The sequence below is a fragment of the Pezoporus occidentalis genome, unplaced genomic scaffold, assembly GCF_034315485.1.
Source record: "Pezoporus occidentalis ecotype Australia unplaced genomic scaffold, CSIRO_AGI_Poc_V1 ctg9, whole genome shotgun sequence".
NCBI classification, from domain to species: domain Eukaryota; kingdom Metazoa; phylum Chordata; class Aves; order Psittaciformes; family Psittacidae; genus Pezoporus; species Pezoporus occidentalis.
This window is the reverse complement of record NW_026916262.1, coordinates 7,588,415-7,660,503: the sequence shown is the minus strand read 5'-3', so window position 1 is coordinate 7,660,503 and position 72,089 is coordinate 7,588,415. Positions and strand designations below refer to the sequence as shown.

Below are 72,089 nucleotides of genomic sequence, written 5' to 3'. Positions count from 1 at the left end.
GGTAGGACACACAGAACTTGGAGTCATTACAATGGCAATAGGATATGGCATTGATAGCTCTTTGCTGGTAGGTGATAAATCTTTAAAAGCACCTGATGGAATGCAGAAGGTAGGGTGAGAAAGGAGGTATTATGCAGCAACTGTGAGAGCAGTACTTGAAGAGGGGATGCTGCATAAAGATAGTGTTGGGCCAGAGGAAAGAGAGGAAGAAAAACACGTTGTCTGGGTAGCACTACCTTCATCCAAACACTTTACCTGTTCTTCCTTCAAGCACTAGGAAAATACTTTAACTGTAATTTTTCAATACTACAGAAAGTGGTATTTCCCATGCTGATCATATCACTTACCCCATGCTGATCATATCACACCAGATTAAGCCACAGACTATGAACAGAGAAAGTGTTTCACAGTCCCTCTTTTTCCCTGTTACATACATACACCCTCCCCTAGTCTTCACTCTGATCACACTGAGAGCAAAAATTGGTCACACCTGCTCACCAGAGGCACCAGGTTTCTGAGACGTGGAGGTAAAGCACTCTCGTAAGTCATGCATTTGCAACCCAGGAGCATGGTGCATGACAGAAGAAATAACCTCTATCTGCTGACAAGATCTACAGCAAAGCTGTGCACTGTACCCTATTTGGAGCATAAGCCATTCTTCCAAATCAAAACTAGATAACCTAATGGGAATTAGACCTTCTGTGAGTGGCCACCTCGAGGCAGCTTTCAGATGCACAACAAAGAGCTTTTCTTTCAAGGAACAACAAATAAGTGATTGGTATTTGTGACTGCAAAGCAGAAGCTGTAAATACCACACTGTTTTCTTGCATTACATGCTAGAACTCACTGTGTGATTGTACTTTTCTTAGTCATAGGTGGAAATAAAGACACGCTGATTCTAACAAGTGACATTTGTTGCTAGGTTTGGAGGTTTTCACAGGATTATATGCAAAAATAAAACATGAAATAGAAGCCTTAGCTACTCGACAGAGTCTTTTTCTGAAGGGGCTGAGATTTCTATTTTGTTATTGTGTAAGCTCAGCAGATTCAGCCTAAGCACAGCTCATCAGCTTTCTATTTCTCCTGGGTAACCATATGTCACAGTCCACTGAGGATCTCAAAGTCATTTATCAACCTCTTCTTAAATAAGTTCCGTATCAGGATTTCCACTGGTGATGAAAAATATGTATTTGAAGCTTCATGTTGAGTGCTTGAGCCAGGGCAGAACTTACCAATATTTTACTCTGTGTGTAAGTATCAGGTTCTGATGGAATGCACCCATGAGTGCAAGGGAGCTGGTAGATGTTGCTCTACTGCTCTCCATTACCTTTAAAAAATCATGGAAAACAGGAGAGGTCATGGAGAACAGGAGAAGTGCTCAAAAACTGGAGGAAGGCCAACGTTACTCTCATCTACAAAAAGGGCAAGAAAGAGGACCTGGGACACCACCAGCCAGTCAGCCTCACTTCCATCCCTGCAAAGGTGATGGTACAGGTCATTCTGTATGTCATCACCAAGCATGTAGAAGAGAAGAAGGTCATCAGGAGTAGTCATAAGATAATAGCTGAAGTCTCAAATAAAACATCATCTTTATTTTCTAAAAGACCTTTAATTGAACCTAGGCCAGTTACCGCTGCTGAAGCTGTAACACTCTGGTGTACAAACTATAGAAAAATTTTATGTTCATTAACTTTTCTTTAATTTGGAAGATGCCTAGGACATCTTTACACACAAACAGAATAAATACATGAATGTAAATACATACAAGAAATTACCCAATTGAATTTCTTTTAAGGGAATAATGCAGGCAACGTTACTACATAGATTTAATTTTACTGTGTGGATGGATAAAGTGTAAAACCATAGACATTTTCTGTTGTTATAATACATATTTTTCTTTGATACTGCTAAGTCCGAATGTTGCTGACTTCAGTGCTATAGCAATTTTTCATATCACCATGCCAATAAACATTGAGCACACTTGGTCCTTAAATGCACTCCTCAAAGACATGAAACATATAATACAATCAGTTGCACATGATCAAGCAGGTGTTCAGTATGGACTTCAATGGAAGCCTTTTCTGGATGCAAAAAGTCTTTGATCTACATATCAAAGCACAATGGTAATGAGTGCACTCGCTGCACTATATCTTGGTACTTCAGGTGCATTTCTCTCCCCCAGATGTTGAAGCGATTAAACAGAACTTCAGCAATACCATTCATCAGCAAATTACTGTCACAGAGTCTCAGCATTTAACTCTTTTTTTTATACTAGTTCTAGAGCATCACCACCACTGCTTCTGTACACTGTACAATCTATTCATGGTCCATCCTGACACACTAGTAGTTGGACATACTGCTCAGACATAGGGTCAGAAAACCAGACAATCTTTTGTTGCTCTATAGATTGCATGAGCAAGAACCACTGACAGGTCTGTGGATGCTTAATGATGGTGACCAGGCTGGTCAGTGGGGCTGCTTTAGACTGTCTTTTCTTTCTACAGATCTCAGTTCCATTGCCTAACCATGTCTATATGGCTTATGCACTGTGCTTATCAGAGAGGTTGCAGAAGGCTCTAGAGTGCAAACAAAATATGGACAAAACATATCACTGCCCATGTTTTTGAAAATCAAATCTATATGCTTGCTTCACCTTTCATTCCAGTGGAAAGTTAATTTTACACACTACAAACAAGTTTACATACACAAAAGTTTTGCCAAGTCTAAGCAGTCCTAAGTTCCTCTGAGGCCTGGAAAAAAAAACAACAACATTGGCTTTTCAAGGACATTTGCTGAGGGGGATATATATATATATAAACATTATTGATAAGATTATCCTATGGCAGCACTAAGAACCAGTTTGACTTGCAATACCAATCAAAATGGTGTAGCTTCTTGTCTTGAAGCTAAGACTTACTCTGTCTTTCATCCATCCTTCCCTTACCCTGACCCATCCAACTTGATGCTAGCTAATTTACCATTCTACAGTTCCATTCACATCCAAAATAAAAGGATTTATTCAGTATTAACATTCTTAATTTCTTCAGTATTATTCTCCACTTCTTCAACATTAATAAACACTAGTCAATTTTTAAGCTCAGAATGATTAGCCTGATGCAACTTTTTTTTTCTATTTTCCTGCTTAGCAGCATAAGTATTTGGAAGTTGAGCATTCATCAGAAAGTGCTAGTATGTCTCTATTGCTGTTTCTTTGTATCTGCAGTTTTACTCTTGAATACCTTAGTCTTGCTACCTGAAACTGGAATGACACAACTCCTATCATTGAGAAGTCCTGGGGTGTTAACAGTTCTAAAGGCAGCAGTACTGAAATGTGAGCCTTGGGATCTTTAACATGAAAAGTGCATATGAAACACTTCCTACATACTGTTCTATGAACCTAACTTGCTCTTTTCAGTTATGTGCTGATGAAGGCTATTTCCATATGAGGAAGGATATGCTGTAACAGGAGATTTGTAGTTACAGCACTGTTCTCTAGATTTCAAAATATTTGAAAAGAAGAGGGTTTTTGCCTCCTGCATTTGTAATGTATACTCAAGGAAACTCATTGAGATATAAAAATCAGAAAAAAAAACCAATTTACAAGAGTTAGCTATTTCCAAAGGGGAGAAAATGAACTGCGTAGGGTTTCTAGTGTAAATCCTTAGCCCTGAAATAGAGTAAGAATGAATTATTTTTTTTTACTGTTTCCTGCCACTTGCAGATGCAGAACACTGCACACTACATGAATTCTGTATGGAGATCCTCTGCTGGAAGTCAGCAAGAGACAGTAACTTGACTAGACAAATAGCTGAATCTCCAGCCAAAGAATAATGTGTGCATCACTTCTAGAATTATATGCATCCTGAATGTCCCAGAATGGCTTCTTAATACAATTCTTATGCATTCCTACTTCCAGTACTGAAAATAAAAGAGTATATGAAATATAGTGCTACTAAGCACGAACTTTTAAAGTTGACTTCTTAAAGCCTAAATCTGTTGAATGCAATATTGCAAGCTTGATTTTAGAAGAGCATTTGGGGTAATTAATTTTCAGGTAATTGATGAAGTTGGGCAAGACTAATAATGACAGCAAAACTACCCCACAAAGAAACAAACACAAAGCACTTCTTCCTATGCTATAAAAGATTTCTTCCAAAATTTTAAAGAGAGGAATCAAAGTTTCTTAGGGAATTTTTGAGTAAATAGGAGCTTAACAGAGAAACTTAACAATAATGTCAAAGAAGATGAAGTACTTTAAAACAAATTTTCCAGGAAAAGAAGAAAGAAAAGATGTAGCATCTTGCAAGACAGTGTCCAGGAAACTTATTTCTAGGAGGAAATCATCAAAAGGTTAGAAGTAGATAACATCTTTCTAAGAGACTGTTCACATAAATATGGAAAGGTATCCAAGTATTAGGTTCCGCAAAGAAAACAAATTCTTCCATAAAGTTTCATCATTCTGACTGACTACAGAATTAGGGCATTAGTACCATGTTACAAACACATTTCCCAGATAAAATCTTGAGTCAGTTCAGAATCTCTTAATGTCTTCATTCAAAAACCTTATTCAGTTTTGTTTTAAGGATGTATCTCTGACAATCAGCTCAAGGAGGCTCCAAAATTTCTACTTATTTATTTTTATTGCTGTATGGAATACGTTGTAGAGGGTGCTCTGCAGCTCATGTGGGGTGATGTAATCCATACTGTAAGGTAAAGAAAGTTTAAAAAGTTACTATATATTTTTTATCATTTAAGGGTATGCTAGCATTAAAAATAGGGTGCATTTTAGTCAATGGATAGTTAAACCATGAATATGAAGAGACAATATTTCAGTAAGGTGGATTTCTGTCAGTCTCTCATTCCATTGCTTTTTTATCAGACTTCTAGTGAACTAACTGGTACACTCATAAATGATATATAGGATTAAATACACTATATATTATAAAAGAGATGTTTTATTGTTTGAGGTGACTGCTGCAAACAAACCTCAGCTTTCTAAAACTGATTTTGAAATTGATTTACTGATCTCATTTTAAAAGTTACATGAAAAATATCTGCTTATCATCTGGATAGTGTATCTCTAATATTAGCATATTCGAGTCTGGCACATCCAATATTCAGGTCCAATAAAATGAAGAAACTGAAGAAACAACACAGAGGAAAACACTGCAGGAAATGAGTTTAACTCTTTAACTCCCCAGTTCGCACTCAAAATCTTGCAGTGAAACCACCAACTCATTAAATTATTTGAAGCAGAGGGCTGCAAAAGCTTCATACAGTGTGCTCATAAAATGGCTCTGAACAAACTAACAGCACAAGCACTCCTAATTAGGGTTGAAATGCCAGGTTCAGAAAGTAAGAACATCTCCTCCTCCAGCTGGCAAATTGGCAGAAGAACAGAAAAGCAATATGAACAACATCACATAGTGTCATACCTGATTTTGCACTGAATGCAATTATGATGTTATATTAAAAGAATATATCTATGCTCAAAGTCCTTGAGCAATCATATATCAAATAAAACCGGTTGATGAATTTTTAAGTCTGCCTCTTTGTACCACCTTTAAGTACTGTAAGAATCCATCCTTTTATATTACAAGAATACATAAATTGTATCAATTTATTGCACAGAATTGAGAGATATATCGAATGTAGAATATAACAGAACAGACTATCCCTTCACTCAGTATAGCATGGGAAAATTACTTCAATTTTAAAATTCACTAAAAATCATTATTATTTCCTTTAGATCAATGCAGCTGTCAGAATTAGTCGGAGGAACAAATTTCTCTGAATGACACATTAAGTCCAAGAAGAGATTCTTAAACCACCGACATTGTAACTGGCAAAATAATCTGCACAGGTCCTGATTTGTCTGGTAGTTATGAAGAAATTGAGAATTTTTACTAGACCAAATTTTCAAGAGTTCATAGAAGCTTGATTATGATAAAAAGTCTGATACAACTGAATAATGATTAAACAAGCTGAAGGAACTAATGATTCTGCTTTTAAGGGTGTATATTAGAAGTTGCAAGGCAACTTGGTCAGCTTTTTGTTTGTTTGGGGGTTTATCTAAGAAGCATGCAGGTGTTACCAGAAGTCTATTGACAGACTATTCTTTCTCTTCTAGTTTCATAAGGAATTACTACTCTTTTGTTCACTGGAAAGGTCAGAGAGGAGATTAGAAGGGATAACAGTGCAAAGCTGAACACTTAGTCATTGAGATGAAAGCTGATGATAGCATTTTCACCAAAGCTAAACAGAAAAAATATGCATATAATATTTTTTGCTAAGAGGAAAAATTATAGGTTCTGGTAATATTGCAACAGAATTCTTTTCCAATGTGCTCATCTCAACTAGACATGCGTTGTCAATTAAAGGCACTCTGTTTCACTGGGTGCTGAAGTGCTCAGTTTCTGTTCTGTCAGCATGCACAAGCAAGCGGTTTCTCCTGGAGGTAGAACTACATCTAAGCACTGAGAGAAGTGATTTTGTGAGACTCCATCACAGAAAAGCCAGTCTAGTACTGGCCAAAATTGTTGCCAAATAGTAGGTCTTAAAATAAATGTAGCATGACATCAGTCTAGGTAGAAGGAGCTGGAAAGTGCCTTCATTCTACGTTCGGAAAATAGCTTCAGTTGAAAACTGTTGGGAAAAGGAGATATTTTAGAAATGTTGATTCATTCTGTTTTGACATTTCATTTAATGTCAACTTTTATTTTTATTTGAAATGGCATTTTTCATTCCCAAATTGACTTTTTCTAAAGGGACGTTTAACAAACATTTCAACTGACATCTCCAAAGATGCATTTGTTTGAGGTGCTTTCATTAAACAGACTTTAAATTCACTTATTTCAGCCAAAGCAAAAAGTCTATTACATGAGCAGCTTTAATTTAAAGACTTAGAAAGCCAAAGCCTATGTAGGTCTTTGAATTGTCACATCAGAATATCACTACAAGACCATGACATTTTGTTATTAAAAAGAAAATAATAATCATAAAAGGACTCCTGTCCTGTCCTTCATTTTTTCCTTCCCTCCAACTCCAGTAGCTTTCCTCCTTTATTTCAGATCCATTTCTCAGTTCTGTTTGTAAGCGGCAAGATCTGTCTCCAAGCGTCAGTCTGGTTGATATGTTCCTCCTCTCATGGTAAGTCTGTTAACTCCTTCCATTTATGTTTGCTCTATTCCAGGCTTTTCTCTACCCTTACTGCCATCAGCCTAGCAGATGTCTGGACTCCGTCTCTCCTGGACCCAGGTCAATTCCACAGCCTTTTTTCTGAGTGACAGTATATCCCAGTTCAGCAAGGTGTTAATGGTGAACAATGAAAATAATTAAGCAATCCAAACACCCGTACACGTAACTGATTAGTCTAGGAGAAGCAGGAAGCAGACAGTATGTTCTGAGCAAGTTCTATTAATGAAAAATGGTCTGACAGAGGCAATTCTAATTGCACCATGGTATGTCTAATCTAATTATGCTAATAATTTATTTGCACTGTAAATCATCTCTGTCAGCTCAGATACTGAAATCTGGTGATATCACACTGCGCTAATGAAATCTAATGAGAACATCTCTCTTCCTTACATATTTGTCCTATCGGTACATGAGTGTTTCATTTCTCTGAGTACTAGGCCAGTTGGGAATTCTTTGATGGAAATGTTCTTTGGGGTAGTTTCCTTGGAAAGAAACAGTTCATCACAGTAAAGTGTTTGCAGGAACATATTGTAAAGACTCCTCAGGTAGGGAATTATCTCTAAGTTATTAATCTTCTGGAAAGTACTACTTAACTTTGAGAACTTGTAAGGCCATGATCAAAGGATTGCCACTTGCATAAGGAATATTCATCCTTAGTCTGATCATTTTTTTTGTAAATATATTCTTAACATCAACTCCTAGAATAAGGCCTTGCCAATCAGGTTATTCTTCATTGTAGTATATAGCCCGACCTCAGTGAGAGTACCAACACAACGCCTCTTCTACATCCCTTAAGACTGGTAGAGAGAAGGTGAATGCAGTACTTGAAAGATAGCTGAAGACAAGTGGTGCCGATGGACAATTAGGGAAGGTTGCACAAGAGCCTGAAAAGTTATAATCCATACCAGTGGCTGACCACAGGATATTGCAAGCTGTTAGGCAAAAATTATTCAGAAAATTTGAGAATATTCTGATCCATACAAAATTATCAAGGAAAAAGGAAGACAGTTTCTTGACAATAAACCAGTCAGATCTCATAGTTGGAGATGAGTAGCTGTCATGTAACAAACGGTCATGCCAACCTCAGCCATTACAAGTGGACTGTTGCCAATTATATAAAAAGCATATCATAAAAAAGACTTCAATTTCATGCTGCATTTTAAAAAGCTAATTTTGAAATCAGTGTCAGCATGAAGTAAGACCATTTGAGAGTCTTTAGTTTCATTTTTTTCACCTATATGGATAACGAATAAGGTTTCTTAACAAGCTGCAGGTCCCAGAAAGATGAAAATGCTTGGGATAACCAGGAAAGAGATCCTTTCGGTCCTGCTTCTCCATCAGTCTTGAAGGAATGAAGAATGTACAGAAAGCATTTCCATTTCTGAAATGAGTAGAAGAGCACTAAGGCTGGATAGGAAGGGCTCCTTAGCTCCTGTATTTGGGCAGTGAGAGAAAATTACAGTGGTAAAGTACCTGCAGCTTAAATGCTTAAAAGATTCAAACTTCTATTATAATCATGAGTTAACTGACTGGCATTTTAAAAATTCCCTGTAATAGAGGGGTTTTTTTTAATCCATTTCTACGAGAAAACCCAGACGATCATTACTTATTGTGTCAAAGACTAGGTTGATTGAGTACAGTGGAACATGCACACATTTTGAATTTCATCTTCTAAATCAAATTACTCGGAGACAGATAGCAAGTTACCCTTGAAGATTATATTCTTAATGAACAGAATAACTGCTACCATATAGATAAAAATTTGAAAGTGAAGCTTTGCTGAATGATAGGCATTCGGTGACAGGATGGAAAACATTGAGAAACACAGTACCCCACGTAGAGTTTGGCAGACATATTCTGTTAAAAAAAAAAAAATTATAGAAAAAAAAAATCAAATCAGCGAGACTAGAAACAAACAGGTAAACAAGAATCTTTTGTATCCTCTGAGGAGGACATACCAGGAAGAAAATTATTCTGTTCTCACTCTGATACAATGTTTTCTTCCTGGTCCTCTAAAAAGTTTGACATAAACTTCTCTATAATTCTGCATAATTGAAAAAGAAAAAGAAAAAAAGAAGACATTTCCTACCTTTATGCATGTACTAACGTGTGCATGTATGCATACATGTATGTACTTACATAATTCCATACCCTTAGTTTTGTTACATCTGCTTTTCACTGGGCTACACAAGCTTCCAAGGTGAGGTTAATGGCTATCTGGAGCTATACATAGGGAGTTAGTAAGCATTTTGCTTAGAAGAAATGACCATCGAAAGGTTTGACTGTGCACCAAAACATATATACAGGTCTTCAAAACCTTTACAGCTGAGATTGTATCTTCTTCCAGAAGAGATTTTAGACTTGGGAAAAATAAGCAATGGCAGGAGCATAAAAAAACGCTTGTTTCTGGAAGAAGGAAGATGAACGAAAAGGAAAAAAAAGGATAAGGGAGTAAAATGGTGTCCTAATAACTTCACTCTACAGATGCCAAGTAACTAATTTATTATAAAAATCTTTGATTGATCAATGTCTTCTTTAGATTTTCAGGTTTGTTTTTTTTTTTTAGACACCTGAGATATCGCTTTGTGGAAGTGCTGAATACTCACGGTTTCAACTGAAATTGATCATAACTACATTTTTGAAATGTAAAATATAAAACTTCTGTCATTTCTAAAGAAGCCCATGAAGTATTATTTTTATTGTTTCAATAACAACAAGAAAACACAAGCATGGATTCTGAAAATTTCAGGGAAGTAATTAAAGTCAGGAAGGTAACAGAGAAGCTCAGAACATTAAATTTCTACTTTAAGTCATTATTCTGCAGGTGTTAATTTATTCAAGGACATTTGTCTCATTTTAATTCTTTGTTGTAAGGACTGGTAAAAAAAATAAGTTTAGGGGAATGAATGACTTCCTGAAAATATGAGTCAGTAATCTGGGGCATATTGAAATCTATATGTTGCAAACCGATTTGATTGATAGTGAAAAATTCACCCTATTTGCTGATGAGCTGGAGCCCAGTGCTTTTGTGGCAAAATCACTGACCTCTACTACTTCACTTCAAGAGAGCTCAGTTAGCTGAACCAGCAACGAGTTATTTTCTCCCTCTGTGGAACAGTCACCAGAAAGCAATATATTGCACTGCTTCCTAAAAAAGAAACCATCCTAAAATTATCACTTGTTCAGGAATATGTAAAATGTAATTTTATTTATAAATAAACAAATAAATAAATTTTAAAAATCCATTTTTTCCACGGGAAAGTTTTTATTTTTTTCTCCTCTGTTTCAGTCAGGAGAAAAAAAGCAAAAATATTTCGTTTAGGTTTCCTTAAATCTAAATATTTCAGTTGTCAAACTGAACTGACAGAGATACTATTTGTCTACTTTAATATACTACACATTTATGAATGGAATAAAGTTCCCAGGTGTTGATCTGGCAGATCTGTTTCCTCCCGATACAGTGGGAGGAAAAAAAAGTCAGAATCCTTGTGGGTAATTGAACACCTAAATACAGGTATTTTTGAAAAACTTATACCGATTTGTCATGGAGTTGTACCATTTAGTATACTGGAATTTTATAATTTGGTTTTGTATTTGGTGCTTTATTTAAGTAATTATTAACTATATCACTTGATAGAAAAACAAATTATGTTATTACATTTTATTTAATGTGACAAATGATTTACCTGTTCCTGTAGTTACAGGATATACTGCTTTCTATGCTAGGCATACTGTCAACACAAAAAATACGATGCAATAAAAATAGAGTATTTGACAAGAACAGGACAGATCTGGAGATCATCTAGTTCCAAACCCCCTGCCATTGGCAGGGATGCCTCACACTAGATCATCTCGCTCAAGGCCTTGAACACTGCCAGGGATGGAGCATTTGCCACTTCTTTAGACAACCCAGTCCAGTGCCTCACCATCCTCACAGTAAAGAACTTCTTCCTTATATCTAAACTGAACTTCCCCTGTTTAAGTTTAAACCCATTACACCTTGTCCTACAGTCCCTACTTTAAGTTTAAACACATTACCCCTGCTGTCGCTACAGTCCCTAATGAAGAGTCCCTCTCTGGTATCCTTGTAGGCCCCCTTCAGATACTGGAAGGCTGCTATGAGGTCTCCACGCAGCCTTCTCTTCTCCAGGCTGAACAGCCCCAGCTTCCTCAGCCTGTCTTCCCATGGGAGGTGCTCCAGTCCCCTGATCATCCTCGTGGCCCTCCTCTGGACTTGTTCCAACAGTTCCATGTCCTTTTTATGTTGAGGACACCAGAACTGCACACAATACTCCAGGTGAGGTCTCACGAGAGCAGAGTAGAGGGGCAGGATCACCTCGTTCTACCTGCTGGTCATGCAGTAGCCAGTATGGCTCAGAGAGAAGGATCATGCCTAGCAAGAAACCTGAAGAGTATGACAGTGTGTTTCACTAACTCTTTCTCTCCCCTACCCTCTTGATATATTTCTATTTTACTACAGCAGCAATATAACAGCAAAAATGTGATTCTATTTCCTCCTTCAGAGGAATATCTTTATTCCATGCAGGAGTAAAGATAAAATATTAAAATAAAAAAAGTGGCATAGGAAAATTTTACTTGAACTTCAATTTGTGGCACAGCAGAGCTCTGCAGATCGCTGCATCCACCTGGATGGCGACTTTTCCATTCCAGAACAATGTTATCATCTTTTAAAATTTAATAAAAGAAGAAAAGAAGGAAAGCATGTATTTCCACAAGTACGGCCACTGAAAAAGCCCAGTTTCCTTTGGATTTAAATCTAGAATAATCTTGTATCTCAGAAGTTATGTATGCTGGCGGAAAGTAAGCTCCAAATTTTGCACTGAAAACTTGGTCCTTTCATGCATACATTGGCCACAAAGATGTGGTTTAATGTTAGGATGTGACATCAGGTTATAGAATCACTTGGACTCACCGGGGATTGTAGCTACAGTTACGCTTCCCTGCTTTGGAATCTAAAGCAGTTCACATTGCTGCTGTATGCCCCTCATCAGATCTGTCCACTCAGGATTTCCTGGAATCCTGTAACCTGACATCCCTCAGCTGAGCTTCTTCCTGAGACTTCCTCCTCCCCAAGCTGTCCGTTTTCACAAAGCTTTGAGAGCTTAGCTACCTTCCAAGCTTCTACCTGTTTGCAAAACGCGGCTGAACTATTTGGGGGGACACCTGCTGGCGGGTGGGAAGGATGGTGAAAAGGGGAAGGTCTGGCTCCACTCATGCACATGAAGAATGCACTTAAAAAAAAAACAAAATCCAAAATAAAACTTTCCAACTAAGTTTCATGCATAATACATTACACAAAATCTGCAATGTGTATGCCAGAGAGGTAGAACATACTTTACCATATATTATCAGATAGCATGCAGAAACAAACAAATGCATTATTCATGGCAAACTGCAAAGATTAACGTGGCTCTAAATTCATATTGCTTTTTCTCATAGGTGTAAAGAGATTAGTTTGTTTAAATGCATGAAGTGCAGCTTCACAAAGTTTACTAAATAATTTTAACTACATCTTCGACATTGGAAGAGTCAAAATTTCCCCTTTCAATGGCTCCACACTAAACCCGTAAAAGTTTGCTGACCTAAACCAACGGAGAATGCTGTTTATATGCACCTGAAAGACATAGCGGGTGATGAAATTCCTACACTTGTTTTCAGGCACAGGCACAGAAAATGCTTTTTAAACTATTGGTCATTATTTTTTTGTTTCACCTATAATACATAGTTATATGTTCTTACAGAGTACTGCAGACAAAAGAAACAAATGGATCAGGGCACAGACACTGAGGCTGTTAGATAAGGCATTATGACAATAAGCACTTTACTGCAAACACATAGATCTTTTAGTGTCCTTTTGACCTTATTAAATTTTCCCCAAGATCACAGTCATTAAATGCTCAAGGTGCAGCCCTAATGAAGCCCTTGGTGCTAGGCACTTTCAAGCCAGGTGTTCTATGCTGCCTCTGCACATCTGTACAGGTCAAAACTTTTGCAGCAGTTGATCAGATCCTGCGTCTTAACTTTTGATTCCTGCAGACTTCTTCAAAGATAAGTCAAAGTCTCTGGGTGGCCAGCATGTTCCTGTGGCTGCAGGTGGCTGTTCAGAAATGTTGCTGTTCCAGTCCCTCATACAGATATTTCCAACCCTTGGACAGAGAGTTTTTTGTTATGCAACCTTCTTTGAAATATACACACTTTTGTTACATCAGTCTGGGATCAGCTGATGTCTCTCTATATTGTGAATATCTAGCATCTTCAGTATATGTTCTACTTCTGTTAACCAAGACAAACACAAACAAGATATTCCTTGAAACTTCCAATGATGTATACACAATCTTAATTCAAAAACAAAGTCTATTTTCTTTCTCTATATCAATCTTTTTTTTCCATTAGACATTTATAGTATGCAAGGACACTGGTCCGCAATGCTGTTAAGCTAACTTGAAGCTTCTAAATACTATTACAGGCACTTATTTTAGATATCTTTTTCGTTTCATAATCCAAGGAAAATGCACAGTCTAATGCCACATAAACTGAATTCTAGCAGCCACTAAGATGTACCACCTTTCAAATTATAGTGAGATGTTTATCGGCCTCAGAGTTCTGCAGATTAACTTGTGCTTTAGTTCTGTTTTCACATACTCTGAAAGTCCAGAGAGTACTGGCATTAACACAGTTTGAATTTGAGCAGAGAAAGGTGAATCTCCCAATGAACTAAAAAAATGAGGGCAGCATGACTCCTTGTGAGCAGCTGCAACATCTGCATTTTGCTTTCAAGTGGCTTTTTCTCTCTTCAGCATACATTCTACAAGCTTGAAGTCTTCAGGTCATTATCATGCCACAAAAATAATTATATTATGGCTGAAACACCTATATGCAACACCAAAAGACACACCAGGACTTTTGCAGTGATAAGGTCTCCCCTGGGCCTCCTTTACTCCAAGCTAAATTTTTTCAGCTCTCCCAGCCACTCCTTATAAGTCTTGTGCTCAAGGCCCTTTGCCAGCTTTGTTGCTACTCTCTGTACCTGCTCCAACACGTCAATGTCCATCTTGCAGTGAAAGCCCCAGAACTGAACACAGAATTTGAGGTGCAGCTTCAGCAGTGATGAGCACAGGGGGATGATCACTGCCTTGACCCTGCTGACCACAGTATTTCTGGTACAAGACAGGATGCTATCAGCTTTCCTGGCCACATAGGCCCACTGCTGGCTAATATTCAGTTGGCTGCCAACCAGCACCCACAGGTCCTTTCCTGCTGGGCAGCTTTCCAGCCAATCTTCCTCAAGGGTGGGGTTGTGAACTGCTTTGACAGAGTCCTGACAATTATCTGAAGGTTTAGATAAGTGGAACAGGATTCCCTTTTGTTTCATTTCACTCTTGTTTTAGGAGTAGATTTGTTGTGGTCCTGCAAAAGAATCCTTGGCATAGACTTAAAATAATCTTATGTGTGCCTAGAGATGGTTTTATCCCAAAATATGAAGTTAAAAAGAAATTGGATCAATATACCTGCAACTTCTCTGCCAGTAACTGAATGGCAAGAACAAGGTTTAAATTTGAAAGATTTGCTAATAAGGTATTGATTAAAAACCCTATCCATGTTGGAAAACATCCATGTTTTCCATGCTGTAAAAACTCAGTTAAACTTTCTGATGCTCAAGAAACTAATCTAACATGAATTATCTGGCTTAACAAACCATATGATATTAAAAAGGTAAAAGGACACCACCAACAAGATAGGTAAGCATTCATCATCTTTGCATAGAAAAACACAGTATCTTGTACCAAAAATATGAGTTTTACAGTTCTGTGTCTTGGGGAGGCAACTGCTAAGGCCAGTTAATTCCTTTTCTTTCCTGCAAAAATGGCTACCGCGCTCTTGAGTAGTAAACCTAAGTTGTCTTGCCCTGCCTGGTTCACCACTTTTCCTTCCGCTGAAATAGTAGCTTCCACTAGGCATTGTCTGCTGCTGAATGCTCTAATTAACCTCTTCAGATTTGCTCATTTTAATTTTTAGCAAAACTACATGTTACATTGAAGACTACCACAGCATCCTCATTCACCTGAAACCCATCAGCACGTCTTCTGTTTCTTAGCTGACAATAAGCCCTTAAGTAGATTTTCATACTTCAATAGCTTAATTAAAGCTAGTTTTTAATTTTTCAAAGTGCTCTTTTTGTATTGCAGAGCTGGATGATATATAGGGTTAGTACAGCTGCTTCTTTCCATCAGGCACACTTTCAGGACTGTACACATCTTCATCTTATTTGTTTCTTCTTTCTGGCAGTAAAAGCTTTTCTCATTTTGGTAACTTCTTTGTCCCCTGGAATACTGGTTTTGCTTTAACTTAAAGCCTTAGCCACCAATCTTTCACACCAAATACGTATACAAACAAACATAAAAATATTCAGAAACTCATCTGAATATCACTTTAAAAAGCACTTTAGTCTGGTGCAATTTACCCACCTGAGGATATAATTATTCAATGGCTGGTAGATCAGCAAGTCCTCTAATCAGTGCATATCTTTTCAGAAGATGTACCAACTGGTGCAGTTTTTTCAACATATGAAATATAAAAGTACATAAATGAGATTATGGGGGAAAGAAAAAAAGAGGGAGAGCAGACATTCAGCTTTTTGAAAAATACTGTGTAAAAAAACCTGCAACCAACCAATAAAACAAACAAAACAAAAAAAAACCCACCACATCATGGAAAAATGGCGAAATAAAGACTGCCAGAGTAGAATTTTGGCATTAAGGAATTGTGTCTGTGGTAGGGTCAGCTCTGAATGTAAGAAATACACAGGAGTGATAACTCTGAAGGGGAAGGAATTATTCTTAAGTAAAACATCTGTGATAAGTAAGTTGCGGGATATTGAAGGCTCTGCTGTTAACAAGGGCCAGAGCCTGACTGCCACAGCTATGGCAAATCATAAACTAAATTCATGCCGCAAGAAAAAAATCTCTAATCTCACAAAAATCACATCAGAGCTTGTAGAATCACAACAAGGCAGGGAGACAAGAAAACAGAGGCTACACGTGTCCTGTTGTGGTGTATCTAATTCCCAAAAGGAAATGAAGGGTGTGGGGGATGAACCTTCATTCCCAGAGTACTATGTAAGCCTCTCCCTGCATGGGTTTATTGCACCGTAGACTGTAAAGTGTCTTTCCCGCATACACTCCTGCAAGGAGGACACAAGCACAGCACTGGTTTCCTTCCCTTACACTTATAGCAGTCAGCTACTTCTCTAGACAAAAAAGGGCAAAAATAGCGCACAGGCAAAGCTGCATCTAAGCACTGCCCTGTCCTCCCCATGACATGCTGCAAATTGCTCTAGGGCAGCTTGCAAGACTGTGGCATCCTTTGCCTGGGAGCTGAAGGCATTTCTTGCTGAATTTCCTGCCAGCAGGAGGAGGTTAAACCCCTGTGCAAGCCAAGCCACAGCTCCAGGCTCATGCATCTGTGGGCAGCCCAGACACCCATTTGCCCACGTCTGGAGGGGTGCCAGGAGCCTTGGCAGCACATGCTGCCCAGCCAGGCCACCTTCTCCTCCTCTGGGGCAGGGTGGCAGCTGTCAGACAAGACACGCTGATTGGGAAATTAACAATTCACCTGCCAAAAGCGATAACTCAGCTGTGCTGTCCAGCAGCTACCGCTTCTCTCCTCTGCCAATACTCTTAAGAGGAGCACAAACCGAAAGGGCCAGTGGCCTTGTTGGTATCTGTCGTGGTTTAAACGCAGTCAGGTAATTCGTTCGCTCACTTCCCCCCCTTTTCTTGCCCTCCCCCTGCTCTCGGAGGGACGGAGTGGAAAATCTAAAAGAATGCAACTCCCACGGGTTGAGATAAGAACAGTTTAGTAACTAAGGTATAACACAAACCACTACTGCTACCACCAATAATAATAATGATAAAGGAAATAACAAGGGAAGAGAATACATCATCTCACCACCAGCCGACCGATAACTCGCCCCCCCAGCCCGACCAAGCTCTGCCCGATACCTCCTCCAATCCCGCAGTCTCTCAGCCCTTCTGGCTAACTCCCAGTTACATCCTGGGATGACGTGCTGTGGTATGGAATGGTCAGTTTGGGTCAGGTGTCCTGTCTCTGCTTCCTCCTGGCTTCCCCTCCTCCCTGGCAGAGCATGAGGCTCACAAAGTCCTTGGCCAAACCAAAACATCACTATCAGCTCTGTTCCCAAGCTGAAAGTCAAAACACTGCACTACACCAGCTACCAAGAAGGGGAAAAATGACTGCTACTGCTGAACCCAGGACAGTATCACACTGACAGAAGTTTCTTATATGAGTAAAGTTTTACACCACCTTTGAAAATTTAATAATTAGGTTGTTGTGTCAGCAGTTACGATAGGATGTGCAGAGTTACTGTGTAGGTGAGTCCCAATCTTAGATGAAGCTTTGCAGCTTCAAAGTACTTTTACCTTTTTTTGAGCACTTCATTTTTTTTGTTTCCTCAGACCTCTTACTGCAGAAAGATGTTTTAAAAAGAAAACAAAACCCTAATGTTAGAACAATAGCTAGCCTTTGCTAGTAGTAACTCTTACTACATATTGTGCTGAATAGATCCTGAGCAATAGGATCTAGCAGGTACTAGAGCTTTCACATGTAAGCAACTTAAGTAACAAGAATGTATTCCTCTGTTTAAACATGAGCCTTTGGTTTAGTCTAGGGAATAGCAGAATAATTTTTTTAAAAGGAGCTCAGAGAATTAGAGAGAATTTTTTCTTGGCTTAAGAGAAAATGTTTAACTCAAACACAGTGAAGGAATGCATGGAGGCAGCAAAATGTGTGATGTACATATAGGTCAACAGTATTAAATAAAATCTAAAAAAGGAAAGGAGGAATGGAAGACATGCAGTGACAGCAGACAGAGTGTCTGGAGACTGCATCACAGCAGTGGTACCACCAGGAGACACAGAACTGGCACAGAATAGATTCATTGCACTTCAGGTTTCAGCCTGTCATCACTAGACAGGGGGAAAGATCTTTTTCACTAAACAAAGTATATTAGAATCACAAGAAATAATATTCTTTGCAAGAACAGGGTATGAGCTTCTTCACTTTAAATAAAATAAAATGAAAAGTCTAGTGTCAAATCTGAGTTGCTAAATTAAGAAGCAAAATCTCCTTTGGGATATTAGTTATTGCCCATATAAGATACAAGCTTAAAATATAGCATCCTGTGTCAGGTTACAAAATCACCTGAAATAGCAAGGCCATCTATGAAAGTGTAATTTTTTTGGAAAATAAATAAAGGAAAATAATAAAATAAAATAAAGTTGAGGTACATAAAGACCGGGGGCAAAATTTTGTGTTCTAGGTGATCACAGTAACTTCTCTTTCTGGAAAGGGGTGTTTTTCAGACTGGGAGTACCCATATGTCCATCAACTTAAAGGAGACTCAATAATCCTCGAAATCAAGCCACCAATGCCAGACCTCACACTCCAGTTCTTAATAATTCAGACCTTAAGTGTTAGACACTGAAGAGAACAAATAAACAAAGCAATAAACTGAAAGTAATCTGTGCTGTGAAATCTTTGTGAAGTACACTACATGTGTGATGCACAAGGTATAATACCACCCAAACCTCACACTTTTATTCATATATTGGAATGGATGTTGTACATACAGATTTCCTAGTTATTTCGTTGTGAGAAATCCCATTTTACCCAGCTCCCTGAATAGAATAGATTTCCACACAAGCTAATTGTTTACTTGTTCTGTTACCTTTGCTTCTTCTGTGCAGATTGGATTGCTTCACTGAAAATGCCTGAAGTAGCCAAACAATTTAAAAATGCTTCAGAGATAACCTTTGTGTTCTGGGTAAAGGCAACCTACTGCTAACTTAAGGCAAGAAGGTTTCTTTATTGATTTTAAAAGCCTTCAACTCTATAGATAGATCTAAAAAGGCTAACAAGGTTTCTGCTACTGCATGTAAATCAGACTTGGTAGAAGGAGCTGTGCCGAAGCTTTCTTCAAAGTAGCATTTCTGTTAGCTGATTAATACTGGAAAAAACAAATCATATCAAGCCTAAACCCAAAGAATCTGAGTATGGTAAACAGAACCAGACAACTCAACAAGCTAAGATGACAATTTTTTGACTCTGTTCAGAGCCAGCCCTGGATTGCAAGAAGCTTTTGTATAAGATCTGCACAGCTCCCAAAACTATCAGAAATATCCCTGCATGAACTGAAAAGGAATAAGGAATGAGATGCAGTTCAGTGATTAACAACCCACATGCAGGTGACCAAAGAAGCTATTTGTAATGTGCATTAGGTATTTAAACTCCCATCATTGCTGATGGAGACCTAGTCAATACAGTCAGTGGAGGTGCCTGCTTACGTAGCTCTCTCATCTTTCATGAGATTAAGAACTCTCTGATCTTCATTGACTGTACTGATTTCACCTCCATTGACTACAGCAGGAGCAGAGATACCTGGCTCACCCATGTCTCTCTACCGCTGTACCTCCATGGAACACCTCAGTGTAGGCCTTCCATTGGTAAGCAGAGCCCAACCTGAAGTGTACACCCTTTAGCTATGAGATTTTGCTCCCAAATTGTGACACTGCAGCTGGACAAAGATGAAGCATTGATAAATAGAGTACTTACCATCTACTCCCCATATCTAATCTTCATGTGTTCCCTAACTAACTTTTATTCTTCAGAGCTATCAGGCTGGTACTCTTCATGAACAACAGCACACTGACATTTTAAATAAGTCGTGATCCTTCCCTACATTGCCTGAAAATGTGAAGTGTTGTTGCATATGACAGAATAGGCACTTCTGTATGCCTCATAGCAAGGAGTCTTTGAAATCATGTAGTCCTTAAAGTGGGATTTCTCCACTTTTAAATGAGAAAACCTAGCAGGAGAACTTAAAAAGCATTTAGTACCCAGCCTCATCACCATCTGGTCAGATCTGATTATTATACAATTGAGCAATCTCCTGCTAGCTGCACCACAGGGGAATTTCTTAAAAGGCCTGCAGTTTACCATTTATAACTGTAGCAGGGAATAAGTGGAATCTATTACTAGCATTTTGTGCCAAAACCAGAGGTGCTTACTTTGGTTTAGAGACACTGATTATTCCACATCTAAACCAACAGATTTCTGCAGATTAAATAATTTACATAAAGAAAAACATCAGATTTGCAAAGTGTAATTAAGGCACTTGAACCAAACAGAGCATTTACACCAGTACTACAAATTGATCACAATGTGTGTGAAAATGGTTTCCTTTAAGAGAACAGATGTTTCATTATTAATGGGAGTTTCACACATAAAAAATTAAAATTTTTGGAAAACTACCTGTTCAGCCCCATATATTCAGAATGAATATTAGAAGCTGTTAGTTAAGCTCCATCCCATCAACATCAAAACTGATTTCTTGTCTGAAGCAGGGGACAAGAACACAAAAATAGAACAATACTTAATCATTAAGGTAAGAATACTGGTTCTAGTTGCTTTGGGAGAAAACAGCCATAGACTGGTATTTTCACACATGGATAAGTAAGAAAAAAATGTCTGTGAATATCATGAATCTGAAAAGAAACAGTCACTGGTTGTAGCACAGACCAAAACCAAGAAGCAAAATATAGCGTTAAAGAGCTGTGATCCCAAATTCACAGTGTAATAATAAACAGATATTATCTGCCCCAGAGAACTATTTATACCTTCACTTTAAATGAAGTATGGTTCATCTGGGTTTTGTTCTCTTGTGATAATTGTTTTAATAGATTCTGAGCTCTATGTTTTCGAGTTTAAGCTTTTGAAACTACATTTTGTTGTCACTTAGAATTACAGAATCTCATGCATATCAGTAGTGGTTGTTCTTTTTCTGGCCAGAGAGAATCACCTTGGACACCAAGTTAACTTCTTGACCCCTCTCACTTCTAAAACCTTCTTAGCTAGAAGTGATTTTTGTTTATGGTTATGCAAATATCTTGCTTTTACGTGTCAAGTTCAGCATTTAATTGTTTCTCAAAGAGCCAAAACTCTGTCAGTCAGATAAAATCCTGATTATTCTCTTCAGTTTCACAGAACTATGTTAAGCCCCAGAACACAAGGTAACTACAAACAGTATAGTGAAAACCAGTATATATTACTTCTTAATGGCTTACAGTTCACTTGCTAAAATGTCAAAAGCATCTAAACACACAAACCTAAGTCAGAAACCTAAAAAAGTTGCTAAACATTGCAGGGGTTTTTGGTTTGGTTTTGTTTGGTTTTGCTATTTTGGGGTGGTTTTTTTTTTTGCCATTCCTACTAGTCATATGTTTCATTGTAATGAAATGACCCAAATCTTCACATGGTCAGGCACATGTCCAGGCCAACAGTCACGTATGAATGGCATTAGTTAACTTCGGGGCATAGACTTCTACCATGGGAGCTGAATTCTGATAGACTAAGAGCTGCAGAACGGCTGGACTCTATAGGCTTTCACAGACTCCATCTGCAAAGGCAGAAGAAATTACATAACTAGGAATGGTCATGACACCATTCATGTTTTTCCAGTTTAATATAATCCATTGACAGCTTGATATTTATTTCTTTTGGTTTTTTATTAACTCTCATACCAGAGGTCTACAAGTCAGTCTTGAAAGAACTAATTCCCATTAACGTCACTCTCTGATTCTGGTATGCTTTCAGGGCCGTAGGCATCTGAAGAAGTAAGCAATACTAAGCACTGTCTCATTACTTCCTATGTTTTGCAATCTCAAACTAAAGATTCTCACATGCCAAAATACTTGGAGCACCTAGCATTGCATCATTAATACCTCAACTCATCCAAGTCTGACTTGTTTCCTCTTTTTTTCTCTGGAGACAACAGCAATAATCTTTCCTGTAAGAACAAAAACAAGATGATTCTGTAGCATAAGAGCCTAGGAATACCTGTTTCAGTATACTCTACTCTCACAATGTGCCATATATCAGAGGCCAAGAATATGAGACACATAATGCACCACTATGGTGCTCCCCCTTCTTCCAGTGCTCTGTGAGTGAAGGAATCACAACAGGTAACTTTGTATTTAATAGCACCTGGTAAATTACATTTTGCATGAGTTGGTCTCTGCCTCTTAATACACCTGAGCTTTCCTCATCCACATATAGGAAAAAAGGGATTAATGAAAAAACCCTTCCTTTTGTTCTTCCATATCTATTTGCTAATTTCATCTAATGTCTCTGACGATCGTATTACAAAGACTGAATAGCTTTTCCCTATTCAATTTTTCATGCAACTCAGTTATAGAACAAACCCAACAGGTTGTAATGTAATTGTAAGGCTAGATCTGAGGTCTTCTCAGAGTGAAAGAGCAAAATGAAGTGGGAAACTACATTTGCAGCCCCAGCCAAAAAAATAAGGAAGTAAAACCTGTAGAGGAAAAGACCAGGAAGATTATGTGTATCAGGAAAACTGGACTCTGAGTAGGGATGAGAAACTGTTCAGCTCTCCTGGATATATTTGTACAACATTTTGAAAAGATATACCAGAAAAGGCACCTAAGACTATTGTCCCTGTTCAGAAAAAAAATGCAAATACTGAATGTTAATATCAAAATTATCAGATTACCAGTAAAAAATTCAGAAAAATCAATACACCTTATCCATGACAACTGTAAAAGACAAGCAAACAGCAAAGCTTATCTTAAGTGTGAATCTTAAGTGTGAAGCTTATCTTAAGCATGTGAATGTTCTCAGACAACATTTTTATCTGAAAACAATTTGAAATATTTTTTATACCAGCCTCTCAGCCTGCACAGGTTGTAGGGTCTGAAAAATTATGTGGTAGTATCATATTCTTGCTAAAGCATTTCCACACAGGTGAAATGGTTTCTCAGTGCATACCTTCAGAAAATGATGGAATACCTGAAGTATAAACTAATCTTTCACTATTTTCTCTTCATTTAAAAGAGATCTTCATACTAAAAGTCCTGAAAACCAATAAGACATTTTCTGAGTAACTTGAAACAGTGCTAAAAGTACCTTCATGGCTTTATATGGTTCAAATACAAGTGGCGTGAAATAGACTTGAACTATTATATTGAATAATGTACACACTGGCAAGGCAAGCAAGAAGAGGATGGTGCAGCCAAAAGCAGAAAGAAAAAGGACATGATCTCCCAGCAGGAAAGGGAAGTTTGTTACTCCAGTTCCAGCTGCAGACATCCCTTAGAGAAAAGATCCAGGGCTTTACCAAGGACTTCAGACTGGGACCTGCACTATGAAGAGGACAGCTTGTCAGGGATTGTTGAATACAGCATTTGTGGAGAAGATGAACCTATATTCCAGCCAAGGAGATTTGCTTCACCCACCCTTCTGACTACTCGCCACGTGGGCACTGTGAATGGGAGAAAACCAAATGACAGATGGATGAGGCAGACCAAAGTACTCTGTGCTTTCTCAGTCCCAGACAAACCCTGTTCCCAGACCTCTGTAAGTACCAGCATGGTTTCAGGACAGAGATAGCCAGCAGAGGGAGAGCAACAGGTTAGAGTATACTTATGTAAGATGGATGTGTGAAAGCCAGAGTGCCATATGAGACATGCTAAAGAGTACTAAAATAGATGCATGATGTGACTGCAAACTGTATTTTTATTGTTCATGAAAATTCATTACAATTACAGGAAGTTAACTGAAGTTAACTGAGCATTATTCCAGTCCAATATTTTTCCCCTAAAAACAATATAGGTATTTGCTGAAAACTGATCATGCTTTCAATATAGATATTCACGTAAACTGGAAACTGCTGGCATCTTTTAAACTCTCAGTAATTCCCACATTATACTTAATCAGTGAATCAGTACTCAATAATAAAAAAAAGTTCTAACAGCTGTAAGTTGTCAGAAAGACTTTCCTTTCTTAATTGAAAAGTCAACATTTCTAAAATGAATACTTAGATATGTTAGAAATATTTCTTTTAAAGTTTTTTGTCCATTTACTAGAGAGCAGATCCTGCATTGTTATTGGATTTACTTTGTTTTACTTTTGAGCTACTTTACAGAAATGTCTGTCCTGCGGATTTTCAGCTCACAGCAGTTATTTACCCTACTCACATGCAACTGAAGGAAGAGAAGGATTTTTTTGCAGTTATCTCTGCTTGCTGAATTTTGATGATTTGCAGTTTTTACTGTTAGTTTAACTCAGTCTCAGTGTTCTGATTTTTACAAAAAAATGGTGCCAAAATGTGAATCCTAAAGATACTCACATATCTTCTTTTTTTTTTCTGCATGAATAGACCTCTTGTAACACCATTTATTACTTACACAAGTTTCAACATTCATATCCAGATTCAACTCCAGACTTTCTCTACTTCCAGAGTGAGCTGGATCTTTTCCTTTTGTGCTTGTCACATCTATTTGTACGTATAGGTACTGGCAGACTGTCTAGAAAAGGTTTTTTCAACCCATTAAACAGTTCAAGAGTTTTCCATCACTGAACATCAAAGCAAATACAAACACCCTGCAACATGTATCATGAGAGATAAGCAATGTTTACCAAAATGGGAGGTCTATCTTAGGATCTGTCTAATTTATACCAAGAGTTTTCAGCTAAATTTACCGTACACAGCAAGCTTAGTTTGATGAGTGTCTGGACCAGCACACTTAAAAAAAGCACATGCGACCTTGACATTTTCACTCTGCCCGATATTAACTAGAATGTATGTGGAAAGATTGACATTTTCTGTAGAAATACCTGTTTTCCTATTGCTCAAACAAATAATATCAGAAGTAGATTTACATGAATTTAAAAGAATTTAGAATTTCTATCCTTCCCATTATAGTATCTAAACCATTTTAACATCTCTAGAAATGCAAGAAGAGTTTGCAAAATAACTCCTAAGACAGACATCTTTTTAGATTGAACATGAAAATCCATAGTGATGATCCACTGCTACTTTGCAGCATTTACAAGAACTGAACACAGATTATATTAACTTTAGTGTATCTGATAAACACAAACTAGCCCCCAAATATCCCCTTTTTTACAAAATTAAAACCTGATCTCTTTGAGAGCTTCTGCAAACCAGTCAGTCTCACCTCTGTGCCTGGCAAAACCTTGGAGCAGATTCTCCTGCAAGGCATGCTAAGGCACATGAAAAACAACAAGGTGCTTGGTGACAGCCAGCTTGGCTTCACTGAGGGGAAATCCTGCCTGACCAATTTGGTGGCCTTCTATGATGGGGCTATGGAACTAATGGACAGGGGTAGAGCAGTTGATGTCATCTACCTGGACTTGTGCAAAGCGTTCAACACTGTCCCACACGACATCCTTGTCTCTAAATTGGAGAGACATCAATTTGATGGATGGACCACTCCGTGGATAAAGAACTGGCTGGATGGCTGCACACAAATGGCTCAATGTCCAGCTGGAGACCAGTAACGAGTGGTGTCCCTCAGGGATCAGTGTTGGGACCGGTCTTGTTCAACATCTTCGTCTCTGACATGGACAGTGGGATTGAGTGCGCCCTCAGCAAGTTTGCCGATGACACCAAGCTGTGTGGTTCGGTTGATACCCTGGAGGGAAGGAATGCCATCCAGAGGGACCTTCACACCCTTGTGAGGTGGGCTGATGCCAACCTCATGAAGTTTAACCATGAGAAGTGCAAGGTCCTACACCTGGGTCGGAGCAATCCCAGGCACAGCTACAGGTTGGGCAGAGAAGAGATTCAGAGCAGCCCTGCGGAGAAGGACTTGGGGGTGTTGGTTGATGAGAAACTGAACATGAGCTGGCTTCAGTGTGTGCTTGCAGCCCAGAAAGCCAACCGTATCCTGGGCTGCATCTAAAGGAGCGTGACCAGCAGGTCAAAGGAGGTGATCCTGCCCCTCTACTCTGCTCTCGTGAGACCTCACTTGGAGTCCTGTGTGCAGTTCTAGTGTCCCCATGTCCAACATAAACAGGACATGGAACTGTTGGAACAAGTCCCGAGAAGGGCCACGAGGATGATCAGGGGACTGGAGCACCTCCTGTATGAAGATAGGCTGAGAAAGCTGGGGCTGTTCAGCCTGGAGAAGAGAAGGCTGCATGGAGACCTCATAGCAGCCTTCCAGTATCTGAAGGGACCTATAGGGATGCTGGGGAGGGACTCTTCATTAGGGACTGTAGTGACAGGACATGGGGTAACGGGTTAAAACTTAAACAGGGAACGTTTAGATTGGATATAAGGAGGAAGTTCTTTCCTGTTAGGGTGGTGAGGCACTGGAATGGGTTGCCCAGGGAGGTTGTGAGTGCTCTGTCCCTGGCAGTGTTCAAGACCAGGTTGGATGAGGCCGTGGGTGAGATGGTTTAGTGTGAGGTGTCCCTGCCCATGGCAGGGGGGTTGGACCTGGATGATCTTAAGGTCCTTTCCAACCCTAACTATTCTACGATTCTATGATTCTACATCTCAAGCTCCATTGAGGCACTTACTTACTAGAGAAAGACTTTTCTTGTTATACTTTGTTCCCTTATCACTTTTTTAGCAAGTGCTCATATCTAAAATCCATTTTCTAAAGTAGAACTCGCTACTGATTTGTTGAAAGGCATGGAGATTCTGCAGGTTTTCTTATGAATAAGCACACTCAAGTAGTGATTACATTAACTTCCTGGTTTGTAAGTGATTTGAAAAACTGCATAAACTGCATTTAAGATCACAGACATTTAATTGCCTTCAACATGCTGCTGGAGAGAAATGTTTTCTGATTTTATATGGAGTACAGTGTTGGAGACTGGAGCATGTGGTATCCCTGTACCATTGTACCATCCTTCAAGAGGCATCCACACTTCTTTACAGGCAGTCATTGCTTAAGATAGCATGGATTTTAAAATATTATTTTTAAAGCCAAACAGCTAGTGTGTCATTTTTGAGATGTTGAAGCAGACATCAAAACGACAGAAGTGTACTAAAAAAAAATCATTATTGTAGACACAGGCAGAAATGGTTATAAAATTACTCAGGGCATGCTATTGGTTACTTCATGTGTTGGAACAGAATAAAAGGACAGTCCCAGCATTATGTCCTAGCAAAGAAAAAGAGTAAAGGTAGGTGTATTTTTGTTTTCCAAGTTAGCTTTAGGAATTACAAAGGATTTCTTACAAGTAATCTACACAGCAAAACAACCAGGCTCAGTTTGACACATCCTATTTTGAGGATTTCATCTTTGCACAACCCGCCTGAAATTTTCACAGAAGTCACAGATGTATTTCAGCACAGGCCAAGCACAAGATACAGCTCTTCCACTGCTAAAACATGTCTACCATCAGAGAATGAAACAGTAGCATAGCAAGATTCATTTTACCTCATGGTTTATGTTTATGATTCAAACTTAATAATCTTTTTCACTTTGGCTCCGCTCAACACTAACATCACTCAAAAAAAAACTTCATGAACCATGCTTGACCCCTAGTGCCCTTTCACAATTCAACACCACCACCCAGTAGAGCAAACATTGAGCTGGAGTTTTTGCAGACACTTTAGATCTCCAAGATCTTTTTCCAAAGTGGTGACAGCTAGTTCGGAGATCATCACTGTGCCTGTAAAATGAGGGTGGTTTGTCTCTTATATACAACACCTTGTGTCTGTCAGCATTGACTTTCTAGTCTTATTTCACCATGCTCTCATCCAGCACTGTGAAATTTCTTCCCAGCTCCTTGCTGTCGGCTTTTTGTTTTCCATCAGCAAACCTGATTTTATCCATTTAATTAATGGATAAATGTTTAATTAATATTTTAGGGCACTTAGCTTTTACAGGCCACCCAAAAATGCATTTATATTACTATCAACTGTAAACTGACACACTGACACATTGTCATCATCAGTAGGCATTTGCAAGTAGATTATCCAAGTCTGTACAGTGAAATTGCCATGAGCTTGTTAGCTTCTAAGCTTACTGTTAGATTAGAGGGCAAATTGTGGTAGAGTTCAGAAGAGACCAAGGAGCACAATCACAGGTCCAAATATCATGAGGAAAGATGCAATGGTTAAGGAAGTCTGAGGCAGACATACTAATCTTCCAGAATATAACAGGCAGCTGCTCAGAGCAGCAGAATACTCTTTTCTCTGTACATACTCCAAAGAGGAGAAGTAGCAACGGGTGTGAAACATGACAGAGAAGATTTGGATTACAAATAAGAAAATACTTTCCATAGGCAGAGATCACTGAAAGAGATCACCAGGGAAGGTTATGGTTTATCCCCTGGCCAAGGTTTCCCAGAGCAGGTGAAACAAATCCCTGTCAGGAGTGCCTCAGAGCAGGCAGATGCACAAAGCAAGCCTCTTGGTGCTCTTTCCAAGAGTACAATTGTGCTGCGTGTCACCTACAGAGCTGGAATGTTACTTGGCTATAATTTGTACATGGTCATTTAAAATATGGAACTTTGCTTGTTCAAGCCATAGCCTTGAGTTACTTAGGAGTAATTCCAGCTTGAAATACAGATGGGATTCAAGAAAGAGTATAAAAATGCTGTATTCTTGAGTGTGATAGCCAACACCCAAACACAAGCACTCGTGTCTGCTCACCATATTGAGCTATATGTTTTTGAACAATGGAAGGCGACTGTGTTAAAGGGTTACCTTTCATGGTACGGGTGCACCTGCTCACTCATTAAAAACAAGCAAACAAGCAAGCAAGCAAGCAAGCAAACAAACTCAGAACTGATTTGAGAACTACAGTTGCCTCACCGGAACTCACTGCCCATCTGGCGCCATTAATGAACCTGCCAGTAAAAACAAATTTCATCATTACTTGGACTCTCTTATATGTATATTTCTTAGCCACTAATAAGCTGAGATCTTCTCAATGTTTTGTGATTACTGATTTTGAACACATTCATTAATCCATTTCACATACCATTTACTCAGCTTCTTGCTTAGTAATACATTTTTAATGATGTATTTTTTCCATGTTTGATCTCTTTCCCCCTTCTGTTCTCACATTGTTTCTCTAATTGCTGCAGATTCAGTGACTTTATTTTTAGACTGGAAGGGAGAGAAAACAACTACTTTCAAGATAACTTTGTATCATTAAAAGAAACATGGCCAAATGTGCATAGCCAACCATGAATCTCTTTATAAAAAAAAGAATAAGGAAATACAAATGTATTTTTAGGCACATTTTGAATTCTTGGACTTCCTAGAAAGTAGGTTATGCTAACATTAAATCTCTCTGCTAATCGGGGGGGACTTACAGTGCTGTCATATATCTGCTTCATGCTGAAATGTTCTTGCACTTTAGGAAAAGGATTATTATTAAAACATTTATGAGATGTTCCACCCTTTACTTTTCCACAAGTTGGTTTTAATCTTCATTTTTAATATACATTAGAATTGTGAGTAATCTGTGATACAAGGTGAGCTATGAAGCACTGTGCCCTACATTTTACTGGGTTTGCCAAATAAGATTCAGAAACTTACCTAAAAATAAATAAATAAATAAATAAAAACCAAGTGTTTTTAACTTCAAGATAAGCAGAATATCATCTGTCTGGGAACCATCACTGTTCACTGGCATTGTGTGGGAATTAGCTTTGTTCAGACTCAACTGAATAACATTTCTTGAGAACTAAAAACAACCTATTCCTTTTGCAACAACATCAGGCAGCAGCACACTGATCAGGAGGAATGCAGACGCAAGCTTCTGACAAAGACAGCTCTTCCCTTAAGTGCTTTAGGCACTTGAATTATATAACTGAGACATGAATTTATAGCCTATAAAATTATACTGCACAAAATTCCATTCCGCTTCAGTTCTCTAGTTTCTGCTTTTTTTCTCTTACCAGAATCACAGAAGTTACAGGGAGACATGCCATTCACTTCAGCTGGTGTAACTGACCTGCAGCTTAGTCAAGCGTATCAACAAATAACAGGAGACAGAACTCTCTGAGCATAGTTAAAGAAAAGAATCCAGCCCATTCTGTACCTCAAAGGTTAAGAGAAGTGCTGGTTTTTGTTAACTCATGAGCCAAGAACTACAGAAAACTTCAGTAAATACCAATTCAGATTTTTCATAAACAGATGTAGTAGGACTGACCGTAAAATTGGCTGCAAGTAGCTAGCCCACATAAAATTACAACACTATTCTGCTATAGTGCTAAGGAACATACTGTATTCTCTTAAGCCAATAAAGAAATTTCCATTGACTGAAATGATAGTTTCAGGCCTTATCTTCATGCATAACTCTAATGGCAAAAAAAGCAGTATGTATAAAGAAAAGAACAAACCTATTACTTTTCTTGGCAGGACAGTAAATAAGTACCCTCTTTTTAATAAGATATCATGCCATGCAGAGCTGTATTGGCTTTCAGTCTGTTTTATACTTTTACAGGGTTCTGCACTGCATATCTATAGCTTTCAGAGCACTGCAGTTAGCATAGAAGATGCTGTTTGTGTAAAGATTGCTGTTAAACAAAATACGTGAGCAACTGACCTTCTGCTGCATGTGAAGACTGCCAACAGGTATTTTAAAAATTGTTTACATAAACAGTGAGAATATTTCTACTCCTACTGGCTCCTAGCTATTGTTCATGCATTCTTAATGATAGCAAAGATATATGAGCTGTAAGGCTTATCTCTGCTAAATTGCCCTCTACTCTTCAGTAATACTTATTCTTGTACCTACCTTCATTCATGTTACATTTGGTTTATAATCTGCTAAAGGAAAAATGAAAACAACCAAACTATGAATCAGTGAAATAACATATTTACTTCTTTATTTACTAGTCATTAAATCTAGGCACATTATGTGAAAGAGAAATAAACACTGCCAAAACCTTATATAGGAACAACGTTAGGAAAAAGCCTGGTTTGATGTTTTGGTACTGCTATTTAGTAATTGGGGTTAACCTATGCAAAACCTGTACTCACAGCACAAGTAATAAAATCTGAAAGTATTTAGGCTGTCTGCATGCTGAGATAACTGTCTATCAAAGTGACCAGAATCGTCTCATTGCTTTCTTGTAGTCTCTGGGCTGTCTTCTATTCATCTGTTTTCTTATACCTGGGACATGTCAGGATTAAGTAAACCTAAATCTGTTTCTCTGAAAATTTAAGCTAGAAATCTTTATCATAACTGTATGGTGCTGAACCTGAGCTAATAAGCTCTTCTGCACCAGGCTTCTTTATCACACAGCAAGCTCGTTTGGAGAGAGGGCATCTCTTCCAAGCTTGTACAGCAGCTAACACATCAAGGGCCCTGGGTCTAGGAGAAGAGCTCCCAGGTGCTATAAATGTGAAAAGAACAGCCAAAACAGGGAACTTCATGAATTGCCATCACTATTTCATTTCCCAGAGGTTTAGCTAATTTGAGAAACTCCATCTCACAGTGCGCTTTGCATAATTGCCTTTCTTATGAGCTGCTTCTTCCATCACTGGTCCCAACCCTGGCTAACTTGTTAATTAATGTTCCTTTCTGCTGACAACCAGGACAGGCTTAGTAAATTCCTTGCTGTCTATAGACAGTAATTTGAAAACTACTGATCATTACATTCCCTGCTAGTAGAAAAAAATTCTGTATGCAGCCTTTGAATTGTTAACAAGAAGATATATTTGAAAGAAACAGGTATAAATAGTTGGCCTTGTCCAAAAAATATTTTTTACTGTATTTGTATCAAGAAGTTTATTTTTCACTGAAAATCAAAATTCTTGATAGGGAATTCAAATTCCTTAAAAAAAAAAAAAAAAAAAAAAAGCAGCACCTCAGAGGAAAATCTCTATTTTTTTTCATAATGTGAAGTCTTCTTTTTCTAAAATTCACATCAAATCTGTCTGAGCAACTCCACTTTCAGATAAGTAACGTATTTATCATGCTGTGCTTTTCTTCAGTTGAAGTAATCTTCAGCAAATTTTGAATTCTCAGAAGATTTTAATGAAAATTAACTGCTTCTAAGGTAGACCAAACTTTATACATGTAGTACTTTAAAATGCAGAATATTACCATTCCTATGTGAGGAGGAAGAAAGCAAGTAGTAAAATTTTATAAAAGCTGTGGTAAGGGATTTCTGAGTCAGTTGGCTTTCATTTACAATGTGAGTGATCATTACAATTCAAATGATTTTTTGTTAAACTTTTTAAATTTAATTTTGTTATTTCTCTGCTTTTCACGCATCACTTAATTGCTTTTTAGAGAAAAATAATCAATGTTAAAAAATGTATTGCATGACTAATAAAAATGTAATTCCATAAAAATTGATTAAAATTTTGGGAAATATTCCAACCTGAAAGTAATAGATTTGGAGGATGAGTCTTTACTTGAATGGAAAATGCCACTGCAGTCATGGTCCTATCACTACCAGAAGCCTTGAATACCCACAGCTCCAGCTAAAGTCAGTGTGATATATGACTGTTCAATACCTCCAAAACTCAGGCCCATAACCAGATCCTTCCTTATCCAGCTCTGCAGTATCACTCAGAAAAATTTTGCTACTCTTACTAAGAAACATAATCAAGGGGAAGGTAGTCACACCTTGTCCGGAGCAGATGCTGCAGATGAAATCAAATACAGAGAGGATGAGTTTACCCCCTCCTGATTTGAATAATCTATTTCACATCCATTCTTCAGAGGAATTTAACCCATTCTTTTTTCTAGTTACTGCTGTGATACTGTTAAGAATGTTTATACCACCCAAGACTTGTCATACAATTACCTTATCTGCAGATGGTGACTGGCACTACAGCCAACTCCCCATAGTAAAGAAGAGATTTTCTAACTCCAGATTGTTAAAGGGTATCTCAAAACCTATCTCACGAGGTTCACTTTCATCTAGCACTTCCTCTTACTGTTTACTCTAATAATCCTGACTATTCTTTGTACCTGTATCTATCTGTTTAACTATTTTTTTAATCATTTATATTACTTTTTAAAGGAAAATCAGGGTACTTGGAGATACAGCAGTTCTGGGAGTGAGAAGACTATCTCCAATTGCAAACAGGAATGCGGGGGTCAGAGCTACCCACAATCACTCCCAATGCTTCCTTCCTCAAGACTCCCAGCCCCTCAGGCTAGAGCTCCAGTCCACCATCTATGCATCCCTCCCAGCTACAGGAAAGACCTTTCAGTATTCCCAGTGGCCTTGATTCCTCCTCACCTGTGAGCCAAATCTCCACCTGCCCACACCCATACCTTAAGGTGCTTGCTGCTTTGGCTTCCCATTTCAGAGCTGAGGAGATGGTCAGGGCTCCATCCAGGACCATCAATGGAGCTTTGGAGCAAAATGCTCACGTGGTACTCCCAGTTACTAAAGCCTCAGAAATCTATTTATTGACCACCATGTGCATTCTGCTCCAGACCATTCACTCCCTTCATGCTCTTTTGCAAGTGTGTGCTCTTTCATATAACTAAAATCTACCTAAGGGGCACTCTGAAAGCAGAAAAATGGTATATACTTGTGAAAAGCCAGAGGTAAGGCTTCTTATTCTTGTTGAACTTACAGGAATACCTTTGCAAGTCCCATAGTCTAATTTTATCAAGTCAGAAAAAATATTACCTTTGCGAGTTTTATTTTGGCATATTTCAGAAAAATATCTCTTTGTTCCTTTTTTATGAGGTAGTGAGAGCAGAATTTCTTTATCTTTTGTCTCTAAACTGTTATTTTGTTTTCTCTCCTTGCCCCTTGCACAGGTCTTCCTAAAATAAACATGACCCATCCTTTCAGCATTGTCATTAGAGAGATTTTCAAACACCTAATCATGCTATGACCTTTCTCTGATTGCCCTTTAATTCATCAATATCCTTCCCAAGATAGGATAACGGGCCCCTGTGCAGTAGTTCTTGTGGCAATAATAGTATATATTCATTTTTATTCTTTATTCACCCTACTGTTTGCTTCTGTCACCAAAGGCACTGTCAACAATCCTCATTAGGCTGTCCACAGAGTTATGCAAATACCTCTCCGAGTTCACAAGAACAGTGGTCAGGTACAGTGAGAAAGAGTTTAAGGTGTCTGACTATGATTTCAAAGTGCTTCTCTGCAGCTGTGCCAAAGACAGCATGGAACTGTCCACTAAAAAGAAAGGGTCAGCATGGCTGGACTGATCAGATACAGATGGTCTCTGGCCCCATACTGCAAGCCACTATGCTGTTGTCCTCTTTCTCTTAAGTGCATATTACTTATCATTCCTTGTCCTTGCATTATTTTCACTACATTGTTTATAACTCTTAACTATTTTAAATAACTGCAAATTTGACTAATGACCAAATCTCTTCCCCTTTTTATATATTCCTTACATACAGAACTTAAATAAAGAGAACTTTGAAGCACCCAGCTGCTAACCTTGTGTCATTATAGAAGCAGACAAAAGGCAATAGGCTAACATAAAAAAGAGTGTTAAATCAGTCTGAAGTGTCTAACCATGCATGGTTTTAGTTATTCTGATGGTAACACTTTGATGACTGCTATATTCTTTGCCTCTGAAAGACTATCTTTAACAGGAGAAGGCATGAAATCAAATAAAACCAGACAGTGGCTGATCAGGATGACCTAATTTAGCTGGGGGTTTTCCACTGGGTTTTAATGGGACCTGATTAGTTTCAGTCTTAATTAGTATTTTATCTCCAGAAAGCACCCATCCAAACCCATGATATCACAAATACCCAGTCTTGACAACTGGATGTCCTTGGTTAAAAAACACATATTCAAATGAAGGAAGAGGTTATCAGAAGGAGATTTTTTAGTATATGGTTTGTAGGATTAACCGTGAATAACGTCCTTGACTAAGACTGATAATATTTCTTTCGGAGTGAGGAGAGAGAATGCCACACTGCCCTCACCAAAGAAAGACATGGTACTGAGACTGGTGCAAGAGGAAAGCTACACATAAATTATTCATCAGGGCCACCACTGAAAGGAAATCAAGAAAAGGGTCTATAAGAATGGGGGAAAAAACAGCCACCACCAAGGCAGTAGGAGAGTCTGCCATCTTCTTATCCTGAAAGGAAAAATAAAAGCAGGCAAACAGATAACAGGGTTTAAATACATCAGCTGGTGCAAGAGAACACAAAACATGACCAGCTGCTTAGGTTATAGAAATTGATTGTTGCCAAGGGAAAGGTGAATGCCCTCTGCGCTGTTCTTTTTCCAAGAGAGGCATGCAAGGAAAAATTCTCTTGAAAAGGTAAGAGCCATGGTGATGTCTTTCTGCTGTTATATTTAAAGTTTATTTGAAGTAGCTCAGATAATTTAGTACACTATTTAGTACAATAAAACGAGTCATGATGGACAGCAATTGAAACCCTGTTTTTCCTTGAAAAATAGCTGTTTGTGTGATATAATAGCCTATGGGTTAAACTAGCAATCATGCTAGCCTAGAAGTACATGGATAACCTGTCCAATGTATAGGAGACTATGAAGTCAGTCAATACTGACCCTATATTGACCTAGAGGAATGTATAGGGAAAAAAAATAACAGAGAAACCCCTCTTCCAGCTCCTAACTCCAAACTCAGACTCTGTGAAACGAGGTGTGAACAAGCATCTCCTCTGTTCCAAGCTTCTGACAATAGGCACAAATGACTAAAAATAGATTTCCTCTGAACCTTCCTCTCATGTTCATTACACATTCTACTGTTCAGAAACCGGTTCTTACAGATGCTTAATGTCACTATATTCTGGCTGATTCTCAGGAGTAATTAAGACCTAGTTCTCCCTTAACTCTGGGTTTCTTGAAGGTAGAGGTGTCAACCATAGATGAGTAAGAAATTGAAGATGAAAAAGTATGCCCATTAAAGAGGTATGGGACACTGATTTGTAGTCTCTTGGGCTCCAGCTCTATTAGTCCAACTTAAATTGTGCTATTGGGGTTATTATTTAAGGATTAGCAGAGAAAAAGGTGTTTGTTTGTTGTATATATTTGTTTTAATACATCTAATTCCTTCCCTTTCCAAAACCTGTCCTATTTTTGAAAAGAAACAAATTTCATGAGAATAAAATGGCTCACAGAAATTAATATACAGCATTTTGTTTTGCCTTGAATGTATGAATTGCTTTCACTTACAGTTTAATTTGTTAGGAAAGGAGTCCTGATAGAGCCTTACTAGAGGAAAAACCACTCTTGCACTCACTTATTGCATTATTATATACCAATGTGAACACAAAATATCTCAAGAATGCTTTAGGGGGATACAAGCTTCATTAGAAAGATATTCCACTGCAATATGATAAAACATAAGGTAGCTATTCACTCTACCATGGCACAGATGAGGACTTTATTTTAAACCCATAGCAGATTGACTTTTTGCATGATGTTTTCTTTAAACTGCCTTGCTTAATCTAGCAATACATTAAAATACTCATCTGCCAGCTGTGCTGATTTCAGCTGTAGCAAACTGATGATTAGTATCCTCCTGACATTATTTTCTTCACATGGAATAAAAAATGAGTGTCACAGGATTACAGAAGAAGAAAAAATACAAAGTCCATTATATCTTGTCTTTTGGTTTTTAGCTTACCCTTGAATTATTTGCATAATTAACAGGTCTGCTACAATGAAGCAGATTTGCAAGCGTCTCTTGCGCAGTAATGTAAAAAGCCATGTTTGCCAAGTTGTTTTTTTTGAAAGCCACTAACATTTCAATCACACTAACGTGTAGAAATGCTCTCCACAGCCACCTAAAATGTCTGTATTTGGTGCAAAGTCTTGTGATGATCTGTGATGCACTGAAGGTCGAATCCATCCCACTGACTTCAGAAGGTGACTAGCATTTTCGACTATGTCAGTTCTTCATTCCCAGCCTCCAAGGTCATCTCAAGAACTCCCTATACCGGCTGAAGAGCTAGGCTGGCTATACTTTATGTTTAAAGATGCATTTTAACCTGACATACTGTCGACAAGTGCAAAGTATTCAGTCGGTCCACTAGGATTCTTTCTTTTCCTCTGATATAGATGACAGAGGCATCAAAAACATTGAACTAAATGCAAGCAAAAAAAAAAAATTTTCTGTATAATTTTTAAACATATACTGCATATAATTTTTGAGCCTAGGTACAAAATATAAATCTCATGCTTATGAGATTAGTCCAGTTAAGCTACAGCTTAGTTAACAAGCAGTTCAGACCAACAGGGTCTGTAAAGTGAAATGTCTGGTGAGGACCTGATGTCCTCCCTGCTCATATTGCATATTTTTTTTTTTACATCAGACTAGTTGTGCTCTGTTCGCACAGACTGACTGCCAGCTTGGCTAGAGTGTACCTTCCAGTTAAGTTCCACACAAACGGAATCCATTTCATGTGCTCTGACACTGCTTCACAGTTCAAACCAAAGCACAGTATGGGAGTACAGTTGAGACGTTCACTGAATTCAGTGGATGATCTACAGGTACCCTGTAAGTCTTGATCCCTCTCTCAAAGCTAGAACCTCCTGAAGTGCTGCTCTATGCATATTTCTGAAGCCTGGTCCTCAGCCATAGTAGATCGCCCTTTACACTGGACTGCCCTTTTACTCTTATCGCATCGGGTGGCACTACAAGAGAGCAAATTATTGTGGCACAGCCCATCAGGATTAGGTTTCTTCCAAATCAGATTACAGAACTGATTTTATCCTGACAGACATTTTTATCTTTCACTTCAGAATAGGTGGGTGAGCTTCATATATCTTATGATAAAAAATATTAATCCTAGGTGAGACCTAGAGGACAGATGAATTCCTGATGGCTTCTTTGACCCAGAGACGTTACAGGTTGAAGTCCTTCACTCCCTGCCACAGCTCCCTTTTACACAGATTTTGCTCAGTACAGTGAGAGGGCACATATATATTCATCATCACTGACTTTCAGCGGCTGACTGAAGGTATTTAGAGTGAGTGGAGTCTCCATGCTTATTTTGTCCTTGGCCGTTTTGCTGAGGCATCAGTGACTCTGACAGTAGTTTTGCAATCTGGGCATTTCTATGTTTGATTGTTGTCCATTGGATCTCTTCACATTTAATCAAAAAGCCATCAGGCAAGGGTGCTTTGTTTACTTTGCTCTTTCACCTAGGGGCAGATCCAAGTCAGTGACCTTGGAATGAAGGTCCCTTTATTTCAGCATCATGCTTCCCAAGAGATGCTACAACTTAGGCTGCTGAAATACCTAATGATACAATGTATCTAGGCAATCACAAATGAACTTTGTTTTAACAGCAAAGTGAGCTAGTCCGGCTTACCCACACAGACTTACTCTACTTTTAAAGACAGAAGTTGATCTTCACAGATCGCTGGAAATACTTCTCTTGGTGTTATCTTTTTCCTTTATCAAGTCCACCCCAAAGCTTTTCCAAATCCAGGCATGTGGAAAAAACTGATTTTTCATCTGTGATATTAAATAAGAGATAAAACCCCCATGGCTTAGAATAGGCTGTCATTTTTTTCTTTTAGATGTGATCACTCTAGCTCTGGGACTCTCCTCACTTTACTCCAAAGGAGGAATATCAAACATAACAGATGGATTCTTTTGTGTTTCATCAGACTGCAAGCTGGCAAACAGATTCAAATCTATTGGCACAGTCCCTACTTTTCCACCACTAATCTGGGGAAAATGTCACTGTCTTCTAGAGCAATCACAAAATCGCAAAAGAGAGTCTGTTTGTGACACTAAGGACAGGAGTGAGAATGGAGAAGCAGTCTACAAGTGCAAAAAAAGTCAGGTCTCAGTGAACATGCATACTTAGCTTCCAAAAACCTAAAAGTGAAAGAGAAGAGCTGTCTTTAGTCATTTGTACCTCTTAGAGGAGCAATAGGAAACCAGCCTCTCTCTGAAAAGTGAGATGAAAAAGTGAGAAACTATAAGGCAAGTGAAAGAATAATGTCACAAGCAACTGAGTATATGAAATATATTCTAGGCACATGACAAGGATATGAGTAATAAAAAGGGATAACTTAAAGGCTTAACTAATTGGTGTGACTCCTAGTGGAATATAGTATGTATACAAGGAAACACCTTAGGAGGGATGAAAAGTACCTGAGATGCAGTGGTAGAGGGTTTATTTATAAAGAGGGCTTTCTGAACTTCAGAAAAAAAAATTCAGTGGAAGAGTTTTAATGACTTTGGTTGAGATAGAAAGAAGGTAGTCTCTTCAGAGAAGAAGCAACTTCTCCACCTCTAAATCAATGACAGGCTGTTGGATATGGTTGTTTAGAGACAAATTCAAGGACAACCCAAGAGAAGTAGCCTGTTGGTGACTGGTGTCTGACTTTCCTTCCTGTATTTTGGAAAAAATTAGACTGTGGGGCCCAAAATGTTTTCTGCATGCGCAAGAGACAATCTTTTCTTTGGGAGGGGGATTATTAGAACAGCTACTGATTCTGACTGTAGTGGAAAATAATATGAGTTAAAGAGATGTTGGAAAAGGGAAAAAAAAGAAGTAACAAAAGGATGGCACTTTGAGAAAGCAAACATCAATGGAAACAATTTACTGATAAGGTCTTTTGAATGGATAATTTCAGGTTTTTTAAAGGTGTGAGTACTGGTGGGTACTGGAAACATTATGCCAAGTACACAACTGAAAGTCTCTCAAGGACAAGTCTAGTAGAAGTCATTTTGACTGTATTAGCAGCAATTTAATGAAGATGGAAAAACAAACTGCACATGAAAGGAAAGAAGGGCACATACTTAAGCCTGTAAAAGAACTGCTCAGATATGTAGCTTAAACTTAGCCAGGCTAAGGCTAAAATGAATTATAATTAACAAGGGCCATAACAAGCAACAAGAAAAGGTTCTACAAATACACTACACATTAAAGAAGTAAAGGATGTATTAAGAAGGAGATGAAATAATGAATGACTCAAGGAAGGCTGAGGTATCTAATGCTTTATTTCAATCTTCAAATAAATGTTAACTATGATCCAATATTTAATTAAATTAATTTTTTTAAGGAAATGGGCATATCTTCCTAAACATGGAAAAGGAAAGCAAAAAAGACAGAGATTTGCTATTTAGCTTAGACCAGTGAATTTCTATTAAGTATACTTAAGTGACTGCAGTCTCTGAATCACAGCACTTACCTTGTAAAATTGATGAAGAATTCCCTGAAGATAAAATGAGGGAATCACAATGTCATACTTCAAAAAGGAGAAAATATCTCTCTTGGGAAAGTACAAACCAGTCACCGCACTGTTCTTCCTCAAAAAATTCTGGGACAATTTACTAAAAATCCTTTATAAGGCACAAGAGAATAAGATGGTGATAAAAACCTGAAAATATGTATTTACCAGGAGCAAAACATGTCAAGTCAATCTAATTTCTTTCTTTGATTACTGGCCTGGCTGGCTAAGGGAAAAGTCACAGCTAAGGTATATTTGGACTTTAGTAAGGCTTTTTTAATTTCTATAATAAATTCTAATGTTCTAGTATGCAAACCAGAGAATTAACATCTAGATGAAATCACATTCAGGTGGGCTGAGAAAACTGTAAAGAACATGACCTATGGGGGAAGATTTAGGAAAATCAGATCAGTTTTGTCTAAGCAAGAATGTAAAAAAAAATTATTTTTTTATATATGGGCATATATATTAATGTATATATAAAAGCATGTATATGAAAGGTGAGACAAAAAAGCTTGAATATAAGAGATTGGAGCTTAATGTTAGAACAAATATTTTTCATTTTGAGAAAAAATGAAACACCATAAGGGACTGCCTGATTCCTTTGGGCATGTAATACTTCTGTTCAGAGAAAAAGTTTTCCTTCATTTATTTTGAATAAGTGATGACAGAAACATTTCAAAGATGTCCTGCTGCCTTCAAGCAATGTTTGCTTCATAGGACAACCAAAAGCTAAAACTTGCTAAGACTTTAGAGTTATACACCTGACACAGGACTTACACAGACAACTAATCTTTAAGCCCAAAATTTATGAGAAAAAGTTCCTTGTTCAACAGCTACCTACCCTTGAGCTCATATGGAGCTCCGTGTTTTGTCTGAAAACTACATATATATAGTTTTACTTTTATGATTGCTCAGAACTTCCCAGCCAGAGCTGCAAGGCATATAAGACCCTTTTAAGTCCCTGTGGGATACAGAATGCCTGAATATCCAGAAGGTACAGATTTCACCACACACCAAATGCACAATGAAGAAATTTCATTTTTTTAAAAAAAAAGCAACCAGACATCCTATACTTTGTACCATAGTCTGATGCTTTTGATACTTAACAAGTTATGTCCTTGAGGGAGCTCCTATTACCCTCCTCCAGAAGCTGCTCTAACCATCACGTTTGAGACTGACCTTAAACCAGGTTTGGTGCTCATGGAAAGTGAATAACCACTCACCTATATACATGTTGCTTCCAGAATAAACCTGGGGTCTGACTTATTTTGTAGAAAGTCTGTACTGCCCCATATCTTTTCTAGGAGGCACAGCTTTACAGTAAGCCTGTAGTACCTTTCACTGTGATCTTTTTGTTTAGGTGACAGAGTAAAGGTTGGCTTGGAGAGCCACTCCTGAGTTTCCGTCAGACTAAGTTTTCCCTTTACTTCATCACACAGCACAACCAGACCACAGAACGTAGGGTGTCCTAAGTTTTGTTAAGCCTTACAAGCATTTCTCAAGCTGATGGCATTCTTAATGACCGAACGCAGGATCTCGTGAGTGGAACTAACAGCATGTCAATACAGCGGTTTAGCATATGCATTGAGCTACTCTGCATGCACAATGTCTCTGTTTTTCTGTTGAGGAGGAAGAAATATTGAACAGGAGAATCCAGAAAGTAGTCAGTCAAAGAAAAGAGCATATTAGCTATATGCCTTCTTATTAATTTATCTATATGCCTACTTGATATTACTCGTTTCAGCATCAGCAGCTGTTTGAAGTATATAATACAGTCAAAGGTAAATATTCTCAGTTATTTAATATTTCTGAGACTTATTTTAAAATATTAGGAATTAAATCATTAGAAAACTAAAATTGAATGCATTGAATGTCTAACTTCTGAAATAATAATGCTAATCTCCCATTCAAGCAGTCTGTTCCCTTTATAAACCTCTGCATTCATGTAGGCCAATCTCCACTGCTCATTCATTTCAAATAGCAGCCACTTGAACTTTTCTTTCCAGTTTGGGGGTTTTGGTGTGGGGTGTTTTTTTTTGGTATTTTTGTTATGTTTTCTGGTTTTTGCTGGGAAACAGAATTCGCAATAAATATTTTGACGTCTTTGTTTCTTCTATTTATAAACACTCACCACATTTTCCTATATGCTTTCATTATTCAGAATTTTTTGTTGAATTATTTCTTCAGATAACTCTTCCTTACAGTTTTCCACTAGGATCCTGAAGTTACTGTAGAAAAAACAGAGTTGCTACCGCTGGAGATATTGAACAGATATCTTTTTGCATATCATCCACGCTGTTATATAAGGTTTTGTTTTGTAGAAACCTTGCAAAAATTACAGATAAACAATAGAAAAATTACATCTGATCACAATATGCCGGATACTTTTTTTTCTGATGACAGGTATTTGCCACTCACTTGAATGGTTTACAACAGATTTCTGATTTTGATATCATTTTCTAAAAGACAGCTGAGGTTTTGACTACACTGTCTGGTCATTCAAAAAGAGGGCAGAAATAAAGGAATAAAAATGAGGATAGAAAATATATCCTTTTAACCAGAGTTTTAGTGCCTTTTCAAAATATCATTATCCAAAAAATGTCTGAAGGGACAAATACATATGTGAAAGCCTGAAACTACCACAAACAGGAATTATATTCCTGCAATCAGCTGTATTAAAGACTTGGTGATGTTCTTCGCTCCTATGTTCAATTCCTGGTAAGGGACTAAGACTTCCTCTCCTTCTGTCTGTTTTTCTTATTGCTTCTCCCTCTTTTCAACTTACCATCCCCTTGCTTCAAACGTTTTTTCTGGCGCAGGGCTCCACTATCTGCAGCAACAGTTGAAGATGGCAGTGCTGGTCATCATGGCTCACCTATGGACTGGTCTACATTAGCAAGAGCTTGAGCTCCGGCTTTGAGGTAATCATGTGCATCTTCTCTTTCAATCATGTGCATCTTTCTTTCAAAGGCTAAATAAACTGAAGGCACCAGTGATACAATGAAATGACTCTTCTCCTAGTGTTGGTTCATTTTCCTTTATATCCTCCTTGGAAACACAAAGGAAAAGATTAGCCTAGTAGCTTCAATTCAATAGAGTTAAAAGACTCTGAAGGACTTTCTTTTGCCACACAATTCTCTTTCTTAAGAATTAACCCTGCTTACTTTAGGGAATACATACACTACATCAACAATCCAACTTACGACTATTGAAATAAGCAGATATGTCCTTCTAACTATATTTATCAGTTTATCTACTCATTGCCATGTCAGGGCAGCATATATTACATTTATAGATGCAAAAGTTCCACTAATGTTTTCTCCACTCCAGGAAGCTTCCATTGTATGCATCTCACGTTGTCTCTAGATAATAATATTATTGTTAGCACTAGGGACTTTACTAGCTTGTGACAGGTTATTCCTTTGAAGAGGTTCTATTCAGACTAGCACATCTTTACCATTACTCAGTGACATACAACACATGGAACAGCAGATGCCATAGCCTGGTTGCCAGAGTAGTGCTTGTCTTTCTATTTTTCTGTATTTGTAGTGAGACATTAAAAACATAATGAAGAAAAATGAAATGCACTTTTTCACTTACTTACAAGATAATTGAGGTAATTCCATGAAAGACAAAGAAAATAACTTCTTTAACAAAATATATCTCATTGTAAAAAAAATAATATAAAAGCAATATTTTCAGTGATACAAGTAATAAAAGCTTAAAAAATAATGGAGCTTGAATATGTGTTTTATGCATTTATACATTTTCATTGCTGACATTCTTTCTCTTTATTACTGTCTTATTGAAAAGTCCAGCTGTACTCTTATATTAACGAAAATGTGGTTTTACCCAGTCAGGCTCAGACTTGAGCCTAAGAGGTCTTTACTGAAGTTTATTTTATATTCTTTATAACCTGCCTTCTTTCTTTGTGCTCTAAAACTTGCACTGAAAGACTTATTCAGTCAATCAACAAGCAAGTACTCAGAACACATTTACATATAGTGATACAGTGAATGGTCACGGACCATGAACGTTCACTCTCAGGTTAGTGATTTCAGCTTAACATGGGAACTTGTCTGTGAAATAACTTAATAATGACCAATCTTTTTCAGGTAGAAAGCTGCTCTGTATTGAACACTGCAGTGTAACCATCCCCCACCTATCCACTTGAAGCATAAAAAGTGTGGAAAAAGAAAACAAGCACGAGTTTTGAGGAACCTCAAGTTGTTAAAAACCTTCACTTTATTGTACATCACATAGTGTTTCTCTTATTTGTACACGGACTCCTTCTAGATTTTTAACATTTTTTTGGCTTAATCATTTTTGCCTTCAACTGGTTGGAGTGTAATTCTTATGGCCCATAGCATCTTCACCCTTTTATCTGTTTCATGATGCCTGACACTGCTGATGTCCAACATTATAAAATGTGCTGATGTTATCTAAATCTACAGTCCTTTGATAGAGGCCTCCAGCCATAATCTTGGCAAATCCCATATTTAACCATATATACCTACGGTTACTACCTTACTAAATTAGGCTCTTAAAAAATTAACTTAGGCTGCAGTTTGCATTTGAGCTGCCGACTGTGGATGCCACACCAAAATCAGGAATGCAAGTCCAGGTTCAGCACACAATCAAAACTTCCAGTGGGGCAAATTTTGACAGCTTTAATCTTGTTGATTAGAGTATTAGTCTTCAGATAGTACCAGGAATAACAAAACAGTGAGCACGGGCATGCATAACATAATATGGATATGAGAATTTAGAAGTAACTGTAGCTATACATGGCTGCTGGTGTAATTCCAGTAACCTGTATATTTGAAAAATCCTGAATTATGGGATTCTTTATCAGTTTGGAATGTATATTGCATTTGGCAGGTATTAAATATGTGTTTTGCTAAGCATATGAACACTAACATTCCTGGAATTTTCATAGCATATAAATATGTTTATAAGTTTTATTTATTAACACAATTCTCGAGAATGAGTTTAACCTAAAATGTGTCTAATAAGATTGAAATTATATTTGAGGAGATTGTTCCCCGACTGTGGCTACTTCAGTGGTACAAAAGACATTTGCTTCTTTTAGAGTGATTTCCAATATCTTGCAAAATAGAGCTTCTAAGTACAAATATGAATAAAGGTAGCAGCTGTTCAACATCTTGAAAGCAAGTTTTATTAGGCAAAACATTAGAAATAATTTCTGACACAGTGAAAATTAAGGAGTCAATAAAAGTTTCATTTTGTAGACAATCAATATTTTTGGTCTAGAGAACTACTTTAAGTATCTGAAATCTAATTCTGCATCTTTCAAGGACTGACAATGCAATAACTCTCCAACAGCACCCCTATTCAAGCACCACAAGCCTGAAGTGGGATACCAGGACCTACTAAAATGAAGGTGCAATTTGGAGAGGTGGAACAGCTTGATGGTAAAAAACCCAAATAATTTCCTTGTGGTTTTGTACACGTATGAGTGATGTAGTTTGGCCTCCACACTGTACCCGAGGGCCAGTGGCCAGGCTATAATGAACATGGCTACACTGTGAAACAGAACAAGTAGAAAGATGTTGATGCAAATTTCCCAAACCTAAAGACAGGGAATTGTGTGGGAATATCTCTATTAATTTCAATTGAACTTGGTTCTGTCCAAAATTTGGTCCAATGCTGGGAAAAAAAAAAAAAAAAAATCAGATGTGACTGTTCATATAGTTTAACAGGAGACAAACATGCTTTACAGGTAGTATGTAATGACAAACAGAATACATGGCCACCACTGCCTGTACAGAATGCAAATATATCTTATCAAAACCATGGTATATGTTCTTCTGCTTTGCTGAGTACCTAAATGTCATTATCTCATCACGCTTTGAAGTGCTGTTGATATGACCAAGTTATAAATGGTTGTGTTATGAAACAGTGACAGCCACTAAATCAGTGTATATGTTCAGTTATTTATTTTTATATTTGTATCTTGCTTCCCTTTTTTGCAAGCATTCTAGAACCATGTTGTGTTTTGGTTTGTTTTTTTAAAAAAACTTTCAGGTCTGGCAAAACCTTTTAGAAACTGATTGAATTCTAGTTTGAAATTCTTTTTAGGTGCTGTTGGAACAAGGCACATTGATATTTACATTTAGACCAGTTATTTTAGCATACATTCCCTTTTAAGCACACAGACTCACCAAAAGAACCTTTCAAACTGAGTATTTTGCAAATGACTCTGCTAAGATTAATAGTCACCCATGTAGTCATATTTTCAATCATGATACTCACACACTAACTTTACATGGATCTGCGCGCTATTTAAGTCCTGAAGTTACCTAGCAGTCAATGACTTTCAGCATTTCTTTCAAGCATACGCATACACATATATGCATGCATGTGGTCTTAAAGAAATATAAGACCCTATGTCTTACACTGTACCTCAGATATGTTGAACAGCCAGGAGAGAAAACCTATGGCTCTGTTGGGAAAGGCTTTTGTATTAACATTTTCACAGAACAGAGGAAGGTCTTTGTACATTAAGCACGTCAAAAGTAAAATAAGAAGACTGCACTGTAACAAAACCATACAGCAATTCTGGCTGTATTCATGAGCCAGCACTAGGTCGTGTGCTAACCAATGCACAAAATGAAAAATGACATTGCTCCAAAAAGCTAACAAAAAAAATCAGAAAATATACTTTTAGTAGACTCTAAGATGGAGAAAATGTGATACAGTATGATCACACACTATAAAAGTAGGATATTATGTGTATGTATGCTTAATACATAAAAAAACAGTCTTTGAATTGCTACAAAAAAGATTAAAACAAAGCTCTCTGCACTAAAATAGAAAGAGAGTAATTTTTTATATTAATTTCTCAGTGCAACAACACACTTGCAGACTCTTCTTCAAGCTGAATATGTTTTAATGATAGTAATATTTACCCATCAAATCCTACAGGCACATTGACAAAAAACTCAACTGATTATAGTGCGGAGCCTTCCAAGAATGGTCTGGAATTATTCCAGCTGTCTCCCATTATTTTGCTAGCACTTTTCAAATTTCATGTAATAAACTAAATTTTGAAACAATATAACACCAGTTTATTTGATTTTCTGCACTTGTCTCTTGGCAAAGAAAAATTAAAACGAACCAGTATTGATAAAGATGGCATGTATAGATAGGTGATTACAAAGCAGCACATCAATCTCATTCCATCACGACAAAGTAATATACATGGTGGGCACAACTGCAACCAATGAATAAAATATTTAATTTGGACACCATGAAAAATGAGATGAAAGTGAAGATGGCAGCAATTTTGCACAAATAAATGAATGCACTTCAATAAATGTTCTTAAGGAATTTTATTTTGTAGTGGGAAAAAAAATGCTGTAGAATTTATTATTGAAAGAATCAAATTTTTTATATGCAGAAGGAGAAGAGAAAGCAGAAGCTAAACAGGCCCTATTCCCACTAGAAAACAAGAAATCGAATCAATATCTAGGGCAAGATATTCAGTAGCTGTAAATCAACAGTTTCCATTGGCTTAATAGAAAGACATTGATTTACTGTACCTGAGGATTTGGTCCCTAGTATTTTGCTGTTAGTAGGAAGTTCTTCAAAGTTAAGAAATATTTAAGAGAAAGGTTCATCTTGTAACACAGCATGCATCTACAAACCAGGGATGTCAAGTAGATACTAAGTAATCATCCACTCATGAGAAAATTCTTCACAGTGATAGCAATTTACTCTAGGCAATGTAGTCTATAAACAAAAGATAAGGATTATCTGGAGAGCTCAAGCAGTCACATAAAAGCATCTTCCCAAAATTAGACAAAAGATCTTTAATGCAAACAGCACAAAAGGTGCAAACCTACGTTTCTTTTCCCCAAGGTGATCAGTGCCCTCCCTTAAGAGAAGCCAAGAAAACTCAGACACTAGTAGAAGAAAAGTAATTTTACGTTTGAATCTCCACTGAACTTCAAATGTAAACTCTGTGCCCTTCCCGTTTGCCCAATATTTTGACTCTAGTGTTTCTTCTCACAGCATTCAACATACGTAAGATCAACTACGCAAGTCAGACAAAAGATGTATCTGGCACGCGTCTTCCACTGAAAAAGCATAAGGACTTGTGTTGTGTTGGAAGACACAAAAAGAAACCTCTCAAAAGGAGGCACAGGATCTGCCCATGCTGATATTTAGGGTCAAGCTGAAGGGAAGTCTTGACAGTTCTAAGCCACATAAGCCAACCTGCTACAACATAGTTCACTTAAAGCTATTAACATTGGCATCTTTGATACCCAAAGTTGAGCTCCTGTGCAACCAAATGTGTGGACTACCTTTTAGGCTAGTCCCTGACAAAGAGGTAAGGAGAGGTAAAGAATAAATGTGAAGCCGAAGAGGAGCACTTAGGGATCACTGCTGACAGAACTGCTGTGCTTAAGACCATCAAAACAAAGTGAATTTGAAACACTGCAGAAAGTGTTGAGCTCAAAGAAAAGTAGCAGTAAAATCAGACTAATCGAGGTGGACAGGTAATGAGAGCTTAACTGAGATGGACCATAGCTGGAGTTGGGCTTCAGAATAATCTTCAAGTCTACCTTGACTGTCAGAGTTGAGTATCACACAAGCAACTAGAATTCTATGTTCTAATCTATGTAATCTTGTCACATTTCTATAACCCATCCTGTTCAAAGTTTACCAGTAGAAAGTGTTTAGAAAATACCATAGTTCTGTATGTTTTCTCATTGCCTCAAGGTCATTGAGCAGCTGGTGGCCAATCTCATAGGAGCTGGAGGCAAATGCCTCATTTGTATCGCTGTCTTCTCCCTGAAAGCATCAGAGGCAGAGGAGGAATAGGAGCTTCAGTGGTAAACAGGCAAAAGTTAATATTGATGACAGAGTAAAGAATGAGAAACTGAGATCCTCTTATTTCCCCCTTCATTTCACTTCCAAAGATAAATTTTATCTTCAATTTTCTTGCAAGAGCATCCTCAATGCATGATGAACTATAAAAATGCAGTAATTTCTTGATCTCTTCTATGTGAACTCAGGAATATGTTTCTTCCTTTGTTTTAAAGCATGCGTTAGTGATGTTGCATTGTCAAAATGAGGTTTTACAGCAGTCAAGATATAAATATAAAAAAGATAGTTTTTCCTCTGACTTCCATATAAACCATTAATTATACCATATAGCTGTCCTGGGTTCAGCAGTAGCAGTCATTTTTTCTCTTTCTTAGCTGGTGCAGTGCTGTGTTTTTATCTTTTGGCCTGGGAACAGCACTGATAACATCAATGTTTTTAGTTGTTGCTAAGTCATGTTTACTCTGACCAAGGACTTTGTGAGCCTCATGCTCTGCCAGGGAGGAGGGGAAGCCAGGAGGAAGCAGAGACAGGACACCTGACCCAAACTGACCAAAGAGGTATTCCATACCACAGCATGTCATGCCCAGGGTCCCAGGGTGTAAAACTGGAGGCAGTTACCCGGAAGGGCTAGATCACTGCTCGGTTGGGCTGGGTATTTGTCAGCAGGTGGTGAGTGGTTGTATTCTTTCCTGTTATTTCCCTTATCATTTTTATTATTGGTGGTACCAGTAGTGGTTTGTGTTATACCTTAGTTACTGGACTGTTCTTATCTCAGCCCATGGGAGTTACATTCTTTTGATTCTCCACCCCATCCCTCTGGGATAGGGGGGAGGAAGGGGGGGAATGAGAGAGAGACTGCATGGCTGTGTTTAAACCACAATAGCAAATCAAACTGGGTTTAGGTGCTTAGAAGAAGAAATGTGTTAAAATATGAAGTATGTACAAGTTTCAACAAAGAGAACATTTTGCTAACAAGTTGTAAGCTTCTCAGAGATTCAGGTCAGCATTATTGCTGTCTGATTTAAGGGAAGCATTTGTTTGGGCAGATGCTGGTCATAATCTGAAGTTCTTTTTTAATTGGAGAATTTGTGTCTAATTTCATACTAGCTTTATATGCTGCTTTTTTTCACATTCTCATAGCTGCCTGGCATTCACTGTGCTCATCTGAGGTGCCAGTTATCTTGCCATCTGCACTAGTCATTGCACCATTGAAATATGTCCTTGCCTTGCTTCAGAAATCAAAGAAAAAATTATAAACAATAGTAACTTAATGGTCAAGCTGCTTTCACATCAGGATGTGGGTTAGGAAAAGCTAAATAGGGTTTTTAGACCCATTTGTAGTTACATAATCATGTACTCTGTGCTACATCTCATTGTCAGCTCCTTGCGGTTAGGTACAGCAGTTTCAGGGCTGTTTTAAACAATATTCAGAACCTACAGATACTCAAGATATTTTGAGCATGCATTTTTTTTCAGTAATTACATATTCCTGTTCAAAAAGGTCTAACACCAGACTTTAACATTTCCATATCATTGTGAAGCTCATATGGTTATCCTTAGCTAGCCTGCTCATCTGGGATTTACTGCTTAATACTCTGAGACTCCTGCTAAGCAAAGTCAACATACTAAGAAGTCAGGAGCTATAACACTAGCAGAAAAAAACACTCAGAAAAGTAAACAGTTGCATTTAACTTCTTTCTGTGAAACACAGACCATTTTATTTATCTGGTATGATTATTATCCAGTTGTTATTTATCATATGGAGAATTTTTTTTTGCAGTTGGGTTAAGAAAGCTACATTTCAAGCAAAACTGAATTTCAACATTCAACAGGCTTTCTAAACCTATGATCTGGTTTCAAGTAGGTGGTTTGTAAAAAAAAAAAAAAGGCAAAGTTTGAGACAGTATGCTTATGTAAGCAGTGGTATTGTTTGTCACCAATGCTAGGGGCAACAAGTACATCAGATGAATCTGATCCATTAATGCTTTTAAAGATCCTGTTGTATCTTTAGACATTGAAGTTCCACATCAACTATATCTGTACCTTGACAGTTAATCACTTTAGAAAAGTGCTTTTTCCCACCTACTTGCAGCTGCAAAAGTCAACTTTATCCTTGTTGACTTTTCTCCACATATTAGGTAAACATATTTTGCCTGATTTCTGGTTTGATTGCTATTCTCTGGTAAAACAAGCAAGCCTGAAGTCTTATTGACTCAGAGTCTTAAGAGGCAGCTTCTTGCAGGATCAATGATAGGAGAGACTTGGGATTCATTTCAAAATCACTCTCATGCAGTTGATCCAGCTCAAGTCAAAAAAAAAGGTTGAGACCTCTAAAGACACAAAACCAGGATGCAAATCAAGAATAGCTTTAATCCTCACAATTAATTTTAAAATCTTACACCTTTTTTTGTTGTTATTATTCATTCAGTGTAATAAGCAGTACTGTCCAGGTGGCACCCCCTGATCTGTTTCCCCACAGATAAATGAAAGCACAGTCATGTGGAGTGACTTCTCAAAGAGTTACCCCTCATCCAAGAGTTACCCCTTCACATGATGGGGTAGAGGGTAAACGGTGAAGGCCAGAAGCAAGCAGAGCAGAGCTTCGTCTCCCTCTCTAGCAGGCTTTCCAAGGTAAAGGAATCAGTGAACAGAGGGCAAGGTCCCATGCTAGTGGTCTGAAGGAAGCTTATTAATTTCCTCCTGGCAAGAAATGTCTCAACCAACTTAATATGGTCACTCACTGAGACATTATCTGATTCTTGATCAGCTTTTGTGCTTTATAGCATCAGGTGCATTGCACCCCTTACTTAAGTGTTATCACTCAGCTGTATTTTGGAAGCTAGTTCCCCTTGCAATCATTAAAGAGGGGAAGTTTTTTCCCAGGTATTCTTCAAACCACCTAATGCCCCTTTGGCTGCAGTTCTTTTTCCACTGACCATACAGGGAGCCTGAGAAGTTCTGGTTCCTTGTTTAGGTACCTGCTTTTCATTCCTACCTCTAAGCAGTGTGAATGCTTTTAGAGTCACTTAGAGTTTGTAGAAAAAATGCTGTTCAGTCCTCAATGATTCACAGCAGGAGAAAGACAATTCTTCCCAAGACCATGTATTTGGCATCCTGTCATTTATATCACACACTTCTGACAGAGATAGCCTATCTTCTGCCTGCTGATAAGGAGACACAAAGTTGAAGCCAATGAATCTTTCGTACAGGAAAGATTCATCACTCACTAACTTAATATGGAACAGCCCCTATCCACTGAAAGTGTGATTTTCTCTCAAGTGAGAGGATGTCTATTTCATCACTGTGTCATGATATTTATTTCTTAACAGACAGCAATTATATCTTAAAATAAGTCAAGAATTTATTTCTGCCTGTAATAAAAAAATAATAAGGAAGAACACACTCAAGATAATAACAATTATTAACAACCTTTTTCTGTTACACACTTATTTACACAAAATGCAGGAGGATTCCTTCCAGATCAAGGTCACAAGAATCACAGAGTCTGCATACAGATTCACTGCTGCAGTCCATCCCACCTTACTAATATACCTCAAAACACTTCACCCAAGATCTGATACTCTCCATGGAGAAATCTGTTTTTCCCCATAGGCTATACAGGAGATCCACAAGATACTTAAATATAGTAAGTTACTTCTTGACTGGTTAATAGCACAAGGACAAGATACCTTTATAGACCTAGAGCTATTTTACAATTTGAAAGATTTTTACATTTTAAAGAAGTTCCATAGTAATTTCAGAAACTTTCATATGGAACAATGTCTTTGCTTGGTCAGCTGGATATGATCATACATGGTACATAATCCCAAATAATTATGTGAAATTTCTTGTCTATAGAAAATGCAAAAGGATAGTAAACCAGCAACCAGACAATTGGGATCAAACTATGGAAATACTTATGGGTAAGACAGACAGCGAAATGCCATATTATATCAAGAATGGAGTTTAAAGTGATAATGCTAAACAGCTAGCTATTCCCGCTAAAGTTAGCAGGAATGTTTACAAGAGTAAGGTACCCAGAATTCAGACCATTTAGTAAAATGTCAAGAATGGATTTAAAAGTCAAGCAGGGCTACTTTTCAAAAGCACCACTTACTCAGGCTTTCTCTCCAAACTCCAAAGCAACATATCTAACGCACCAAGTCTCAGACAGTCAATTTAGAAAATCTTTGTCTATTTATTTTCCTGTATAAAGCAAATAAAACTAATTTGTTTTAGCTGTCAAATGCACAGAGGGAAAGTGAGACCCTCCTGAAAGTAAAAGTTATCATCAGTAAAATATGGTTGTATACTTTATACACTATCAAACCAAACCTAATCATTTTCTATAAAAGAAAATAAGCAAAGCAGAGTGTGGAATGCTGCAGAACACAGGCAAACACAAGAGTTTTTAAACTAGAGTTGAAGCTCGAATCCAGAGCTACAGCCTTTGGGCCTCACTGAATTTTTATTTGAGCACAGTAGTGACTTTTATTACTGCTGTAATACACAGGAATGTGTCCTGGAGAGTACACTGACAGCTATTATCCTCCTGGGTATATCGGAGTAAGACAACCAAATAGCTTTGCAGGAGGACTTGTTTGAGTGCAGCCAGTGTGTCACAATAGACGTGTATGCAGTAAACACCATGACCTGTGCATACTATCCTGATTCTCTCAGATACATAAGGCTAGAAAAATGTAGCTTTTATTTTTGCTTTCATCTTGGTTGTTCTTTTATCTGAAAGACCCTCATTACAGACTAGTTGTAGCACCGAGTCTGGGGATATTCATTCCCTCTAAAATGATAAATGTCCTATTCAAAACAGGGCTGGTTTGAGAACCAGCAATCAATACAGGCACTAACATATGATTTTGATGGCCATTCTGGTTCTTATCAGGGTGCACAGACAACGATAACACCAAAACACTAATATCAGAGTCTTATGTGGTTACCTCATCTCTCTTTACTCGGGGACACCACCTTTCATCAGTGTCATCAACAAATCAACTGGTCACTTATGATGATGTCTGTAAGTGCTCATCTTGTCTCTTGCTTGAAATGTATTGCAACCATTTTTCTGTTTCACATTAAAAGGGTTTGCTGAAGCTGTGCAACTGGGATAAACCAAAGAACTTATTTACTGAAATAGCTTAGAAAAGGTTTAATACTGCAGTGATGTCAACAAAGCTGATTTTTAAAATTTTCCTCCTGACAACAAAGGAAAAATATCCACTCCAAAGGCACATATAAAGGGAATTTTTTTTTTTAAATTTTCCCACCTGTCTAAAGGGTAAAACATTCACCTCAAGAGATCTACAAGTGAAGACAGTGCTCTTAACTGTATTTTTAAAAGCGAAGTGACAACCAATGCTATAAATAAATATATCTTCACCTTAGCAAGCCTGACAGAAGAGAAAGATGAAAATGCATTGAAAAATAATGAAGCAATGCTTAGTGCTTCCACAGAGTCTCAGTTTTCCTGGATCCATAGTCCTTTTGACTCTTTAAGCAAAATTTCCATTCCTATTATTGCCAGTTTATGACCCAGCAAAGGTATCTATCTGAAAGGCCTGGATTATTGGCTTCAAAGCTGTAAATCTAGAGTGTCAAGACTCACTGTATATGTAATGGAGAGTGAGAGCCACTCATGAGAATGACTTTCTGAATATCTACTAGCAATACCTCAAAGGACTAGAGCAAGGGATCATAGTCTGAAAGTCCTCAGCAGGGAACACTGAAGTGTCCAGCTAAAGTGTCAGGCTACTGCACTGCTAGTCAGCTGATTGATAGCTCCCAACTCACTTGGACAATGAGACTCCAAAATGCTGTCTATCTTGCACTGGTTTGCAGGCTTGAAGAAGTAAGCTAACATCCTCTGCCTTCCACATGAACACATATTCCAGATTCACACTTCCCAGTCTACAGTTAATAACGAGAAAATTTTGTAAGTTCTCTTTACCTCTTCTCATACGTTGTTTGACAAAGGCACTTTTCCCTTTAAGGGCAGATTTTCTCATCCATACCATTTTACTTGCTGTAAGTGAAAGCTTGAGCTTGTATCACAACTGTAAATGTTGTTGAGTGAGAACATTAGAAAATAAGTTTGGAAACATGTTACTAAAAGAAGCATAGTCAAATAGTAAAACATACCTATGCAGGGTTGCCCACAGAAACCATACCACTATTGCATAACAATTTTGGTCCAGTCCTGGAAATCAGGAGGCACAAGCCATAACAGAGTAGGTCTATTTGAAGACAACAAAACCAGGCATTGTCAGAGGATGAAATGCCACATCTTGCAAGGCACAACCGGAGTGCTTATATTAAACTTAAGCATAGCCGAAAGAATGAATCATATCATAAAAACCATAAAAATACTGGCTTGCAAAGAAGTTTTCAAAAGCCACCAGGTATTTAGCACTTTATATGAGGAAAATAGGCTCTTCTAATGGTACCATCATTACATAAGTTTTCCAACATGTACATAATGTGAGAGAGCCCAAGCAACATTTAGCTATGCAGTGTAATATGATCACAGGAACAATGATCATCTTGATCATTTTTCATATGTCTTCTGCATCATGGACAATGTGAAGCCAGATCTGGGAATTTGTTTACCCCATAAGCATTTCTAAACCTAGTTGTTCAGTCCTGATCTCAAGATCAGCAGACTGACACTGACCCAGAACAACTCTGACTAGGATTCCATACCTTTGACAGTCAAGCCACCTGTAACCACACTGGCTGCAAAAGCTGCAAAATATGAATGTCATGAATGACAAAATGATCTATATTATGGCAGCTGCAAAATTGTAAGTTATACTACATGAGCTTCATTGTATTCAATATAAACTATGAAACTGGTATAGAAGCAGCTGGAAAATTATCTTTAACATCTCAGGAGAGGAATGTAGATACCTTTGCTGATGGGCAGTCTGCCCATATTGACCACCAATTTCTACAAATATGGTACCATTTAAGACTCTACAATAGGCACTGAGTAATAAGCAATAATCTCTAAGGGGAAAGCTGTCCAAACTGTAGCTAAAGATCTAACACTGTTTCAATTTGGCCAGATTCTTTGTTTTCAATAACTTTTCTTTATTCCACAGATGTTAGCTGAAATCACCTGTGATCTTAGAGCACTATTTTCTATGGCAGGTCAAAAGTACTAGGCCTTAGCTATAGCCACAAAATTTTGTTGGTCAAGGTACCATTCAGAGCCCATGCATACATGTATGCCCAGAGCCATACAATGCAAGGACTGTAAAACAACCCAGCCTAATTCTATCTTGCAAATAAGAAAGGAAAGCTTGTACTTATATTTCTCTGGACTTCAGAAGTATCTTCTCCACTTAGTGTTTATTAAGTCAACTTGAATAGCAGTCAGAGAATTAAATATTCTAGATTCTTACAGTCAATATAGTTTATATAATTTTCACATTTGCTTCTAACATCATTTCTCTACAGTTTCCTCCCTACCTGATGGGCAACAACAAATGAAATTAAGGAAGTAATTCAATAAAACCTAAATTTACTTCCAAAAAAGAGAGGATGGTCTTAATCTCCTTAAATTGGTCCTTTGATGTCGATAATTTTCAAGACCTATTATAGATTGAAGGATCATCTGAAATTTTGTCCTTAGAGTAATCGAGCTCGAGTGAATCTTCTGAAGAAAACCAGGTGTTAACAATAGCAGAGAGCGCAAATCTATTAGATGTATTAGGGGCCAAAGTCTCTAACGTAATGAAATAAGCAGAGCATGTCTGCAAATTCAGGCAAGGTAAAGGCAAACATTTCTATTACACATTTCTGTAAAAGAAGATAAAGAGCACCAAATCAATAAATCACTGAAAAGATTCTTCATTATTTTGTACAAACTGAATGTCAGGGCAGGTCATTCCCACTAAAGCAGAAAGATCTTCTTAATTTAATCCAGCAGATCTGGCAAGAAAACCAAGCAGGAATTTAATCAGCAGCAGAAGGTGGTGAACATCTCTGAAAATTGAATAATCATTGTGCCAGACAGTAAACATCATTATGGAAGGAAAAAAGGAAAGAACAAAAGTGTCCCCTTTTCATGCTGTTCATTAGCCGCTTCAAACAGGTAATAAATTATTTAAAACAACTGTCTCTGCAAAATAAAAACACCTCATGTAAGAGCAGCCGGTCAATAGTTTAGCACATTTATAATGACATTAAACTTCTCTTAACTATAGCTCTTCCTTCTCCTGCATCATAATTCTTCCTTTAAAAGCTGCCTCAAGAAGTAATATTGTTATTGCTCTAATAAATCAGAGATTCAATTACTCTTTCAGTTTTTTCCAGTTCACAGAAAGACAAAAAATCAAATACTTTCAGATTCATTTTCCTATATTTTGCAAGAATGGCCTGAGATGGGATACTGATGTCTGAGGCTCTTCAAGCAGTATATGCTAGTATTTTGCTTGATTGGAGTTTAGATTATTTTTTCATTTTCACAAAATTATATTTACAACAAAGCCATCAGCATTTCATTTCAGAGATGAAGCTATTTCCACCACAAAACCCTCCTCTAAATCAGTCTTTCAGTTTCTACCAACATCTAATTGAATGTCTTCTTACCCATATAAATATTACATACTCATATTGTAAAAGGATGAATTCTGCCCTTAATAAGCAGAAATTCAGGTAAGCTGATGTGGTAAAATAGTTCATGTCTTCCACTGACATAAGACTTAATCCTTGTGATTTACCAAGGACATTCACAAAAAGGAGATCTATATTTTAAATTAAAAAAATCCTTTGCTGAAGTCACTCGGATGATCCTGTACCCAGTAAAGCTACCTTAATCTGTAGAGTTTCCCTATTCACAGTACTTAAATTTCAGACTTCTGCAAATATAAGAAGAAAAAAATCTGTATCTGAAAAGTTTTTGTGACAATCTTCTGTTTATACTGGAACACTCAGCAGTTCAGAATTCCAAGCTTATGTATTGATACATTAATATCTATGGAGGAGACTGAATTATTTCTCATTTTCTCCATTAAATGGCATTTCAGAATTTGCATGATATTCATTATATCCAATTTTTTAGCAATCTTTGATCAAAATCTTAATCTTTCATTTTCAGGAAAGAGAATATAGTTTTGATGTTAAAAGCAGAAAGATTGCTTTCCATTCTAATGTGAGATTGGCAGACCTCTAGGACATTGCTACTTATCTTAAAAAAAAACCTAACATGCCCACCAAATAACCGTTTCTGAATCAAGGAAACATCAAGTCACAAACTAAGATACATGGGTTTTTCACCTCAGTTAAACTGAATGTGAGACTAGCAAAACAAATGAGATTTGTATCGAAACTTTTACGTTTACATTTCTAGGGCAAATAAATCTGAATGGATTCTGCTGGCCTGATCTGACACTTCTGATGATTAAAAGGAAGCCAGGCAAAGCTAATTTGGAGGTTAAAAATTCCAGTATATCATTAATTTATTGGTTATTATCATTTGGATAACAGAAATAGTTATGCTGCTAATGTCAAGAGATAAAATGTGCTGAAATCTTTGATGATACTCAAGGTGCAAGTTTCTTTCGTCTGAAAAGATTTAAAGTACTGCAAGTATTTGGCTACTTCACCACATAAATAAGATTTCTGCTCAACCCATTGGCAATATCCAACCAGCATACAGCAGACCTGAAATACTGCTGACTTAGCCAAGGAACTGGAGATAAATTGCAAGGCATTATTAATTCCTGAAAATAGGACCTCCATTTCCTTAATCAAGTCACGTGTGGGAACCACACTTAGCATACAGTTCTGTCATGTGATGTAACTTTATCTAAGCATGCTGAGACAAACAAGGTGAATTGCAGCATTTCATAGAGATCAGGAATGTTTCTGAGGTATTGCACTGACAATGCATCTTTTGCTTACAGTTTTTCATGCTGTATTCCACAAAGAACCTGAAACATTCCCTGCTGGATGATGCATGGAGAGGACCATGTTAGAGGCAGAAGGCATTTCAAAGATGCCATCTGTCAGAGTGGATATCCCACAAATTATTTTGTAGGTTGCTTCTACATTGTCATTTCAGTTCAGATCAGGAAAGTACTTCTGAAACTGAAACTCGCACCTACTCCCACCTACTGCTCTCTCTCTGTCACGTCTGGGTTTGGACCACATCTGCTAGGGCATTTGGGCTGTTATTGATGTCCTGTGCACAGGACCGAGCAAGGAAGCAGCAAAACTCTTAAGCTCTGCACGGTCCAGATGTCAGGCCCCTCAGCAGCAGCTGTTTTGCCCTGCAGATTCACTCCTACCATGTTGCAGCACTTGCACAAGTGGATACAGCCAGACTTCTTTGGTCTCTCTGGGATAGACTGGGACAGTAATCAGTGGTTTCCTTCACAAATTCTGAATCTAACTTGCAATGGTTATTTTGTGCAAAGGGCATTTCATTCAGTTGGATGGATGTACCTTATTTACTACAGTAATTTCTCCAGTGTAAACATGGTGTGAGAAAAGAGTGAATTTTTTAAAGAAATGAGATGTCAAAAACCTATCAGGTTTCATTGAAAACTGGGCACGTAACTCCTGTGGAGAAAATCTTATGTTTATCATGTGGCAAGATCACTAAAATGCCTTTCATTACCATTTTTGCTGTAAAAGAAATATGTATGCAGGCCAAAAATGTGCTAGCAAACCCACTGCTTGCTAGAAATTCCTGGTGATTTGAAACACCATGCTATTCACAGCTTTGCTTTAACAGTGGTAATTGAATCAGGCCTTTCTATTACAAAATGCAAAGGGAACTGCAAACTCGGCTCCAGAAGTATCTCCTCTTAGTGTGAACAGTTTAAGATGTATGGCATTGCAGAAACAGTATCTGTCAGGGTAGGCTGTACCCACTAGGCATTTTCAGTTTTAGCTTATGTAAACATTTGTCAGTTTGGTGCTGTACTTTATTAACTGAGAAAACCTTCCAGGTATAAATGAATACTTAAAAATTTCAATGAAGGTTTCGATTTAGGAAGTCTTAAAAGATATTGTACAAGATTATTACCTAATCACTCAGACGTAAAACAGAGCAGCAAGACTCAAATTCTGAGGAAATTATAAATGCTTTGGTTTTTTATTAAAGTATTTTTAAATCAGATGATGCCCTCTTACCTTTGTCATAAGAAACTATTCTAGAATATTCAGTTCATAAGCTCAGTTTCACAAAACTCGAAAGCTAGATTTTGTTTCTGAAGTAAAACATTGCAAAAATCAAGTTAACTTCTAGAACTATTTTAGAGATAAATGATTCAGATCTGATGAGCCATGGAAAATTAGGAAGTTACAAAGGAAAAAAAGGGGGATGTAATGAAATTAACAGAAATGCCGCATGGTTCCTTTTTAATGATGCTGATATTTTCATCCTAGAACTAATGCTTGAAAGGTTCCAAATGTTGGCTGAGAAATAAAAATCTAATAAAAACCTAAATTAATTATTTTGCTTTTAAAAGAATGCCTTCAATAGATCCTTCAATAGAGCTTTTTTAAAAGAAATCATTTGAATATCAATAAATCATAGATTTTTAAAAATGCTGTGGTCATACAAACACTTCTCATATGTGGATCACAGCCAAGAAAGCAATCTCTTAATTTTATTTTGTGGGTTACAGTTATTTTGCAGCATAATGAATCTTTATGTATTTTCTCCCAGTATGTTTTGCTGAAGAGTTCTAAGGTTTTGTTCATTAAAATGGAGTAGTGGGTCCCCTCTTCATCTAATCATAGAATCATAGAATCATAGAATCGTTAGGGTTGGAAAGGACCTGAAGATCATCTAGTTCCAACCCCCCTGCCATAGGCAGGGACACCTTATGCTAAATCATATCACCCAAGGCTCTGTCCAACTTGGCCTTAAACACTGCCAGGGTTGGAGCATTCACAGCCTCCCTGGGCAACCCATTCCAGTGCCTCACCACCCTCACAGGAAAGAATTTCCTTCTTATATCCAATATAAACTTCCCCTGTTTAAGTCTGAACCCATTACCCCTTGTCCTATCACTACAGTCCCTAATGAAGAGTTCCTCCCCAGCATCCCTATAGGCCCCTTCAGATACTGGAAGGCTGCTAGGAGGTCTCCATGCAGCCTTCTCTTCTCCAGGCTGAACAGCCCCAACTTTCTCAGCCTATCTTCATACAGGAGGTGCTCCAGTCCCCTGATCATCCTCGTGGCCCTTCTCTGGACTTGTTCCAACAGTTCCATGTCCTGTTTATGTTGAGGACACCAGAACTGCACACAATACTCCAAGTGAGGTCTCACAAGAGCACAGTAGAGGGGCAGGATCACCTCCTTCGACCTGCTGGTCACACTCCTTTTGATGCAGCCCAGGATATGGTTGGCTTTCTGGGCTGTGAGCACACACTGAAGCTGGCTCATGTTCATTTTCTCATCGACCAACACCCCCAAGTCCTTCTCCGCAGGGCTGCTCTGAATTTCTTCTCTGCCCAACCTGTAGCTGTGCCTGGGATTGCTCCGACCCAGGTGCAGGACCTTGCACTTCTCATGGTTAAACTTCATCAGGCTGGCATCAGCCCACCTCACAAGGGTGTCAAGGTCCCTCTGGATGGCATTCCTTCCCTCCAGCCTATCAACCGAACCACACAGCTTGGTGTCATCGGCAAACTTGCTGAGGGAGCACTCAATCCCACTGTCCATGTCAGTGACAAAGATGTTAAACAAGACCAGTCCCAACACCGATCCCTGAGGGACGCCATGACGCATAGCAAAAGGCTACCACAATCCATGGGGATTAAAAGCTCAATGGGGAAAGATCACTGTAGTGGGTTTTAAATTCTTATCCCTTAGAAACAGGTACAGTAGAAGCAGTGGTTATAGGAACTCTTCTTCGCTTTGCCTCTTAGAAAGAATGCCTTTAGCAATACTCCAAATCATCAGTTCTGAGCCTTTCTTAATTGTTTTCTAGAGAGATAACGATTTACTGATTTTAGTACATATTACTTACAGCCCAGTGAGAAGAAATATGTATTTCTGTTCTGCAAAACCCAGAAAAACTATAGGGTAAAAATTATTTGATTGCCCTTTCTCCTTGATAAAAGGCCGCTATCCTGTTTCAACTTTCAAAAACAGAACAAGAGAAATCTCGGAACTAGGATCTTAGACAGAGAAAAATCCAGAAAGATTATCTTCATCTTTATTATCTTAGAACATTGAAAGTTTACCAGAATATTGTACAGTGCAAGGAAAGAAAAAGATGATGCTCCAGATTTCAGACAAAGTGAAAGAAGGATGTCAAGTTGAATTTTCAGCTATTTGAAGATTATGCATATTCTTTGGGAGAATCTGTTTAAATACATTAAAAGAATTATTTCGTACAAGAGACATGGTAGATACAGATTTTGAGAAAAAAACTAGCCCTAGGAGAGGACCCTGTAGAACTGGTCCACCTGCTAGTTTAAATCATCTCAGCATAAACAGGGGAGAAGTCAAGGAAGAGTTTTTCTATAGACTTTCTTTAACTTTTCTCCCAGACTCTTACCTCTGTTCATGGGGGTGGACTTTTCCTAGAGGTCTATGTAAAAAATCAGTAAAAAGTGATCTGTATAACATCTTGCTCCATAGGTAGGAACTTGATTTCCTTGTGACCAGTAGCTTGTGTCTTTGGAATGGTGCTTTGTGCCTTCTAGTTGTCTTCAAGGTCCTTTGGTCTTACTTTCTTGAATACTGTCCAGTAAAATGTACTAATAAAGAGAAAGCAAGAATTTTGAAAAGCAGAGTTGAGCTTACACGTGAAAATAAATAACAAGAAAAACTCTACTTGAAATGCACTTGAGAGAACAGAGCACAGGAAATGTCTTGTTAATCTCTGGTTATACAACCAACCCTATTAATAACAAGCAAACACTTGCAAAATACTTTTTTCAAGTTGTCATAATAAGTGGTACCACTTCCCACTGTTTAGTTGCCTCCAAAGGTTTAGAGATGATCTTCCTGGTAAGGTAAGATAACACAGCCTATGTCATATAAGAATTATGAATGAGGTAATGTCTGCCTGCCCTGATCTCAGAGTTCCCTAGCAATTGATAAAATCAAATCTTTTCTCTGCTTCTGTCTAAAGAAAACTATGACATCAGTTGGCCTTTTATGGTAGGTTGTTCACTCCATAATTTAGTCGATAGGCTTAATCACATGAACAAAAATGCAACCGTAAAAGGTTTTGAAAAAGATTTTAGCTTTTCACAGGATGTGATGTTAAAGTACAGATAAGTGCTCTGTGTGGAAGCCCCATTAAGACAATACACAATTTTGATTTTGCATATATTCTTAGCTGTTCTACAGAGCATTGAATTCAATTTAATCCCAAACATGAAAAACATGAATTAATCAAGCAGTATATTATATTAACACAGATATTTCTAATACTATTTCTTAGCCTTTTATGGTAGAAATAGTATTTCCCTGAATTAATGTACATTGTTAATAACAGTATTTAGAAAAAATGTATTTAAAGATGTAACAATTTATTTGAAGCAGCCAGGTAAATTGATCATCTAAATGCTGTACGAGTCATGTGGATTGTGTCCCCCTTTCCACTGTGGAAGTTTAAGCAAAATACAGATTTGGTTCAGAAACTGGGCAAAATTATCTATAAATTCTGACACACCCTTCTTAATCCTGTTTATTTTATCACTTTGAATGAATTACTGACTGAGAATATGCTCAACATCTGTAAAATAGAGACCTCTCCACAATTACCTTCCCATATTACTGCAGGATTCACAAAAGATACACAGGATTTCCCAAGATTATTTGTGTGTGCCTCTAAATGAGTTTCTGCTTTCAATACACAAAAATGAAGTTTGAATTCAGAAGGTATTACTTTACTTCTAAATATGCCAAGTCCAGTGAAGCTGCAGTTTCAATCTTTAATACAAATTAGTTTTAATACAAAATCAGCTGCTAAAATGGCAGTAGTCAGTGATTTTACACTGTACAACTTCTCAAAGTTTGGCCCTTTATATTGGAAGCAAAATGTCTATAAACTGGATAAAAGGGAAGTGTGATGACAATATATATTGCAAAAAGTATTCACCGTTTATGTCAAATTCAACTAGGCCATAGAGTTCCTTGGGAGAGGAATGACATACATCTTTTACACTTCCACACCTGCTTTATTAGAAGTATTTGCACTGTACCGGATGGAAAACAGATGGAAAAAGCAATTGTGAGTGCAAGAAAAAATTGGGCTACCAAAGAAATCGAAATTATGAAGGAAGAGGACTCTGTGGATGAAGAACTCTATAGAAAGATAGGAACAGCCTCACGCTTGCAGGCACTTGTGTCCTTGTGATATTCAAGGATCACCTGCTACAAGCTCAGGGGCGTTGCTTCCTGACTAGAAGGAAGTGCAGCAGGAGGACCAGGAGACCTCCTTGGATGGATAAGGAGCTGCTGAGGAAACTTCAGGGGAAAGAAGAGGCTTATAAAACGTGGAAGCAAGGACAGGCAGCCTGGCATGAATACAGGGATGTTGTCCGGGAAGCTAGGGACCAGGTTAGGAAAGCTAAGGCCAAGTTAGAATTAAACTTGGCTAGGGATGTTAAGGATAACAGGAAGGGATTCAATAGGTACATTGCAAATAAAAATCAGACTAGGGACAATGTGGGCCCCCTCCAGAAGCTCTCAGGAGAGCTGGCTACCCTGGATTTGGAGAAGGCTGAGGTTCTGAATGACTTCTTTGCCTTAGTTTTCACTGGCAAATGCTCTGAGCACACCTCCCAAGTCTTGGAAGGCAGACGCAGGGACTGTGAGAATGAAGACCCCAGGTCCACTGTAGGAGAGGATCTGGTTTGAGACTATCTTAAGAACCTAAACTTGCACAAGTCAATGGGTCCTGATGAACCCCATCCGCGGGTCCTGAAGGAGCTGGCGAATGAAGTTGCTAAGCCACTGGCCATCTTATTTGAAAAATCCTGGCAGTCAGGTGAAGTTCCCAGTGACTAGGAAAAGGGAAATATAACCCCCATTTTCAAGAAGGGGAGAATGGATGACCTGGGGAACTACAGGCCAGTCAGTCTCACCTCTGTGCCTGGCAAAATCTTGGAGCAGATTCTCCTGGAAGGCATGCTAAGGCACATGAAAAACAACAAGGTGCTTGGTGACAGCCAGCATGGCTTCATTAAGGGGAAATCCTGCCTGACCAATTTGGTGGCCTTCTATGATGGGGCTATGGAACTGAGGGACAGGGGTAGAGAAGCTGATGTCATCTACCTGGACTTGTGCAAAGCGTTCGACACTGTCCCACACGACATCCTTGTCTCTAAATTGGAGCAACATCAATTTGATGGATGGACCACTCGATGGATCAAGAACTGGCTGGATGGCAGCATGCAAAGAGTTGTGGTCAATGGCTCAATGTCCAGCTGGAGACCAGTAACGAGTGGCGTCCCTCAGGGATCAGTGTTGGGACTGGTCTTGTTTAACATCTTTGTTGCTGGACATGGACAGTGGGATTGAGTGCGCCCTCAGCAAGTTTACCGATGACACCAAGCTGTGTGGTTCGGTTGATACCCTGGAGGGAAGGAATGCCATCCAGAGGGACCTTGACACCCTTGTGAGGTGGGCTGATGTCAACCTCATGAAGTTTAACCATGCCAAGTGCAAGGTCCTACACCTGGGTCAGAGCAATCCCAGGCACAGCTACAGGTTGGACAGAGAAGAGATTCAGAGCAGCCCTGTGGAGAAGGACTTGGAGGTGTTGGTTGATGAGAAAATGAGCATGAGCCAGCTTCAGTGTGCGCTTGCAGCCCAGAAAGCCAACTGTATCCTGAGCTGCATTAAAAGGAGCATGACCACCAGGTCGAAGGAGGTGATCCTGCCCCTCTCCTGTGCTCTTGTGAGACCTCACTGGAAGTACTGTGTGCAGTTCTGGTGTCCTCAACATAAACAGGGCATGGAACTGTTGGTACAAGTCCAGAGGAAGGCCATGAGGATGATCAGGGGACTGGAGAACCTCCCATGTGAAGATAGGCTGAGAAAGTTGGGGCTGTTCAGCCTGGAGAAGAGAAGGCTGCGTGGAGACCTCATAGCAGCCTTCCAGTATCTGAAGGGGGCCTATAGGGATGCTGAGGATGGGCTCTTCATTAAGGACTGTAGTGATAGGACAAGGGGTAATGGGTTCAAACTTAAACAGCTGAAGTTTATATTGGATATAAGGAAGAAGTTCTTTCCTGTGAGGGTGGTGAGGCACTGGAATGGGTTGCCCAAGGAAGCTGTGAACGCTCCATCCCTGGCAGTGTTCAAGGCCAGGTTGGACAGAACCTAGGGTGACATGGTTTATTGTGAAGTGTCCCTGCCCATGGCAGGGGGGTCAGAAGTACATGATCTTAAGGTCCTTTCCAACCCTAACTATTCTATGATTTTATGAAGTATGGGAACAAACTGAAGGGGATCACAGAAGCTCTGCTTATTGCACTCTGTGAGTACAGTTATGAAAGTAGTCTTGAAAAGCATTTATCTCCCAGTCATTCTTCCAATCTATGTCTACCTGAGAAACAAATCTCTGCAGAATACAGACTTTGGAGCTCAGTGTGCACCCAATTCTGCCTGCTTTGCCATTGTATCCTAGATCCTCCAGAGTCTTTTACTCCAATGTCCTTTGGTTAGAACATTGTGCCACTGAAAAACTTGTCTTTCAATAACCTTTGTTTGATTTTTGATTGCTTTCATATGTTACTGCTTTGATTAGTCATTTTAAATGACCAGTCACCATCTCCTAGTGCAGACAACCAGCTCATTTAACCAGCTGTTAATGTGCTGATTCCTCCTTTCATTTTCTACCTATTTACTGCCAAATACAATATTTAATGAAGCTCAGCATTCCTTGATAGATAGCTTTTCAATTTCCTTTCAACTTAACAGTCAGTACTTCAAAGCATTCCTTTGAACATGGAGAGGTGGCTACACCCAAAGTTTTTTGCATACCTTAGGAGAGAGCTATAAAACATATTTTCACTGCAGAAGGCTTTTTTCTTTGCTTATGCTGTGAACAACTCTTCCCTATGTGTATCATCTGTTAAATTAATTGTGTTCCCTACCTTTGACTGAAGCATTGTTTATTTCAGGCTTAATTTATCTACTTATTTAATTTACACCTGTTGTGTATGCAATTATGACTATATTCTTGATTCTAGATCATTTGGTGTCTATTATCATACTTTGTTCAGTTATGCTTTGGACAGCTGGAAATGCTTGTACATGGCACATCTCTGACGATTTATTCGCTTCCTCCTCATCTAAAATAAAATTTATTCCAGGAAGCGTGAAACTGGGATGCAATATGAATATGGTTATGTCTTACAGAGATACTTTGAAATATTCTGAACAATTCCAGAACATGTTATAGAAAGGGTCAATAGGGAAGCACATCCAGCATCTGGTTTTTAGAAAATAATAATTCGATTCTCTGTATCCACATGTGCAGCTCAGGTGTGTGAGCACTGGAAATAATTTCTCAGTTTGAACAACAGTTTCACAGAGACACCTAACAGGGGAGAAATCTCAGCTGTAGCTCTTTCTGTAGTGTTTTCTACCAGCTGTCTTCAATGACACCCACATGTGCTGTTTTATAAACCCAAGGAACATGACAACCCTCATTTCCTATGGAAGCAACTTTAGGATCTTAAGAGGCTCTTGAATTCCATTCCAAAATCTTTGCAGCTTGGGAGTACTGACTGTTACAACCCACGTGTCCGTTCCTATAGGTTTGCTTATTGAATGCTAATGGGAGCAGGCTTGAAACTAAAAGCAGAAGAAAGGTACATACCTTGCAGAACTGATGTTTGGTAGAGTTATCCTCACTTACCTATATGCTTTTAGCAACAGATTAGCACAAGATATATCTGTCTCAATCTACTTGAGTTATAAAGATTTCATTTATCAGATAAGATAAAAAACACTTGTTTTGATATTGCAAGAGCATACTTCAATCCAATTTTGTTTCTTTTAAACTGTTTAATGAGTGAACAATACCTAGTGATTTTCTGAACCTAACATGAAATTCATGCGTTCAACTTAGCTTTTCCTCTGAAGTTTTTCATGCATATCAGTGCCACCACGCACCACACCCAAAACAGCATAACAATATCCCTGTGCAGGAATCAAGCTACCTGTCATAGGGACAAAAAATGGATTATTTGAAATGGGTCAGAATCTGAAAAATAGTGTTAAGAGTTTGTATGTTATTCCTGTGCTTTTACAGGTATCGTCTTTCTCAGCATTCTACCAGAGCTCACTTGTATCTATTTCTAAGCCTCACAGACTGAAAAAGTTTGATATCCTATGAAAGCAGGAATGTTATGATACAGCCATGATAAGATCACTATACACTGTAAATTATTGCTCACTGGGTTTCGGAATTTCTTCTGGTTTTGCCATAGCCGACCATTTTCACGAATATTCGTTGTCATTTCTATTTAAAGTTTCTCATCCAATTCCACTATAATCATCATTCCTCTTTTAAAAACCCTGTTACTCCTTTTCTAGCATGAACTTCATGAATAACAATTCAAGGATATAAACTGCTATAACAATTTTATGCTATTATTTGCCGATTTCATTGGGCCTACATCTTCTCTACTACCTTCTTCTTACTTACAATTTATACTTCCTGCAGACTGCTTAGTAGAAGATAATTGAAGATTTTCCTGGATTCTGCCAAATTTTCCTGATGTAAAAGAACCATTTAAACTCTTCTCTGACCAATAAGATTCAAATTTACATATATCTCTGGGAGCAGATCACATCCTTCATTCTGGACTGACACATTCCCTTTATGACCCCTATTTTCTTTGATGTAACTTTTAGGAACAGCTTAGTTTCATGCAACCATAATTTAAACTCTAATCCTCTTTTCAGATGTCCTTTGTCAACCCACTTAAGATTCATGAGTATTCATGATTTTTTCTCTTTTCTAATTATTTCTCCTTAGTATTTCCCCCATTCCTTTCTACCTGTTCACCATTTGTTGATGTCTGTCTAATCACTTCTTGTTCAAAGCATATTCACCACTTAGTTTTGGAACCTTGTCCAAAACTTGATCTCATCCATCAGTCCCTGTCTTTCATATGAAAATTGAAAGCCTTGTTAAAGGCATAAAGCTTATTCTTTGATAAAACATTTTTTATTTATCCATTAATTAGATTAGAAGTTTGATTCCTGTTTAACTAGAAGCTTTTAAAAGTTTTGCTACCAAGGAATTACAAGGTGTATGATGATACTATAAAGTTGAGGTCAAATTTCTCGTGCTATTAAGGCTGAGACTTGAATAGATTTTGCTCTTGATTTCTCAACACTACAGACCATAGATGGCCACTATGCAGTCGTTCTCAACAATCTTTTTTTCTTTCCATCTTTTCCAGTCTTTTCCAGATTTCTTTATTTTCCCAGCACAATGAGGATATTTAAGCATTCAGAGTCAAACATGGAAACTAGCTAAGGACTTGGAAGTCAAATGTAGCAGAGGGCAGCTCAGATTTAGCGCACAGAGATGGGTACTGTGGTACAACTGGGCTCAGTGAGTTTTGAAACAGTACGTGAGCAAATCATGTCTTCAGTCGGAAGAGAAAATTATCTTTGATCTATGAACATGAAAAAGGGAGGATATCAGGTGGAGCTATATTGCAGGAGGAAAAGTAAGACAAAAAGTAGATTTTAGCTGTGGGAGAAAAGAAGTCCACTGTGTCAGAGTTTGCACGCTATTTTCAGTTGTTCCACTACCCTAATTGTCTGTTAGTGCCCTACTACTATAAAATTAACTCCTCACAGCGAAGTATGGCACATGAGAGTTGAATGCTGTGGGCCTAATTCTGCTGTGTTAAGGCTGCATAATACTGCTGTGCCCACAGGGCCCCACATATCTGAGTAAGAGAAGGCCTCATTTGCCTTAAAGCAAGGTGTTATTCCAGTTCTGTTCCCAGTACTCTACGACGACAGCAAAAAGATATACAGTAGGTGTTTGTGAATATGCATAACTGAAGTATATTTACAAGAGCCATATTATCTGATTTTCAGGCTTTAAACGTACAGTGTCTATCATAACACCTGTCTACAAGAACAGATCATACATTATAGAACAAATTCCACGTGTTTCTAGAGAGGATGAATTTCTATTTATCTATCAGTCCAATGTGACAAAAACCAGTAAATAATGGTATGCATAGAAGTTTGAGAGCATGTGAAAAGAGTATGTAGCTGTTACTGTAACACTTTGAGTTAGGACTGCTGGAGCAGTACTGTCTTGGAAGTGGGAAAGGAAGCTGAAAAGACAGTATATTGAGAAGAGTGACCTGAAATGGCCTGGGAACTAAAGATCTTGGAAGACAGCAAATGGCATGAGAGAGACTGAAAGTTACTAACTGAAAAATGAGGAGGAAGTGTTTTCATAAAAATATTTAACTGAAAGTCTGTTCAAGCAGAATCCAGGAAGCTTTCAGAGTCATTATCATGGTTTCTCTAGCATTTCTACAGACATTAAGTAAATCTTAACACGTAAGTGTTTGAATAGTAACATCCAAACTTAGTAGCTAGCTAGTGAAGACAGCCGCAGAATCCCTTATCTGGTCTCATTTAATTCCTTCAGAGAAAATAAGTCTACCACCTACAAAAATAAAATATCAGCCGTAAATTTAACGTGAAAAGGAAATTAGCTTTGTAGTGAAGCCTCAGGCACATTAGTGTGACCTTGATTTTGAATGAAATCCTGAGAGCAAGTTACACCAGCACAATATCTGTATGATCTCTGTGGACCACACTGTGATGAAGACCAGATAATCCTCTATGAGAGCAGTAATTCCAATTATACAGAAGTCAAGGTGTATTGTAGGTCCAAATCAGGGAGATCCTGTCCGTATTTACTATACTGCTTCTCCAAAATACAAAATGGAAAAGGAAGAACCTACAAAAACCCTCTCCACTTGAAATGGTGGAGATATGGTGGAGATAACTAGTGGACAGACTCAAAGAGAAAAAAAGGAATAGGAATATAGAAATGCACCAGACAGAACAATCTGTAGCTGGAGGATAAAACATGAAAGGAGGAATCTAACATTCACTTGGACTTTAACTACATGGAAAAAAAAAAGGCATTCCTCTATTCCCAGTAGGGTGGGACAATGATGATTGCACAGTGCATATATTTAACAGGATATTGTGATATCCAAGGCAAACACCAAAGAGGTTATTCAATAAATCAAAATGAGGCTGTTCCATACAGCTGCACAATAGCAAATATAAAATTTCTAGCTACAGACAAGAAAAATGATTGTGTGACAACTCAATATTAATGGCCTGGTACCCTTAAAAAAGACTTGAAGCTAAATGAAAAGTGATATAGAAATACTGCATGACTTTACCAAAGATAAATTATGCCAGGTCCTTTCTTCAGTAAGGTAACTGATTTTTTAAGACTAAGAATATGTGATCAAAGTTGACTTCGACAAATGTTATGTTCATTCTATGAGAAATCATCTGTTAAAATGAAGACAGGGAATTAACTACTAGAATTGAGGGTAGGTAAGAAACTGACAATAAAATAATGAGTTGTTCTGAAAATAACAGTTGTCAGTGTAGTGGAGTTGTCCAGTGAATAGTCACCATTAACAACCACAAGTTGGTGACATTTCCTGATGGTATAATAGTTGAAAACACAATATTCTTGGATGACTGGAAATTTACACAGAAAGAAAGTACATACTAAGAAACATATGGAATTAATACAATAGAAGGTGCAAGGACCCACAATCAGAACATAATGAGTATTTCTGCTATAACCTGGGAGCTGATCAGTGGGGAAATACTAACAAGAAAGGAAAAGAACAAGAGAATCTTAAATTTTTGATCAGTTTTAGACTGAGGGTTTCCTTCCTAGTGCAATGTCTCCATGGAAAGCACAGATATGATTCTGGGTTATATCAGATGAAGTCAGCATTCCTGTCGGAATATGGAAAACTAC

At 38.0% G+C, this 72,089-nt stretch overlaps 1 long non-coding RNA gene across 1 annotated transcript; it reads left to right on the top strand.

Annotated features, from left to right (window-relative positions):
• Window positions 1-14,569: 14,569 nt before the first annotated feature.
• Window positions 14,570-45,911, top strand: LOC134156791 (uncharacterized). The gene is made up of 3 exons (XR_009962065.1): window positions 14,570-14,931; window positions 43,044-43,145; window positions 45,543-45,911. It is a non-coding gene; the product is annotated as an uncharacterized LOC134156791 (long non-coding RNA).
• The last annotated feature ends 26,178 nt before the right edge of the window (window positions 45,912-72,089 follow it).